At 48.2% G+C, this 72,089-nt stretch overlaps 1 protein-coding gene across 1 annotated transcript; it reads left to right on the forward strand.

The window, feature by feature from the left end:
* Positions 1-23,691: 23,691 nt before the first annotated feature.
* LOC138504916 (serine-rich adhesin for platelets-like) lies at positions 23,692-25,752 on the forward strand. Its single transcript, XM_069625317.1, has one exon. The coding sequence runs from the start codon at positions 23,692-23,694 to the stop codon at positions 25,750-25,752; it is 2,061 nt and encodes a 686-aa protein (XP_069481418.1).
* The last annotated feature ends 46,337 nt before the right edge of the window (positions 25,753-72,089 follow it).

Raw genomic sequence — 72,089 nt, forward strand, 5'->3', positions numbered from 1 at the left:
ATCTGGAGGATCTTTGTAATTGACCCTACGTCGTCAAGCATTTTATCTTGGCATGATCTCCAAGATCTATCAAGTTCTTTCTTCACGTCCTTAGTATATCTGTCCTTGAAGGTGAGCAGTCTCTTATCTATCTCTGGTGTTTTGGCAATTCCTTCAGGCAGATGTCGCATCGGACACTCCACTCTTAGTTTGTTTCTGGCTTCCTTGGCCAGTGATGTCCTCGGCATCTTCTTCAGATACGCCGATATTTCAGCCGGTGGTCCCATTCTGAGGACCGTGGATGAATGAGAGCATCTGGGTTAAAGTCGTCCCCATCATCCTCCCAATTCACTGTGGTCTTCCTTTCCTTGAAGCTTTCCTGCTTTTATGTTCGCTGGACGATGATAGTGTGTCTGTCTCTTCCTCACTGGAATGTACTTGCTTGCTTTCATCCTCCATCTCCTCCAAACTCCTCTGAGGAGTTTTCTTGCCACCTGCTTTTTTCACCATTGACCTCACTGCCTTTCTCTTGCCACCCTTCTTCTTCCGTGGCATGCCTGGGGGGGGGGGGGTGTGTGGGCACTGTGTACCATGCAGGCTTTCTTTCTTCCCCGTTTCTCTCTCCCCGGCTCACCTGGTCCTCTGATCTCCTCCATGCCTCAGGAGAACTGTAATCAATCCTCCATGGGGTATAGATGCTGAGACCCATGTCCCGGGCTAGCACCCAATACTTTCTGGATGACCTGCCAAATACTGGGCTGAAACCTTTTCTGGCTTGTGTGTGGTCTTCCCTGTTCACTAGAGCTGCTCATATTCCTAGACATCCAGTGATAGGCAGTAAGTAGATAGTGGCCAGGGTACAGCTGACTTATCAGACTTTCAGGTTTTACTTGGGACTGTGCCCATCAGATGGTTTATAATTTTAACCAGCGGGGGGTTGCTGCAGCTGGCCGTTCACTGATTCCTGTTTCCTCCTGTTGGTCCCCACACAGTGCTCGTGATTCGCTCCCTCCCTGCTAGAGTATTGCCAAAACAAGCCACGAGCTGCGTGTTATGAACGACATGCTCCGTTTGTTCTGTCACTTTTAAGCTGCACAGAAATGTGTCCCTCCAGCACTGGGACTGCTAGGTCCTGTTGCGCTGGGAGGCTGACTTTCTTGCTGATCTGCCCCCTACTGGGTGGTCTATACTTCGGGGCACCGGAGCAGCCACCTCGACATGCCCCAAACATGGAAAGGTTCAAGCGATCACTTTGCTGCGCCCACTCAGCCCTTACGTGAGTGCTGTGATCACCCACAACATAAGTCACATTCAGTATTATGAAAACAGAATATATGAAAGGTGTACTTACCTGCTTCTCGTGCAGCAAAGAAAGAGGATGAGGTCACAGGAGATACAGAGTTTATTGGATTTTGTTGTTCATTGGATTGGTTAACACGTGTTTTGTGGAACACCAATAATATATGGACTACCACAGACTTAAACTTTATTGCGACTTGTAGTTTATTGCTTTGTTGTATATATATTATTATTCAGTTAAATTGCTGCTCGAGAGGTAAAGTTTGGAGAAAGCATAATTCGAGCCTCCGGTCTTGACATTGAATTTAGAAGCCTACACTTGAGAGAATGGGCAGTGAGAAAACACTACACAGAACTGTTGATCAATTTTCAGCACTGTTTTGACAACCATGCTTGTCTAATAAAATGAACCGATATGCCTATTTGAGAAATTATTTGCAACAATATATGTAGGTTTCACAAAAAAGGTGGCTTTCTGTTTTTCCTCAAGAGCTTCACCTATGGTTTCTCTGGTGGTCTACGGGCGTGTCGATGAATTGTCCGGTTTGTTCATCCCCTGTGTTGTCTAATAACAGGGGTCGCCAACTCACAGGAGTGACAGGGGACTGTTGGGGTTCTAGCCTCACACAGAAACGACCCTCATCATCTCATCCAACCTGAGCAAAGCAATAGTCAACGGCTCATGAGATCATATGGCAAGCCTTGTGTCAATATGGGGGGGTCCTTGACCTCATACCATGTCCTGCAATTGTGATACAGGGAGCTGCCATGAGACTTTTCAGTGCTGTATTCTGGAATTGTGTAAGCAGAGAGCATACTTCTAAAGTCAAACTGGAAACAAAAAGGGAATGCACAACTATGATCTCACTGTTGCTATCAAACCTAGAGTGTAGTAGCAAAGTTAAGCTTAAAGAGTGCTTAATGGGAATATCAGGGTTACTGGTAACCTCAAACTGTGATCATCCTGTGGATGTCAAGCTTACTTAATGTCAAACTGGGAGCTTATTTGGAGTGGCAAGCTTAAAAAGGACTGTACACCTGATAGTTAAAGGGAGTGCAAAGAATAATGAACATGTCAAACTGGGTGATTACTGTGAATTTGAAACTCACTGTGAATGTCAAACTGTAAGCCTATTGGGAATGTAAAGCTTACTGGAAATGTTAAATTGAGAGTTTACTGTAATCATCATGATTGCTGGGAATGTCAAGCTGGATACTTACTGGGAATGTCAAAATGCAAGGAATGTCAACCTGGGTGTTTTGTGACAGTCAAACTTACATAGAATGTAAAACGCGTTGTAGGTTAATGGGAGTATAAAGAATACTGAGAATGGCAAACTGGGTGATTGCTGTGAATGTCAAACAGGAAGGTTATTGGGAATGTGAAGTTTACTGGAAATGTCAAACTCAGAGTTTACTGTACTCATCATGCTTACTGGGAATGTCCAACTGGATAAGTACTAGCATTCAAGGAATGTCAAACTGGGTGAATCCTGAGATTGTCAAACTGTAAACATACTGGAAACATAAAACGTATTGGTTATGTGAACTGAGATCTTGCAGTGAATGTGAAGATTAGCAAGGCGGACTAGTTATGACATATAAACAAATACAGTCACACTGCGCCACTCAATAAGTTCCATGCATGATTGCATGCGGTTTATTCAAATGAAGGTCAGCATGACACGTTTCTCGAGCCACCGCTCTTCTTCTCAGGCTTAAGTGCTCTTCCCTTCCAAGGTGTATCAATAGTGTCACTGTATCAAGAGCACTTCAGCCTCAGAAGAAGAGCGGTGGCTCGAAACACGTGTCAGGCTGACCTTCATTTGAATAAACCGCATGCAATCACTCATGGAACTGATTGAGATTGGCGCAGTGTGACTGTATTTGTTTAAGTGTATATTACTTTATCTGTCGAGTATTAGGTAAAATACCCACGCCATACACTCATCTGCCGCCATCTGATTATTACAAACCAGTGTGCGGGCGCTTGGGTCTCTATGTCTTTAATGCCACAGTGTTCTTAGTTACTATTTATGACAACAACATTGATAATGATCAATTCGGTTCTTATTGAAAAGTCACACCAGGAGCTTACTGGTAATCTCAAAGCAGTAATGGACAGAGAATGTCATGTAATGCATTATAATGTGAAATGGTCATATTTAGTGCAACATCTGGTAACATGGTGTAGGCTGGGTAAATAAAGTGGAGAGATAGTGAATGGTTCCTGGAAGTAGAGCAGAGGTATCCACAGTGTGCCTTGGTATTTTTCTAGGTGGTTTCGGGTGAGTGCACTTCGGGTGCGGGTATCATGAGGGAGCCACACGTTTAGTTATACTGCTGCACTCACTACCAACATGGTATTACCAGTGAACATGAGGATCAAGGAATTGCAGGAGTTTAGTTTGGTGGACTTGAAGAAGTTGCAATATGTTATGCAGAGTTCAGCTCTCCTTGATCAGCTGTCAGCGATTCGACGTTCCTGGGGAGTTGTATTACTCCTGGATTTTCTGTCTAATGTTCAGTCTCTGCTGGAAGCCACTCCACCACCTGTCTGTTCAGAACGAGTAGGTGAGTGCGCTCCGGGGAAGCCTCCTGAAGGGAAACTGCCTTACGGAAGAAAATGCTTCTCCACGTTGTCTGGGGGTCAGAAGGCGCCTGGAGAAAAGGAAGCAGGAGGATCAAGGAGTCAGGAGACCAGGATGGAAGCAGGTCCAAGGAACCAGAATGAACTTGAGAAGAATGAGTAAAGGAAAAGAGCAAAAGAACTCGGAGAGAACTGACAAGGGAAGTAACAACAACGGTAGAAGAGGATGAACTTATAGTGCCCGGGGAGAGATCGGAAGGAGTGTGAGATAACAAGAGCAATACATGAACATTGTGACGCACCAAGCAACTGGATCCCGGTCTCCATGTAGGCAGTCTCAGGTCCTGGCTCCCGGAAATGGAAACCTGATGGAGTTAGCGGCGGGTGCCATCTTGGGATGGGCAAGGAGTCTGATGTCGGCCGCCATGTTGGTTGTAGCAACACTTCCAGCAGTGCGATAGAGACCATTGTGGACTCGTGCGGGACATAGAGGTGAGATGGTGTGAGCAGAAGGGGGTTCTAGCATGCGTTCTGTGTGGTGGCCCATGTGTACTCTAAGGGAGGTGAAATAATTGGTGACCGGATTAGTGGGTTAACAATACCATCATTATGCCTGACCATGGATGTTTACCAGGCCAGGGATTATTTATGTTTACATGTTGAAAGCCAACATGTGCTTTCAAACAGAAATCATTGACAGAGAATATGTCACAGTAGGCAGTTTTTACTGGCATCACCAACAGACCAACACAATGGATAATATTTTAAGTAGGGTACATTAGGGTTATGTACAGGTTTGTAAAAGAAAATGTAAAAACAAATATAACTGAGGATACTGTTCCCCAACAGGAACAAGATGGCTTCTCATTCTTAACAGGTGGAGTTTTCTCTCCCTTTCCTCAACATCTGAGACATCCCCCAATCCCTTTGCACCTGCCCTCTGCTTCTGAGGAATCTGGTCATAAAATATTTGATATGTTTATTTTGGAGGAGTTCTGTAGGGTCCTCCAGTCCCACATCTACCTGCTCACTAGGCCTTCCACAGTATGGCACTCACGTTAGTGCCAGCTACAAAATTCTCCAAGCTGCCATCAGGAAATGCATATCCTAGTCTTTCCTTTCTTTTCTTGCCCTTCCACGTTCCTCTGTGAACTGCATTTGATCCCAGATACCTCAGACACTCTTAATCCTTGATGGTCTTCAACTATCTCACTCTAACAGGGCATGTGTGCCTCACCCTCCTCTTCCTTTTCAATTCTTCATTTGCTTTTCTTGTAGTTCTCTAGCTCCAAGTCTCAAGCCCCCCACCACAGTTTGTTCACTTCCCTCTGGAGCCCAGGGTCTTATTCAGTTCCTTGAATCCCTTCCCCTATCCTCCTCCTATATGATTCAAAATGGTATTTCAATAAGGGGTCTTCATTGACCGCACCTCTTTCCATCATGTCTGTCTCCTGCCCCTTCCACTGTACTCCCAGAGGCCTTTCATAAAATTTTCCTTGGGACTTCTACAGCTGTTCTACCACATCCTATACACTTCAGCTCTCCACCATCTTCCTGCCCTTTCCCGTCACCCTCTTCTTACTATTCTCTTACCTTTACTCCTCACCATCACCTACAATTATCTCCTTTTCCTCTTTATCAACCTCTTCTCTGATTTCGCCACCTCCACCTCCTCAAACTCTTCACAACCTCTTTGTCAGGGCTTTTACCCATCTCCTCCCCACCACATTGGTTGAGCTCATCCTTCTTGCACCATCTGTTAATCTTCTCACACGTACTACCCACTTTCTTCTTAGAATCTTGTAACGCCTCCTAGTCCTTACACCTTCTACCACCTTCTCAGCAACTTGGTTTCCATTCTCCTTTTCATGCCCTCTATCAAACTGCTAGTCAATCCTTCTACAAACCTCTCTTTCCCATTCACAGACAATCTCCTGTTTATTTTTTTTCTAACAGCATCCCTCCTGCTTCTCTGTGCTCCCTCTGGCCTCTGACGCCAGTCCACCTTTGCCTTCAGCATTCTTTCCAACATTAGCGAAAAAAGCACCCACCACCCAATTGAGCCAGCAATGACTTGCTGCTTGTGATTGCTTTACTTGCAGTACTGATTATGTACATGTGTGGCAGCATGGCCCTGCGGCCACAGTGCCCCCTGGGCTGACCCTAAATAAGGCTCTTCCGCAATGCTGAAATAGGCAAGCACAGTCTGAGTGCTGCCGAGCAGCTGCTTATTACCAAGTGTTCCAGCTTCAGGCAGCTTCCTACGTAGAAACTGTGTTGCATTATGTAGAAACTGGATAATTAGGAATTCATTTGAGTATCTCAATATCGAGAATGCAAAAATACAGTGTTTCGCATCTTGCCAAAAATACATACAACTCTTGCCAGACTTCCCGGCAGGCTGATAGTAAAAGGCTGTGGTTTAGTTTTAGAAACAATTTGTAAATATGCACATTTTTGCCTTAAGCTAATTAGCCAGAAAGCTGTAATATATCTACACGATAGTCCATCACAAATGCAGTCCCGGGAGGATAGCTCATCAGCAACGTGTTCTCCTTGGAAGCAAGACGACACGAAGCAACACAGGTTCGAGCCCCTGGCCTGCGCTTAAAAACCTCTTGGTATTTAAGCGTGTTATAAATACGCAACTAAGACAAAAAAAACAATTACGCAACTAAAAAAAAACTGTTCCTGTAACAGCGCCTCGATGCCCACAGGCTGTGTGAGCACTTTAAAATGCAAAATAAATAAATATCTATGAAAATATGAGATTCAATGAACATCAGGATTTTCTTGTCACTATGGATATTCAATCATTTTAAACAAATCCCCACAAATGGAAGCCATAGAGGTAATTAGAGATATCTTATCCATCAGCAATCGAGTAGACAATGGGCCTCATTACGACCCTGGCGGAAAGGGGTTTGCGGCAGCGTTAGCTGCGCCGACCCCTTTCCGCCAATTCCGAGTTCCCTTTCCGCCATGGCGGTTTTTACACCTGCAGCAGGTGTAAAAAACCATGGCGGTAAGGGAACTTGGTGTTAATTACGCCACCGTAATTTACGGTGGCGTAATTAACGCCTTCCCCACTCCCATTATGCCCTATGGGGCAAAAAAGGGAATGGGGAAGGGTAAATGGGGATTGGGGACTTACCGCCCCGCCAAAGTCTGAATGGGGCGGTAAGTCCGCCAACCACCATGGCGTAAACGTAGTTTACGCCATGGTGGTAATGCCACGGCCCTGGCGGTAACTTACCGCCAGGGTCGTAATGAGGCCCAATGTACTAAATTAATCCATTGTTGAATTAATGACTGGAGCGTAAGAAAGAAACTACTTTGAATCTACAAGTGAGCAACACTGTGATGGGAGCAGTATTCGCACCCAATCTTGCCACACTGTATATGGCAGACTTTGAAGATTGTTTTTTAAAAAGCCATTTTGTGAAAAAATCAAAGTCTGGAAAATGTACATTCATAACATTATTATGATTTGACTTGGAGAAGAAAGTGAATTACTACTGTGTGTAGACTGGATTAAACATTGACATATAAATGTACAGTTTCCAAAGGTGCACAGTAAAGAGAACATACATTTCTTAGATCTAGAAATTAAAGCCGAAGATTACCATCTAATATGCTCACTGTTTAGAAAACCATCTGATCATAATATGCTTCCTCATTAATGCGGGTTTCACCCATGCAACCTGTGAGGATTCTGAAGGCGTAGCTCGGGACATGTCATGCCATATGAGGCAATATTATATCACATATGTCATGACATATCAAGTAAACACTGCATATGTCACACCCAAATATCACAACACATGTAAGGACATATATTGTGACACAGGCCATAGCATATGGCATGATAATGTAAACATCATGACTAATGAATTGACATATACCATGGCATGTGTCATCTTGTTAGGCACAATGTATGACTTAAATTGACACGACATATGTATCACAACAAAAGTAGCAGCATTAGAAAAGATGGGACCCAACATGTTACAACGTTTGTCATGAAAATAGCATAGCATATGCCAAGAGATATGACATAAAAAATGTAATGACATGCAATACAACATATGTCACAATATATGGTGTGGCCCAGGCATATGCCATGACATGTAGAAATGCATATGACTGAAAATGCTATGACATTAATCAAGACATGTTACATGGCATACAACACAACATATGTCAAGAAATACAATACATCAAATGTCAGCATATATTACAAAATAAAATATTTGATATTTAACACCTCATATGACACATTTCTCTCATTTGTCATGACATATGACATGCCATATGAACATAACAATAACATATATCATGATATATATCCTGACATATGATACAGTTATGTTATGTTATGATCTTGGGATTTATACTGTATTATTTGCATGTCTTCAAGACCCTGTGGGCCTGTTTAAAGTTTGTCTAATTGGTATGTTAATCACTGCCACCAGCTGCAGGACCTAACAAAAGAGCAGGGTGGGTCCATGAGGCCTTTGTTAGTTAATCAGGCTGGCCATGGCAGGAGGAAGCTTGGTCCTCCCCCCTCCTTGAGATGAAATAGTGTATTCCTGTTTGTCACATTCCAACTAATTATGACAGGGCAGAAAGTGCTTGTAGGCTGTGTCCACCCAGAGTACACAGGTCTATGCGTTTTTCGTGGTGGTAGCATTGGAAAAGGTGTGTGGATTAGCCCCAAACATTTTCATGAGGTTGTTCTACCATCATTCCATTTAATAAAAAATGTCACAAAGTCCATGTGTACGCACGCCCACCACGCGGATGGTCAAATTCCTCACAACATAGGTGTGTGTTTCCAGAGGGGAGCCTTTTCTGCCCAAGGAACCAGAATGCATTGGCCATGTAGCGGATCTATGCAAACTGGTCCTGCGTGTGTATCATTGTGTTGTTGGAACTGTGATGGGAAGGATCTTTGTTGTGCCGGTAGTGTGTTAGAGTATAGACACATGAAAATGCTAACGGGAGAGTTAGTGAAGGGCTCCATAGCTGTTTCGAAGCATATGTCAGGTGCGCTGGTGGCGACTTGCGCAGGTGGTGCCAACTCTAGTGCCATGTGTTAAAAAGGCAGGTCTTAAAAGTTAAAGTTTTCCTCAATTGTGCAGGTTCTAGCTAGATCCAAATATTGATAGGACATCCTGAGAGAACAAAATGCATTCAGCAAAGTGTTTGGATCTTAGAGTGGAATTCTCACTTTCAGTCTTAGATTCCATAAGAGAGCCTTTACAAATACACAGAAGAGGCACAAAATAATACATTTTTTCGTGCTACAAATCTCTCCCATGGGAGATGTTGCCTCATGTATCTTTAATGAGTTGTCTTTAGGGCAGCCAAGTTGTGCCAAGGCACACTTATTTTGATAACTAAGATAAAATGCTTCAAACTCGAGCATCCACCAAGCCACATTTATTTTCGGAGAAAATGTCATTAAAATGAAAAACAGGAAAGGATCTGAAGGAACTTCTGTATACGGAATAGATTCATATCACAGTGTAATGGCGGCTATCGGACTTGTGTGAAAATGAAGTTTCTATATTTTGTATGCTGCTTTGATAAAAGAGTTCTTCCCGGCTACCGCTAGATACGTCATACGCCTGGCAAGTTAGTCACCGTAGAACTGGCGTATTACGCTTGCTGTCTTTCGAAACAAGCCTTGAAAAAGTGAACAGGTCTGGCTTTGTTATTATGTTCAGCAATAACGTATGCATTAATTGAATGTTTGCTGGTGACCAGACCATGCATCTCGGTTTGGGATGGAAAGTAGAGGACTGCAGAGTGCTAACTTCTGGAACCTACTGTGTGCGAGTGGGACAGAGCTGGGCTACCAGGCCCCGGAACCTCAAAATGTTACATTACATGCAATTCTTGTGAATGAGAAATACAGTGATTTGGAGTGGGTGAAAGACACAAGTACCATCGCCAGTGTTTTGGGGCAGTCAGTGTCCATCTCTTCAAGTGACTAGACAAGGCACGAGTCATCAGATGGCACCTTGGAGGAGGAATGTGAGGAGCCCGGGAACCCTGAGTACAGCATGGACTTGCCTGATTTTCCTGGAAGGGAGCAACAGAGGTTCACGGATGCGGATGACAAAAAAACAGTCATTGTCCATCTCTTGAAGTAAATTACAAGACACATGCAATTGCATGACGCTTGAGAGGACAAGAGGGAGATCATGTGATCTCTGAGAGCAGCTTGTTGAGAGGCAAACCAGCCTGATTGTGCCAGGAGCGGACAGTAGAGATTCACTGAGACTTCACTGGTGACATAAAAGAGTCTGTCTCCGTCTCCTGTCTCTCGACGTGAGTGACAGGATACGTGTCATTGCATAACACTTGAGGGGAAGAGATGGAGTAGCCTGTAATCCCAGAGGGCCGTTTGTGGGAGGGGCACGCAAGTCTGATTTTTCTGCAAGGGGGCAGCAACGATTTGAGGAGGCTGATGACAGATACCAGTCAGTGTCCTTCTCTTTAAGTTAGAAGACACAACTTGCAGCATTGGGTGAAACCTAGGAGGAGCAGTAGCAGGCTCAAGGCCTCCCTGAGAGCAGCATGTGGCAGAGAACACTTTGCAGATTTTGCAGAGAGATAATTGGAAGGGGAGTGTCACACAACAGACAGTGTCCATCTCTTCAAGGAAGTGGCTGAGACACATACTATCTGCTTACACTTGGGACGAGGAGCGGGAGGGGCTTGTAATCACTGAGGGCATCTTGTGGGAGAAACACGCTCTGCTGATTTTTGCTGTGAGAAAGTATCAGAGATTCAGGAGGCAGGGCTGTTAGGGGAGCTTTCCTAAAGTACACTTGGAAGTAAGACTCTATAAAACTAGCCCTTTGTATACAGGTCCCCAACTCTTAGTATAAGTCAGTACTACCCAAAGGATTTGGTAGAATGGCAGAACAGCCAGGCTTATCGTATGAGGAGGATGTGAGATGTAGGTAAGTGCAACGAACCCAGTCAAGACAATAGCTCAAAAAAACTCTTACACCCTGAAAGTTATATTAAAATATAGATGTATTATATATACACAAGGCATGAAATAAATACTCTTTCAGACCAACCAAAACACATAGGAATTAGTCACAATACTTTTCAAAGGTGACTGCTTCAATTGTAGTTTGCTTGTGGTTACAATTGTTACAGAGATGACTAATGACAGTTCTACCGTATTATTAGTACAACCGCGCACTCACATGGATTACAGATAAATGGTAATTGCATTCATGTAGTAAAGTCACATCAGACAAAGGGCCTCATTACACGTTAGGCGGTAAGGGTTTACCGGTACCGGTAAGGGCACCGGTACTGGTAAACCCTTACCACCTTACTACGAGTTCCCTTTGCGGGACCCGACCTTAACGGCTAGTTTTAACAGCCGTTAAAGTAGGGTGCCGCAAAGTGACCTTGCAGCTAATTACGGTACTGCAATTTGCAGTACCGTAATTAGCGCCTTCCCCATTCCCATTATGCCCTACAGGGCCAAAAATGGGAATGGGGAAGTGCCTTGGTGAATGGGGAATTACCGCCCCCGCTCACCTTGTAGTAGGGCGGTAATTCCGCCATCCACCAAGGCGGACACTGTAAAATACTGGCAGCAACCATGGCGCTAATAGCGCCATGGTTACCGCCTACCGTGTAATGAGGCCCAAAGTCTGAAGTAAGAAAAAGGATGGTCATTCTGTGGGATGTTTTTACCCATGCATCCGAGCCCTACCACAAAAACTGTGCAGTACTGGCATTGAAAACATCATGATGGCCAGAGCTTCCCAGAAAATGCCCAGGGAAATGCATGAAGAATAGGCTGCCACCCATTTTGCCGATGTTATGGGCACAGAAGGGCACTGCCTAAAACCACCATTGGACTACCCACACAGTAGCCTGAAACCATTGGGAATGGCAATGCTGATTGCCAAAAGCAACCTAGAATTGTGGGGAATTCATTTTCTTAAATCCCAAAAATGGGTGCATTAACAGTACTCACCACTATCAAAAAGCCGGCGTTTTAAAACAACACCAGACTTTTTTGTGTAAAACTGAATAAATGAACCCAAAGCAGGCCAAAGAAAGACTTACTGAGAGGTGGATACAATGTAAAGTTATATTCCGAAGTGACTTGAAGGTTTATAACAAGACTGGCTGAGCTGTGGATTTCAGCAGTTTAAGTAAATTTGGACTGAAAGACACTAAAAATCTAAATGTTTAAAATAAATGAGTGACCTACTTTGAGTGTCACATAGGTTGCAATTGTTTAAATGTCATAGTTTTAAACTTAGAATCAGCATTCTAGCTGCATATGTAAAAATTGTTAGTTTTATTTGAATGCAGAAAACTGGGTAACTAAAAGTGACATTAGCTGGGGCCTGGCTTAAGGAACTGGATTCTGCTTGACAACATCCCCCCAATTGGAGTGAAACTGGATCCACAGCAGTTCCCAGGCCTAGCTGCCTTTTGCTGTTCCCACCAAAAGGGATATGACACTTCTCTGATTGAATTACCTGGGCTCTGCAGGAAATTGAACAAAGCCCTGTCCTGACTCAGGCAAATGTTTTATTGGGGGGAGTCGTAAATGTGGCTTCCTCCTGGAAGGAAAGGGGAGGAGCACTGCCTGTGAGAGCAAACTGGCTTGGCAGAACTGGAAAAAACAGAAATTCAACCTTGTGCTGGGGGGAAACCACACCCCTTTGGGGCCAGAACATAAATCTAAAAAGATGGATCATTCATAGAGCGGACTTGTGAACATTTTATAAGTGATATCATTATTCTTGTGATTTTTCTGTGCACATTTGAAGACGTGTTAGGACCCGGTGGTATGTTCAGGGGGTTTTTTAGCGGAAAAGAGGATATTACTCTAAATGTATGTATGTTAAAAATCTGACACTCCACCACCTAATGCCCACATGCTTTGCGAACATTTGTGTAAATTCGGGGATAAATCCAATATTGGTAACCCGACCAAAAAGTGAAATATGTTGCCATTTTTGAATGCAAGCCCCCAGGAAGAGCAGAGTTGGAACAGGGGATACCTCATGTGATATGTGATGGGTGCGTGTAATTTTAAACAAATGTGTACCTGTGCAAATATGCATTTGGGTCAAAATATAGATTGTGTGTAATTTGACAGGGGTGGGTTCTCTGTATCATAAACAGACCTCATCATGATGACACTTCATTTCATTCCCCCAATCAAGGGGAAGAGGAGGAAGTGACCAATCTGCAGTTGAGAGAGGGGCTGGCTAGTGATGCTGCACACACACCCACTTTCAAAACACATAAAAGCAGACAGTCAGGACAGATAGAGACATTCTATTCCATCTGCTGCGGGATGCTCTGCCGGGAAAATCCATACTTTACCTCCATCAACCTCCAGAGAGCCAACATAGAGACTTCAATCTATCCACCTTCAGAGACCAAGACTTTACTTCAGAATTTGTAGCAGAGAGGTCAACTACAAGCTAAATCCCTCTTTAGCAGGCCTCAAATCATTGCCACTATTCACAGCCAGGCGAGTTGTTTGAATTCTTTGCAAGAACTCTTGCCATTTGCCAGAGAGCAGTGTTGTATCCAGAGAGAGACCAGCTGAACCGGAGACCGCTGTATCCGGACCCACAGACCTGATCAGAACCAGAGACCCAGACCAGCAGAGTAGAGCTGACCCAGATCACTGTGAAGTGCCGAGACCAAAACCGGAGTCCAGTCCAAAACCTGACCAGATCCGTGGCGTGGCCTATTTCTAAATATATTGTGAGTACCTAGCAGAACTGTGCAGAACCCAATCTCTTAGTTAAAATAATCTAATCCAAACTATTTTAATCTAAGTAGAACTGCCTCCTTACTGTCACCTGTCATTTGCAAAGCTGTCACCTGTCATTTTTAGCTGCAAGCTGTAACCTGTCGCTTTGAACTTTTAAAATTTCAAATCCAAAAAACAACTTTCACAAAATCGTTCATTACTCCGTAACCGTTTGGGCTAGGAACTTGGTTTCACTTTCCTCTGAAAGCTTAGAATCGTACCTTTCCAACAAGCCTAGAACCGACTTCCTACTCCTTATACTAATCATGATTCTCGCACCCGTGAATTTTGCCGCGATTTGCGCTTTGGCCCGATTTCTTTACTTGTAAAAAGATAGCTGTTTTTCCTGAACTGCTAAATTTCGTTTGCCTCTTAAGAACCATCCCTGAATCATTGCTAGAGTGAGCCTGGACTAATATTAACTAGATACCACTCACCCTGAACCTCTAGAGGGAATTAAAAGCATTTTAGTATATTTTTCACTTCATTGCCAGCACATATAAAAGCATTTTGGGCCTGTGTTTCAAACTTCTGTAGTCTAAGCTTGCTGGGGTGAACTGAATTACATTTGATTGCATTTCTGAGAACTGTGTGCTTCCCTTCCATTTCCTCACATTGCATAAAGGGGGGGGAGTGGATTGCCAGAGAAAAGTGATTACATTGTTTTGTTGAAATCATATTGAGTATTTTCTGTATTGCATTTTCATTCAACATTGCATCCATCTGAACTTATATAAAGCATTCTCTACCACCTTATTCGTCTGTTCCTATTCACAAGTGTGATAGTGCCAGACTACCATTATTGATTACTGCTCAGATTAAGTGTGATATCCAATTATTAATTATTATAAAGTGTGATATCTAGATCTATTGTTTAAATTATCAAGTAAACCTTTTAAACTTGCAAAACAGAACTACTTCTTGGCTCAGGGGGGTCAGGGGGATTCCAAGAGAGGTGTGTTATATAGGGGTAGTCATCCAGAACGCATGAACTGGACATAAAGATATATCAATAAGGGTTTTCATTCAGTATTCTAGACTAGGCGTTGACTTAGCTGTAGTGTTGAATTGAATCCTCTTACAATTCACACATGAACAATATTATATGTTCTAGTAACACTTTTCAAGGCTTTTATTGCCTTGTAAGTCCAATCCTTAAATAGCCAACAGTTAGGAGTAGAACAGAAATGCTTAAGTAGCAGCAGAAAAGGCAACGTTTCTCAGGATACTTAAGTCACTAGAAAACTAGAATACAATATCCTGGCAATATAGCACAAGCTATAGGTACCTTACAAAGAAATCCCTAATGGGACACTAAACCTGTCAAGCCTGGGCCAGAGGTATGGGTGGACACACAAACACCTTGTAACACACTCCAATCACACCGGAGCAACTCTTTGGCTTAAGCTAAGTTCTACCTTTAGCCCTAGAGTACTTCAGGTAAGAAGAAGTAAATGCAGCTTGATTCATTTCTGTGAAGCAGTGACGGACCCGGTTTCCCGATTCCTCTGTCTGGTGACAAAAGGAAGGACTCTGAATGGGATGTCATGGTAGCAGTCACAGGAAAGGACCCTCAGCTTGGACTTCTTCAGGCTCTCATGCCGGTGTGCGGTTTTGGTGCCTTTTTTTATCAGCTCTAAGAAAGGAAGGTAATTGCCTGGTTGATCTCCTTTGGTTCTTTGGTCCTGCACTTTGGTGCAGGTACTCAGATGAGTGGGATCCTACCTCTTTAGGTCCAACTGGAGCTCACCAAAGTTCTGGGACGATTCGTCCATGCCAAGATTCTGCACTGCAAATGGTTCAGAGGTCTCCTGACATTTGCGGTTTGCAGCCCTTGAAGGTAACAGCACCTCAGGAAATGGCTTGATTTGTGGTTCTTCTTGGGGCTGGTTGGTCACACCAGCCAAAGGGAACAAGCCATCCTCTTTGGAGCTCCTCTGTCAATAAGAATAGGTGGTCAGGACAGCAGTGGTAGCTTCACGTTTACTGCAAGGGTCTGCAGGGTTCTCTGGTCATCTTCAACTTCGGATCTTCAATTCCAGTGGTAGACTTGCCTTCAACATAAGGAACCTCACCTTATATATAGATTCCCCATTGACCCCTCAGTAAACTCTCTCAGCAGTTTACAGAAAGGGGTGGGTGGCTGTACAATCAAGACAGCCAACTCCCCAGTGGGAACTGGTTCCATTCAGGCACTCAGGCAGACAAAGGGCAGGGGAGTGTAACACTCCTCCCTGTCTTCCTGCCTTTGCAAACACACTGGAGCCTAGGCAGTGACATCCAAGGGTTCCTGTCAAAGGAAAAACACACACACAGACCTCTCCCTCCCAGAATCGTAGAAGAAGGGCTAACAAATGACAACCCCCAGAGAAATGGTGAATAAAGAAAAGCGCCACCATGTTAGAACATAGGTGACCGTATTATGCATAACCAAGATTGTGAATACAGTCGGCAGTAAAAAATAGCACAATCCACTGCCACCAGCCATAACTGTAGGGTTGCACTGTGACTAGAAATTCACAGGAGCAGAGAGAAGGGGCTAATAGGTAACCCTTAGCACTCCACATAAATTGGTGCATGCCAACCTTTCTTAGGAAAGAGTTTTAGTAAGAATACAAAGTATCCTTCTTTCCTTAAGAACAGTAGTTCTTAAGGAACAATAAACAATCTCCAAGTGGAATCCAAGGGGTCCCCAGCAGTGTCCTGAAAAAGTTAAACACGGATGCCTTAAAGAGATATGGAGGAAAGCAGACTCCATAGAATAAAGAAGAACAGAAAGTACAGAGTTCCCAAAAGTCAGAGCAAGTAAGAATGAATGAAGGGGAAAAGGGTTACCCTCATTCAGTATAGAAAGAACAAGGGCCAGAAGTCCAGCTAAAAGTGCTGGGGGTCTCACTAGCAGATGGGATTAAGCATACACCGAATACATCCTCCTAAAAAGGATACATCGGAACAGCATGTTAGCACACAAAAAAGACAGACAGACTCAGGGAGAGATGTGTTGCTCATAGTGTTTTCAATCTAGAAGCAGCACTTGCTGTGTGTAATCCAGAATTGCATGTGATCAATTAAAGGTATCAGACAACTCATGCTGCACACCCTGCCACTATGGTGCATATGTGCCAGTGCAGGAAAATGCACAAGTATTGCACCACAATGGTGAACATCCACCAAGACTAACAGAGGACTAGGCTTCTTCAATTCTGTCCACTATCTACAGGGTGGAATTGGTGGGTGTACAGAACCTCTCTGCAGAAGATCAGGGAAGATAAATAGATGAAGGGCTTGAAGAGAGGGATGAGATGGACCACCCCAGGTATCTATCTCCACTGCCCCCACCCGCTGGGTTTGACAATGCTTGAACGAAATAGGGGACTGTACCCGATAGATGAACACTGCCCACCTCTGTAAGTCTCTTTGAGAAGCAGCCTCCCTGACACAGATTGGAAAGCCCATCACTTCATTAACTGGCATCCCCCACTGCCAGTACCATCACACCCATATGAATCCCAGCCTGCGTGCTAGCACGCTCTGAAAGTCAAACGTGTGGCAACACTTCACAGAGAAAACACCAAAAAAGGATCTGGCCACTTGGTGATCCGAGGGAAGCCAGAGACCAACTTATGTGTTGCACCTATGCAGTCCCACCTTCTTCAGCACCATGCACAGACATGCGAAGAAGTACACACAACGAGGCTGCATATCCACCCACACCATCAGGCAAGCAGCGTATCTGCAGCAGTCCACACATGTGCCCCTGAACGTTCTGCAACTTTGCCACTGTTTTGCAGTGAGCCACCAAATTCTAAGGGTGCATTACAGTGATCGACCATTTCTTCAGGACATACACATGTAGGCATGTGACAGTGGCTAGAAATGTTTCATAGTTTCATGACAGACAGAGACCAGGCTTTATTCTTTCAAATAGATCTCTGGCTTATTCTTGTGTGGACAACTCTGAATTCCAGTGCCTTTTGGGAAAATTCAATCACCACAGGGAAGTACCCATCCAACATTATTTTCTTATGCTTTCTCAGGTTACAGCTGCAGTGGAGTGAGTATGACACTAGTCCATGGGAAACAATTCCTGACCTCTAGGTGAACGGGGAGTGGCTGCAGGCACAGTGGGGTATCAGGTAATAAAATTGCAAAAATGTCTCCAATAAAAAGAATTGCAGCAAAAATGCTGTGGTTTGACCCAGTAAAAGTGTACCCTACAATTCAAGGGGAGCGAGGGTTGCGGGGGTGTCCCCTGCATCCTTTTCATGATGGTGGCGGCAAAACCACGGCATTTTTGCCGCAATATTTTGTATACACAGCCATTTTTGCCGTGATTTTATGACATGGAACCCACAGTGGCTGAGTGAGGCCTCTTAGTTTCATTTGGGTTTTGTTGCAGCAGACAATGCACAACGTGTCCTTACTGCCTTAGGAAGTACCAGGACCATGCAAATCCCCTGCTTTGTGCTTGCCGTTCACCTACTGGTCGCAAGCTTCATCGGCAATTGGGAGCCTGCAAATGAAATTGACGCTGTGTCCAGGAAGATTGGCTCCCACTTCAGCTGGGCTTACCAAGTCAAGCATGATCTGCATCAATGGGATGTGTGCCACTAGTTGCAACTCCACACCATGAAGACCTAAGTGGACATGTATTGGAACTCTACTTAGAAAATGTTGGACAGGCTTCGTGATCAGTGAAATCACAACAGGGGTCTCTGAAACATTCTAAATGAGTCATCTGTCACTATGTCAGTAGCGGCTGCTGTCTAATATCTGTTTGTCTACTTTGGAGAAGGCCATCAATGAGGTTAGCATTCACAAGGAGGTCCTGAGTGAGGGTCTTCCTTCGGTGTTTCTGCTTGCACGCAACTGACCAACATAGCAAAGTTCGGTGCCGTGACAGGAGATGCTGATTCAGAGGAACCTTGTGTGGTGATCCAGGAGTAGTTGCACTGAAAGATAGAAGTGAGGACCAGCTGGCTTCCTTTGTGGACTCATGTTTCCATGTACAAATGGCCACACTTCATCAGCATGTCTTCGGTGAGGAGGCCTCACAGTAACCATTACAAGGACAACACATTATGCAAGTATGCAGAAATGTTTTGCTGCAGCACTAGTGACATCATTTGGAGAAGGACCTTAGGCATCAGGAAGTACACCAACTAACCCAAATACTTTCAAATAGACCAGGCATGTCAAGCTCCACAATGATTGCATCAATGGGCTGTACATCCCTGATGCATGTGGAAGCTTTGTGAGGATTGCGGGACTCGACTTTGGGGATGAAGATCTACGGGACACCCTCCTCACTGACTCAGGCAACCTGCATACAGACAGGCCATCAGGAAGAACAAACAGTGACACAACAGAGGCCCAGATGATTCTACTGGACACTTTACCTATTGGACGGGATGGTGACAAACTACAGTATTGGTAGAGGAACCAGTCCTTCGGGCCAGTAGCACTAGTGAAACTTTCTATAGAATTGCTAAGCTGCTCCCTGCCACTCTGAAGTCCTAGAGAGTGCGTGTGCGGCCGGGGGACGTGTCTCTGACCTCAGGAGAAGCCTTGCAGGTCCGCATGTTGACTTTGACATGTTGACTGCGTATGGTTGTGATAAAGATAGCAGTAGTAGTGACTGTCACAGAGAGGCTCTAACTAGTTACTGTCTTACACATGTTCTTGATTATGGTGCGAGTAATGATTTTGAATCCTTGTATCATATTGTTTCATGATCACAACTCTTGTTAAACATTCTCCTTTTCCCCCACAGGGTGCAGCTATCCATTAACACTTTGTAATGTGTAGGTTACCCCACTGGGGGCAGTCACCAACTAAGGGTCACAGGGTCATTCACCCACTAAGCCTCTCTGACTCTTTCAGAGGGCACAGTCACCTACTAAAGTTATTGGGCCCTTTCATCGGGCATAGCCACACACTAAGGTTCTTGGGCCCTTCACATGGCACAGTTTACACTCTAAGGTATTCATGCTCCTTCCTTCACAGGGCATTTTCTAAAGATCTCAGAGCTCTCACGAAGACCACTGGCACTTTTGCTGGTGGGGAATGCTATAAGGCCAGTTCCCCCCCATAACTTACATTCCTCACAGTATGGAAGGGTGGTGAAGCTACATATGCCTTCTCAGTTTGACTACAGTCACTACATGGTCGAGTTCCACTTGGTTAATAGACGTCCTGCCCAAGGCCCCTCCACACTTCACTATTAAGTTCAGGGCGTCCTGCCAAAACGAGCATTGCCAGTGGTGCAACTCTTCCAACCACTTGTTTGATGGGAACCAGAAACAGGGGTCTTCTGCCCCTGACCACAGATGACCATGACTGGCATCGGTTGCGCAGGCAAGAGGGGGGCAAACGTTTGGGTTCTGTGTGCCGAGAGTTGCTACCATGCTTAAACCTGGTCCTGGGATATGCTGGGGCCTTCACACTCTTCCTCATTGCCACGGGAGCGGGGGATAGTAGCAAACAGTTGCTAGATGAGGACGTGCCTTGTACACTTTCTTGTGCCACCAGTGCACATTTACTTTTTTTTTAAAGCTCTCACACAGGCTGCGGGAATCGAGGCGCTGTTACAGGAATTGTTTGTTTTTTATTTGTGTAATTTTATTTTTTTTGTCTCAGCTAACGCGCTTAAACACCCAGAGGTTTCTAAGCTCGGGCCGGGGATCGAACCTGTGTTGCTTCGTGTTCTCTTGCTTTCAAGGCGTGCACGTTGCCGCTGAGCTATCCTCCTGGTTATCCTCCAATGATTCCTAATGACTATCATCACTCAGGTGCAACCCATGTCCCTTCCTTTCTCCACTGTTCAGAATGCCTCAGGTTCCTACCCTGATACATGTCCCTTCCTTTCTCCACTGTTCCGAATGCCTCAGGTTCCTCCCCTGATACATCTCCCTTCCTTTCTCCACTGTTCCGAATGCCTCAGGTTCCTCCCCTGATGGTCTTCTCTGGTGGCATGGCAACATTGGCCCACACCCAGGAACATGTGGGCTGTGTAAGGAAGGCTCGGGTTATTGCTCCCTGGCCTTCTCATGTGCATGGCTTGCTCCCTCCATCAAGAAGCAGGAAGATGTTCTTTCTCCACCACCTCCACACCTCCCTCCTGCTCCCCTCGCCCTCAGGAAGTACCACCACCTGACGTGGCACCTCACTGGCTGGTCCTCCCCTCTGAGTAGCCTCATGATGGACCCCCTCTTTATCCTCAGCAGCCTAAACCTTCTGGGTAGAGAACACTTCCTCCTCTATACCCCTCATCCACCATCCTAAACTCTCCCGCCAGTGTAACTGATTCAGCTCTCCTCCCCTCACATGAGGAACATGCCCTCACGCTCCAACACCGCTTCAGTGTAGTCTGTGTGGCCATCTACATGAGGTCCAACCTTCCTGTCTCTCGGGGGGTGGGGGTGGGGTGATCCATGCAAGGTCTTGTAGCCCGTGACTATCAAAACCTTTTGACAGCACTGTGGACCAAGGTATTGGTTACCTTTGGTGCGGGTCCGCGCACCATTACTCTAGTCAATGGGCCTCATTCCGAGATTGGAGGTAGTCATGACTGCCTCCAATAACGGTACTGACCCCGCCCTGGTTCAATGGGGACTTACTGGTCTATTCCGACCTTTGCGGGACCGGTAAGCCCCATTGAAAATGGCTATCCTCATTCCCATTTGAGCCCCCGTAGGGTTCAATGGGAATGGGGAGGGCGCAAATAACGGCCCGGCACATGCCAAGGCCGTTATTTGCACCCTGGTCCCCTAACAGGAACCGTAAGGTACGTTTGGTCTGACCAAACATACGTTACGGGTCCCGTTGGGGGACCTCAGAATAGGGCGCAAAGGGATTACCGGCACCAGTGTCGTTACCGGTGCCCGGTATCCCTTTGCACCAAGGTCGGAATGAGGCCCAATGACTAGATGTAACATTGGTTACAAGGTCTTGGAACCTTTTGTATTTAATCTTCTTTGTGGTTTTAAGATCAATTCCAAATAATGTTCCAAACAATGTGTATTTTTTGCAAAATGCCAAATGCATTGTACAGCCTTTGCCAATAGCAGCTACACATGCCAAATCGTTTCAGACCCTCTGTCCATCCTCAGGGCCAGTAGCTCTGTATGTTTATACTCGTTCTATTGCACCTTTAATTGGCTAAATATTTACAGGAAACCAAAATCACTGGATCAGGTTACAACACATAATCCGATCAACACCAAAGATAATCAATTGGTAATGAAAATATACCACGCCGTGACATTAGTGGAAAGCCACACAATTATAAATTGCCGACGCAAAACATGATTTTCCTTACAGTTGCATCACCCGTGGTACACATTATCATATCCAAGACCATTTCCATAAAATTCAAAAGAAAATCATATATTTTGCCATAGATTCATTGAAAAGGAAACCATCAAAATGGAGATGCCGTTCAACATGGCCAGGAATAATTAAGGGATAAAATAAATAAAGCATGATAAGACATTCAATCAGTGTGTCCAATTAACCCCAACATAATGATGACAATATAAAAAATAAGGAGGTAGAAAAAAACAAAAAAAAACAAAGAGAGAGAAGAGAGAAAATAAACTAAAGTAAAAGATGAGTAATGATTCCCATGTAAATGACCACCCTATACCACTGGCCATACCACTCACATGTCCAAAACTAGGCTTCACGGTATCAAGTTGGTTCCTTTTCGCTCACTGCCACTCGCACCAGTGTAACTGTCCCCATGATGTGGGTCCTTATGGTACAGTAGTGAGGGGCTTGGGGCGACACACGTGCCATTAAAGCAAACGTAATGAAGGCACATGTACTATACATTCCCATGTTCGTAAATCACGCAGTGCAGTGGGGCACACTTCCTGCACTGAAACGCAGGCACTGCTCACCACGCCGAGGTGGTCATTTTAAACAACCGAGTTTATACAATGCACGTGCACATGTTTTACACATGTTTTTTTTTTTTTACAAGCTCAATGTTTTGAATGCGCAGAGGGAGGGTCATGGATTGGAATTAAGATGCCGCCACCCTCTCTGCTGCGTCATGCAAAACCTGCATGCATTTGCGACGGCTCCTGATTTTCATGCCGGAGGACATGCATCGGATCCACCAGAAATCCCTGCACATGCACATGCCTCCCACCGTGCATGCGTGCATGCGGCAGGAAGCCTTCAGTAGGGTCCGGAAACCCAGGTCTGCCCCCCGGATAGCCAGACATTGTCTGCAGTTTGTACTGCAATGACAGTACCACAGGGGGCACACCCCCCACACATGCTAACAATGGCATTACCACAGGGCGTACCCCTCCATGCTAACAATGGCATTACCATGGGGCGTACCCCTCCATGCTAACAATGACATTACCACAGGGGTACCCCCTCCATGCTAACTATAGCATTACCACAGGGGGTACCCCTCCATACTAATAATGGCATTACCACAGGGGTACCCCCTCCATGCTAACTATAGCATCACCACATGGGGGTACCCCTGCATGCTAACATTACCACAGGTGCTGCTTCATTCTAAAAAGATCTTTCGTTTTGACAAGAAGCTGCTATTACTCACCCGGCATTGCGAGCTGCCTCTAGGCTCTTGCCGACATCGTTGCATCACCGCGCTGCCAGGAGGCGGGGCAACATCGGACACGTGACTTGATCACGTGATTGTGGGCTCCTACAAAGGACAGAGGCTACCACCCTTGCGGCGTTAAGCCTGACAGGGGTAAAGGCCAGGAGGCTGTTGAGCGGCTGTTTGGCGCTGGTGGCGCGATAATCAGGGAGACTGCGGAGGAACTACCTCTTTGATCCCGTCTGAGCGCCCACTCCCTCTGTGCGGTGCGCACAGGCTACATATTGAGTACCTTAGGTGGTTCCAGCTGGTCTGCCTACGGCTAGCATTATTGTACTCTCTGCAATGACTGCCCAATCAGGCCAGGGAGGCCCCCAAACAAGGAGGAAAACGATTCAACAACGACGGATGCAGAATCCGTGGACAGCCTTGAAGGCAGACGCGGCTTCAGACACTTCAAAGGTAAGCACTGCTTCACGGAAACATGCGTCTAAAGCGCTACCTGAAACGGTTGATTTAACAGGAACAAAGCAATCACTGTTAACTGCTGTGTCCCCTTCCGACCCCTCTATGACTTCTCCCTCGCACGATAAATCCTTTGATGCCCCAACAACGAACACAACGTGCGCAGCAGGCAGCAAAGAGGTGTCAGAACGAGTAACAAATGACTGTTGTTTGTCACCAGGAAATTCCGAAAATCCTCTTACCCTGACAAGTCTTGCTCAAGCTAATCCTACTGCTCCTGTGCCACCTCCTGCGCTGCTTATATATCCACTACAAACCATTGGTAATCAGATAGCTGACGGAGGTGCACACACTACGTCTGACGCCATCCTAAAGGGGGCAGTGGGAGCTGCGGGGTCTGAGGGATCTGTGCCGGCACTCACGCCTGGGGACGCCGAAACAAATGATTCATTAGAGAAGGCTGTTCCACACATAAATGTACCTCAACAAAGGCCACTACTAACTCTTGACAACTTACTTCCGATTGGCCTAAATTTGCCAAGAACATTTTCATTTAACAATACATCTCAAGCCACGCCTAACCAGATCACCTCAGAAACAGCTGATGAATTTTTTTCCCCTTTTGAACTTACGGATGCAGAACTAATGGAAGCCTTACAAGATGAGGAGGGAAACGGGCGCCTACTTGAATCTGATGAAATAATATTAACTACACAGACCTTAGACACAGACCACGCAACTGTAAGAACCATTCCGGCAACTGTCGACACACCGCAGAGAGCTCCTCGGTTTCTACAATCCAAGGAACATACGACGTCTAATACCATTCAGTCTCTCCATGGCTACACAACTTCAAAAGGCAGTCAGCAACATACATTCCAACGATACAGTCGCAATCACATCGACCATGCTGATCTCCTTCATAGATTGTGTGACAACATGGGACACATGCAGATGGGGAATTTCAATAAAATTTGTTCGCCAATACGTGACAAACGAAATGGCGGTGGTACAGGAGAAAGTACCTCGAGCACACCTCACGTCAAGCCAAGAGGTCCAACATTTAACATGGACCCCTCCAGTAAATCGGGAAATGAGAACTTAAAGTCTACAACATTACAATCTTCTCAGGAATTACCTATTACCACGGCCGCTACCTCGACGCTGGCAAAAGATCCCAATTTGGAGAATTCAAACAGTTCACATTTAAGTCTGTCAGACAAAACCAGCACTGAGTCAAAACCAAGTTTGTCCTCAGCAGCTGCAATGCAGATTTACAATAATGTTCTAGCAGCCTCGTCTGCGGTACTCCTTCCGTTTTTGAAAATGTATGAGTCACTCCACGTGGCCTACAAAGACCAGACGTCACTCATAATAACTCTAAAAGAAAAAATGGATAAATTCGACTATGTGACACACTTCCTGCAACTACGGTCGACACAAGAAGCAGAACAAACATTAAGATGGCAAGAGCGCCTAAGTGACCTCGCAGCGCTTCACCACTGCCAGAATGACTCTTTATCCGACGGTTTGCTTGAAGCCGTAAAATGGATGAGACATTCAGCCATGATGAACCCAAGCATCGAAACTACAAAGCTTCAAGTGCCCTCACGATCGAGCAAAGATCCTCACAACCTGCAAGTTCAAACACAGAATACAAATGCAAATGTTTTAATTTCGAACAACACTGATGCAGCTTGTGAATCTTCAACTACGACCGGCCAGCAAGAAGCTAGAGTCCAGGTCGTGCAACCCCCCCGAGTGTGGTTCTGTGTCTTTTCCGAACGAACAAGCAATCTGTTTCAATCCAAAACTGACTTCCAAAATATCTACAGCCTCATTTGGAATCTTCAAAGGTCTGGCAAAATCACTAAAGGTTTCCACAAGGCAAGTTCAAACAACCCAGAAACCGAAAGGCAGGCAGTCAGAGCCTGGGAAAAAAATTGCCAGACCCTAAAAAACATGTACAGCATTCAAAGTCACAGAAATTCATCAGAAACATAACTCACGACTGTAGAGCTGGCTTATTCGAAAGAGCTAAACAGCCAAAAATTGATGACCAAAAAATTGTTCAGGAAGTCACAAACCACAGTAGAGGAGGCCGTCATGTCTCTCCGGCAAGCAAGAGACAAAGAGTTGACGCAGACCGTGAAAGTCCCATGAGCAAGTCATCGGGATCAGTAATCGATATATCCAACTTTTCTACTTACTCTGATGAAGGCACAGCTGATCGCTCAATCGTCCCTTCCAATATGGCCACCGATGACATCCAACATGAATCCTCGCATAGGCTAAATCCAAGAGCGGGACAGGAGGCAACCTATGATAATAGGTGGACAAAGCCTGAGGACTGTCTAAATCTGCCTATATGCCTTAACCCAAAAAATCCCCGACAGCATGAAAAAAAGCAGGTCCGATACTCATCAAAAGCATCCACATCTTTGAGATCTGGAGCTAACTCGCTAATCTGCAAATTGAAACTACAAAATCTACATCGAGAAGACCATGATTTGAACCTGAACCGCAAAAACGTACTGAAACTATTCTCTTGCATTCCATCCCTCAGAACGATTTTGTCGGAGGACATTCAAATAGTTGAGTATGCTTCTGAAAAGTGTTGTGACCAGGTACTGCTACACATTTCCTCAGGATCAGTTTGAAATACAATTCTGAATGCACTAGAGGAATTGTTAACATTTGGGTTCGACATATCGGTGGAACCGACGAGCTTCAGGTCCGACATCGAAATGTCCAATACAAAAGAACCTTTCAAGGGACCCAAGAACAACGACGTGCTGAGCTTGGTAGAGAAATGGCAATCTCAGAAACCTCATGCACAAATCTTAATCATCCAGTGAAAAATGGCAGCCACACTAACATCTCTGGTCACCGTTAGCCATCAATCAGCAGTAAAAAGTGTATTTGTGAATTTATTTCATGGAACACTAGAGGATTCACTCATCTATTCAACAAATTTGAGGCTGACCTGGAAAGGGTCTTTGTCATTTGTCTTCAGGAGACATGGTTGTGCGAGCCACCATCGAGGGACGGATTCCAGACTCTATTAAATCCTGCAATTAAAAATGCAAAGGGGCGACCCTCTTCTGGTTTGGTCATTATGATCAAAATAAACACCAGGTGGCGCCTTGTTGATTCCTCCAGTCCTAATCCGTTCGTACAAAGTGCACTGCTCCAAACTACAGACGAAGACCAAGAAACAAGGAAACATCTGCTTATTATAAATAGTTACTGGAATCCGGCAAAAATAAGCACCAAAAAATTCATAGACTCAATAACAACCTGCATTGATCAGACATTGCTAAACTACAAGAATCTATCAATAATCTGTGCAGGCGACTTAAACTGCTCCTGGTTCAAATTCGATCATGCAACCAAGCAGTTCAAATTATCATCACACGATGAAGTAAAAAGTCGGGAGTCCAAATGGAGGCAGGCGCTATGCAATAGAAATTGCAATATGGTAAATGGACAAGTTCCGGGCGACAAACCACCCCAAAAAACCTGGTCATCCCGATACGCCCAATCAATAATTGATTACTTTTGGGTATCAAAAAGTTTCTTTTAAAGTGACATAAGACTATCAATAAGCTCAATGTCAAGTAGTGATCACAATCTGCTTCGGTTGGCCTGTATGGTAGAATGGACGATTGAGCAAAGAAAATACGATCTCGTAATTTCCGTAAACAGTGGCGGAAACCGGCTGAAGATGGATAGACCAACGATAGAGAAAATAAGCCAGAAATTACACCGGACCTCTGAACAGTCTGTAAACTACGCACCGTTACTATTTGATTTCATCACAGTTAAATCCGCTGATCGTACAATGGGCTCTAAACATAAACACCTCTCATCTTCAATCCTGACACAAGCAAAACAAGTGATGAGACGAGACATAAGAACCCTAAAGAAGTCCCACAAATCGGACAGCGACACAAATGCAATCAACAACGCCATACGCATACGTCGCCAAAAATACCGCAACTGGTTAAAATCGCAAAAATCGATAATTGAGCAAGATCAAGCTGAGTACCTGATGAGGCATTTAGTCCAAAAGAATTCCCGAGAAATCTGGGCAATTTTGAACACAGGAAACTCGAAGCACCAGTCACTACCATCGAACGAGATTGATGCCGACTCATGGGAACAGCATTATGGCAACATCTTTTGTAAAACAGCTAATGAGGACGCTAGAAAACCTGCACAAGAGACAATATCTTGGGAACCTCGAATAACAGGACCAGACATAAGACTCGCCATACGATCCCTGAAAAATTCCCACGCAGCAGGCCCAGATTTAATATCAAACATGATGTTGAAAAAGAACGAGGAGCAATGGGCAATCTTCATCGAACTATTGTTCGCCTGTGTGCTTACATCAGCAACGATACCTGACTCCTGGCGGGACGCAATCATAGTGCCAATCTACAAAAAGGGCAATCGGGCGGATCCAATCAACTATCGCCCGATTGCCCTGTTGGACACTATAGGTAAAATCTTTGCATCTTTTTTACGTCAAAGGCTGGCTGCGTGGTCTATGTCAGAACAAATCCCTGATATCCGGCAAACATTATACCAAAGGCGTGGGGGTGGAGGTGAACCTGGTGCTCCTAAACATTCTCAAATTAGAAAGCCAAAAGGCAAAGACGAGACTATTTCTCGCCTTCATAGATCTGAGGGGTGCTTTCGACAGTGTAAACCGAAACAAACTGTGGCAAAAACTGGCAAATTGGAACTGTCCAAGAAACCTCATCGAGCCAATTAGAGCACTATATACGCAAACCACCGTCAGCATAAGACTAAACAACGAAGGCACCCTATCCAAGCGGATACCAACCAGCATAGGTGTGAAACAGGGATGCCCATTAGCTACTGAACTCTTTAAATTGTTTATTTCTGACATCCCTGCTCATCGCAAAGATGTGCAATGTTTTCCACCAAAACTGAATAACATCGAAGTAGGATGCATAATATATGCTGATGATGTGGTTTTACTGGACAGAACCGAGATAGGCTTGCAACGCCACTTAACAAACCTTCATAACTACCTGCACAAAAATGACCTGGAGCTAAATATTGAAAAAACTAAGATCATTATTATTAGCCAAAATCGTCCGAAAAGACAAAAAACCTTCAAGTGGAAAATCGATGACATCTGTCTTGAAACAGTCAATTCAATCAGATATTTGGGAATCATCTTTAACAACTCAGTCCATGAACATCACTGGAAGGTTGACATGGTCAATCGTATGACTCAATTTGGCATTCAGGGACAGTTGCTGAACAAAATGTTTGGCAAGTTCACTTTAACACCGCTCTTGATTTTCTATACCCAAAAGGTAGTTCCAGCAATCACCTTTGGATCAGAATCCGGTTGGAACATAGATGTCTCGTTTTGGCATAAATTGGAAGGAATCTTCTGGCGGCGTGTTCTGAAGCTTCCAACCTATATATCAATGACCCAAATCAGATACAAACTTTCACTGAATTCTCTACATTCGCATGTAATGTGGAAGTCCCTAACAGTAATGCGAAAGATGAATTTGTCTCCGACAGCCCCTGCATTCCAAATTTTCTCTGCGACATGTAACACAGGGAATTCGAGAATTCTCGATGAGTGGAAGCAAATCATGCTGAGAATCTTAGCCATTGCTGATCTCAACCTGAATGATCTACTAGAGAGACCACAACTAGCAAAAAAAAAGTTCGAACAATGGTGCTGGATTTCGAACAATGACTCACGTCTCTTGAAACCGACCACCTTAGACGCTGGAGTTGGGGCACTTAAGCTAAATGTTACAAGCAACTACCTAAAACACTGCCCGTCTCGACATCATCGTGAGCAGTTCTTAAGGTTTCGTTTAAATGCCATAAAAACGAAAGAAATGATGTGGAGTCGTCACTTTAAAGAAGTGAGTAACAATATATGTCGTTTCTGTCACTGTGAAACCGAAACTTCTGAACATCTCCTCACTAGATGCAAAGAAACCACCGCCAAACGGATGACACATCTGGGAAATGTTATTCCTGTGGACTGTATTAGTCAAGATTGGTGGTCATATGCGGCAGCCGGACACTGTATAAAAAATTAAGCTGTGCCGTAGTTGACTACTTGGACTCTCTACGTCTCGACATAAACTTTATTTGAAACAACGTTTCATCCAGGATTTTCAGAAGTGGCTCGAGCGGACGGTAATAGTCTGATGGACCTTTGCTTGTTTTGGAGAAGTCCTTTTTTTTCGTCTTCTTCCTTCTTTTTGGATACATAGGACCACATTGTAATAAAAGTCTGATGTCACAATGCTCGCATTGAGACATGTCAGACTGGTGTTTCAATAAAAAAATAAATAAATAAAAAATAAAAAAAATGGCATTACCACAAGGGTACCCCCTGCATGCTAACTATAGCATCACCACATGGGGTACCCCTCCATGCTAATATTACCACAGGGGTACCCCTCAATGTTAACAATGGCATTACCTTAGGGGTACTCCTCCATGCTCACAATGGCATTACCACAGGGGTACCCCTCAATGTTAACAATGGCTTTACCACGGGGGGTACCCCTCCATGCTAACAATGACATTACCACAGGGGTACCCCCTCCATGCTAACTATAGCATTACCACAGGGGGTACCTCTCAATGATAACAATGACACTACCACAGGGGTACCCCTCCAAGCTAATCATGCATTATCACAGGGGGTACCACTTAATGCTAACAATGACATTACCACAGGGGGTACCCCCTCCATGCTAACAATGGCATTACCACAGGGCGTACCCCTCCATGCTAACAATGGCATTACCATGGGGCGTACCCCTCCATGCTAACAATGACATTACCACAGGGGTACCCCCTTCATGCTAACTATAGCATTACCACAGGGGGTACCCCTCCATACTAATAATGGCATTACCACAGGGGTACCCCCTCCATGCTAACTATAGCATCACCACATGGGGTACCCCTGCATGCTAACATTACCACAGGGGTACCCCTCAATGTTAACAATGGCATTACCTTAGGGGTACTCCTCCATGCTCACAATGGCATTACCACAGGGGTACCCCTCAATGTTAACAATGGCTTTACCACGGGGGTACCCCTCCATGCTAACAATGACATTACCACAGGGGTACCCCTCCATGCTAATCATGCATTATCACAGGGGGTACCACGTAATGCTAACAATGGCATTACCACAGGGGGTACCCCCTTCATGCTAACTATGGCATTACCACATGGGGTACCCCTCCATGCTAACATTACCACAGGGGTACCCCTCAATGTTAACAATGGCATTACCTTAGGGGTACTCCTCCATGCTAACAATGGCATTACCACAGGGAGTACCTGTACCCCTCCATGCTAACAATGGCATTACCACAGGGGTACCCCTCAATGTTAACAATGGCTTTACCACGGGGGGTACCCCTCCATGCTAACACTGACATTACCACTGGGGGTACCCCCTCCATGCCTCCATGCTAACACTGCCATTACCACCGGGGTACCCCTCCATGCTAACAATGGCATTAGGACAGGGGGTACACCTTCATGCTAACTATAGAATTACCACAGGGGGTATCCCTCCATGCTAACAATGGCATTACCACAGGGGGTACACCTTCATGCTAACTATAGAATTACCACAGGGGTACCCCCTCCATGCTTACTATAGCATTACCACAGGGTGTACCCCTCCATGCTAACTATCGCATTACCACAGGGGGTACCCCTCCATGCTAACAATGACATTACCACAGGGGTAACCCCTCCATGCTAACAATGACATTACCACAGGGGTTACGACTACCCCTCCATGCTAACAATGGCATTACCACAGGGGTTACCACTACCCCTCCATGCTAATAATGGCAATACCACAGGGGGTACCCCCTCCATAATGACTATAGGTATTTAGAAAATGTGGTACTGAGTCATCACCTCCATGACAAACAGCACTCATCGTCCCATTGATCCAAATGAGTAATGTGGTCACTGGGCTGCCTCTGTGTGGGCTGCCACCCCGTGGAACCGTCTTCTTCTTTTCCTTGCACCATCTTTCTTTTATTCACACTACATAGGGCACTCAATTGTCACTGTCTTGGACAATAGAAACACAGTGGCTCAGCTGAGGATGGAGTAGCAGAAGAAGAGGCAAGCAGTCAGCTAAAAGTAGCAGTGTGATGGAGAAGCAGTGTGATGCAGTAGTATTGTGATGAAGAAGCAGTGTGATGGGGAAGCAGTGGAATGAATAAGCAGTGTAATGAGGATTCAGTGTGGTGGGAAGCAGTGTGATGAAGAAGTAGTGTGATGGGGAAGCAGTGTGATGGAGAAGCAGTGTGATGGGGATGCTTTGTGATGGGGAAGCCGTGTGATGGAGAAGCCGTGTGATGGGGAAGCAGTGTGATGGATTAGCAGCATGATGGGAAAGCAGTGTAATGAAGAAGCCGTATGATGGAGTAGCAGTGTGATGGGGAAGCAGTGTGATGAAGGAGCAGTGTGAGGGATAAGCAGTGTGATGAAGAAGCAGTGCGACAGGGAAGCAGTGTGATGGCGAAGCAGTGTGATGAGGAAGCTTTGTGATGAGAAGCAGTGTGATGGGGAAGCAGTGTGCTGGAGAAGCAGTGTGCTGGAGTAGCAGTGTGTTGAGGAAGCAGTGGGATGGATAAGCAGTGTGACGGGGAAGAGGGTGATGGAGAAGCAGGGTGATGGAGAAGCATAGTTCTGGAGAAGCACTGTGATGCAGTAGCAGTGTGATGGGGAAGCACTGCGATGAATAAGCAGTGTGATGAATAAGCAGTGTGATAGGGAAGCAGTGTGATGGGAAGCAGTGTGATGAGAAAGTAGTGTGGTGGGGAAGCAGTGCAATGGAGAAGCAGTGTGATGGGGAAGCATTGTGAAGGGTAAGCCGTGTGATGGAGAAGCTGTGTGATGGGGAAGCAGTGTGATGGGGAAGCAGCGTGATGGGAAAGCAGTTTGATGGAGAAACCGTGTGATGGAGTAGCAGTGTGATGGAGAAGCATTGTGGTGAAGAAGCAGTGTGAGGGATAAGCAGTGTGATTAAAAAGCAGTGTGATGGCGAAGCCATGTGATGGGGAAGCAGGGTAATGGAGAAGCAGTGTGATGGGGAAACATTGTGATGGGGAAGCTGTGTGATGGAGAAGCCGCCTGATGGGTAAGTAGTGTGTTGGATTAGCAGTGTGATGGGATAGCAGTGTAATAGAGAAACTGTGTGATGGGGAAGCAGTGTGATGGGGAAGCAGTGTGATGAAGAAGCAGAGTGAGGGATAAGCAGTGTGGTGAAGAAGTAGTGTGATGAATAATCAGTGTGATGGGGAACCAGTGCGATGGGGATGCAGTGTGCTTGAGAAGCAGTGTGATGGAGTAGCAGTGTGTTGAGGAAGCAGTGTGATGGATAAGCAGTGTGATGGGGAAGCAGGGTGATGGAGAATCAGGGTGATGGAGAAGCAGAGTGCCGGAGAAGCAGTGTGATGCAGTAACAGTGTGATGGGGAAGCAGTGTGATGAAGAAGCAGTGTGATGAATAATCAGTGTGATGGGGAATCAGTGTGATGGGGAATCAGTGTGGTGGGGAAGCAGTGTGATGAGAAAGTAGTGTGATGGGGAAACTGTGTGATAGAGATACAGTGCGAAGGGGAAGCATTGTGAAGGGAAAGCCATGTGATGGAGAAGCTGTGTGATGGAGAAGCCGTGTGATGGAGTACCAGTGTGATGGGGAAGCAGTGTGATGAGAATGCAGTGTAATGTCGAAGCCATGTGATTGGGGAATCAGGGTGATGGAGAAGCAGAGTGATGGGGAATCAGTGAGATGGAGAAGCAGTGTGATGGAGCAGGAGTGTGATGGCGTAGCAGTGTGATAGGAAAGCAGTGTGATGAGGAAACAGGGTAGTGGAGAAGCAGTGTGATTAGGAAGCAGTGTGATGGAGAAGCCATGTGATGGAGAAGCAGTGTGATGGAGAAGATGTGTGATGGAGAGGCTGTGTGATGGGGAAGCAGGGTGATAGAGAAGCAGGGTGATAGAGAAGCAGGGTGATGGGGAAGCAGTGTGATGGAACATCCGTGTGATGGATAAGCAGTGTGATGGAGTAGCAGTGTGATGGGGAAGAAGCGTGATGGAGAAGCAGTGTGATGAGGAAACAGGGTGATGGAGAAGCCATGTGATGGGGAAGTAGGGTGATGGAGAAGCAGTGTGATGGAGTAGCAGTGTGATGGGGAAGCGGCGTGATGGGGAAGCAGTGTGATGAGGAAACAGGTTGAATGGGAAGCAATGTGATGAGGAAGCAGTGTGATGTGAAGCCATGTGATGGGGAAGTAGGGTGATGGAGAAGCAGTGTGATGGAGTAGCAGTGTGATGGGGAAGCAGCGTGATGGGCAAGCAGTGTGATGAGGAAATAGAGTGATGGAGAAGCAATGTGATGAGGAAGCAGTGTGATGGTAAAGGCGTGTGATGGGGAAGCAGGGAGATGAAAAAGCAGCGTGATGGTGAAGCCATGTGATGGGGAAGCATGATGATGGAGAAGCAGGGTGATGAAGAAGCAGAGTGATGCAGAACAGTTTGATGGGGAAGCAGTGTGATGGAGAAGCCGTGTGATGGAGAAGCAGTGTGATGGAGAAGCAATGTGATGAGAAAGCAGTGTGATGGAGAAGCCGTGTGATGGGGAAGCAGTGTGATGGAGATTGAAAAGCAGTGTGATAGGGGTGAAATCTGGCGAAAGACAGCAAATGATTCAACAGGAAGTGTAAAGGGCCAGCCCAACTGGCAAACATTCTGTAAGACTGTGCCCAACGCTTGACAGTGTCCAAAGAGCAATAATTACCCCATCCCCATTTTAGTTTTTTGAGGGGGTGCACATTACCTTGTTCAAGGAGAGCACCCATGTGCTGAACTGTACGAGCACCCAATCCAACTCAAGGCTCCTTGGAAATCATTATTCCCTCTCACCAGTAAAATATTTCATTGGGGGCGTGGCCTGCACCCTTTGGCTCCCCTGAGGTTGTGGACTGCAACTCTCAGCATCCCTACTCATCGTAGTCATGGTTGAGGGATTTTGGGAGCTGTAGTGTACAGACCCTGCGTTTACACAGACCCCTGGAGTTCTGTCCCCCGGCTGCATCGGCGAGGCTACCTCAAACTTGCATCCTTTCGAGAATGACTCAAGTCAGCATTGAGTGCATGGAGAAATACAAGCCTAAGGCCATTTGGGTTGTGTTCTGTGCAAATGGTCAGCGATATGTAATTGTGGTGTCATGGGGCGGGGTGCTGTACTGTAAAGGGGTGTTGTACTGTAAAGGGGTGCAGGGTCGTATGCGCTGCGAAAACACATTTCCGACTAAAGCCCAGCATTGCATATCACTCCGAGCAAAATTGAATATTGTTATGTTTTCCGCGGCCACAGGCCTGCTCTTTAAATAGTTTCTGAAAATGTCAAATCAAGAGCCCAATCAATTAGCCAGCAGGAGCTCTGGTCCCTAATTTGTAAGATTAACTGCACTTATTGACGGCTGCAGGGGGGGCGTGCTTCCAGAGGAAGGGGTTGATTGGCCGGCCATGAGACCGAGTGGACTTCCGATTGCTCAGCGCAGAACGTCTCAATATCGCGCTATATACGCACGTTTGTCTTTCGTTAAACTAGTACTCAAGAGTCAACCCGTCTTTTACATGGTCTCAGCACAATTCTTAAATCTCTCTCCCCGCCAAGGCGTCTGTTTTATAAGTACAATAAGACTATTGGTGGTCAAAGACCAAAGAAGAGTTTTAAAATCAGTGTGCCTAAAATGGTGTCCTTTGCTCCTGACGCTCTGACCTCCTAAACCCCTTCCCCCAAGATGTATAAATCTGGGCCTCTTTTATAGTGGCCTGAAAGTACAGCACCTCTGCGGCCCCAGTCCTAAGGCTGCTAGGATTATCATTCGGAACATTTGTAGAAGTCTGTGCCTATCTCACATTTTACTCAACCAAAAAAGACTCATCACCAGCCTGGTCCACAGAAGACTGCCAAGAAAACGCCCCTCAATTCCTTTGCCCCTCTCAACAATGTTTTGAACTTGGCTACCCATACCCTCTCCAACCTCCCAGGATTCTCGTTCACCTCTGCTCAACACCGAAACCCTGTGTGGCTGGTGATTCAATATCACTTACCTTCACAAGATCCCTGCTCACCTCCGCTTATGGCTTTCATTCTATGTGGCACCTATGCAGTGTCGCTTATCCTCCCAAGATCCTTGCTCACCTGTGCTCAGCACCTTCAACCTTTGTGACTAGCAATTCAATATCACTTACCTTCCCAAGATCCTAGCTCACCTGCGCTCTTCACCTCACACTCTGGGTGGCTAGCTGTGCAATGTCGCTTACCCTCCAAAGTTCCTCGCTCTCCTCTTCTTAACACCTTCACCCATTGTGGGAAGCTATTCAATATCACTTACGATCCCAGCAGGAGCCTTGTTCACCTCCGCTTATAGTTTTCATCATACAACGCTAGCTGTGCAGTGTCACTTATCCTCTCAAGATCCTCGCTCACCTCTGTTCAACACCTTCACCCTGTGTGGCAAGCTATTCAATATCACATACCTTTTCAAGATCCTCGCACACCTCCGCTCTCCACCTTCACTCTTGGCTACAAGCTGTGCAATGCCATTTATCCTCACAAGTTCCTTGCTCACCTCTGCTCAACTCCTTCACCCTGTGTGGCAATCTATTCAATATAACTTACCTTTTCAAGATTCTCGCTCACCTCCACTCTCCACCTTCACTCTGGGCATCTACCTGTGCAATATCCCTTATCCTCCAAAGATCCTCACTCACCTCTGCTCAACACCTTCACCCTGCGTGCCTAGCTATTCAATATCACTTACTTTCCCGAGATCCTTCCTCACCTCCGCTTATGGTTTTCATCCTATGTGGCTAGCTTTGGGATTTTGCTTATCCTCACAATATCTTCATTTGCCTCTCTTCAACACCTTCACCTTGTGTGGCAAGCTATTCAATATCACTTATCTTCACAAGATCCCTGCTCACCTCCGCTTATGGCTTTTATCCTACGTGGCAAGCAACGCAATGGAGCTTATTCGCCTGAGATTCTCGCTCACTTCTGCTCAGCACCTTCACCAATTGTGGAAAGCTATTCAATATCACTTACCCTTCCAAAGATCCCTGCTCACCTCCATGTATGGGTTTCATGCTATGTGAATAGCTGTGCAATATCGCGTAACATCCTAAAATCCTCATTCACCTCCGTTCACAGCCTTCGCACTGGGTGACTTGCTATGCAATTATGCTTAAGCTCCCAAGACTCTCGCTCACCTCCGCTCAGCATCTTCACACTATCTGGCTAGCTATGTGAGAAGGAGCAGCTGCATGCCTCTGCGGGAAATCCCACCCCCTACCTCCTATATGTTGGAAGCCTGAGATTGTGCCATGCTTGACACCATCTTTTGTGACCATACCACGGCGAGTATTCGAAAGAAGGTATCCATTAAGAAAACCCTATCAAATGTATTCCTCGAAGAGACGATAATCTGAGGGAGGAACTCCCTGAAGGAATTTGAAAAAGAGTGAAAGAGAAGCCAGTGACGTCACAAGAGACGAGCATGACGCAGTGAGATTACTGGCTGAACAGAATGTATGGGTCTTACAGAAACTGATGATGAAGTTAAGAAACGAGTAAACTTTCACATGTGAAAAGAAGATTGCAGAAAATGCAGGCTGTTCACTAACTGTACAGATGCTGTAACGCAAGTAGACTAAGTGATCACAGAAGCTGGCTATATGTAGTAAACAGACTGCAGGTGAATGCACCATTGTGTAGAAGCTGGACATCAGTGTCATGAATTTAGTAAGCCAGGCCCATGGAGAGGAAATTCAGAGAACTGTGCCACAGCAAGAATTAGCTGAGATCTTACAAGAACATAGCAAAGCTGTTTGATCTGGTGTCAAAGCTGAAGCAGCCAAGGTCATCCCTTGTTAAGGTGGAAAGAAAGAACAGCAAGCGTGTCAAGTTTTATTCATTTAAGGCATTCTAATGCTGCAAAATGGACCAAATTATGGTCTCCTATGACGTGAGTCAAGGATGGAAATAGAGTTGAGCATGGAGTCCTAGAACAATGATAGTGCATGATCGCACTTCCATATATTCCCAGAGACAAGAATATTTTGCAAGACCAAGTTCAAAGACAATCTTCATGGCAGAAAGCATGGGTGATGAGAGATGATGGGGTAATTGGGTGGGGAGGTAAAGTTAAATCCACCTCCTGGCACCTGGGTCTTAGCTTACGAGCTGCTAAGTGAACCAAGCACGAGCATGCTAACCAATTATAGAGGGCATATAACAAAGGGCCTTATAGTGTGAAGACCAATGAAAACCCAGGTACTTAATAGTGTTAAAGATTACATGTTTTTTAGAGGTAGTCATAAGTAGTCCACCTCACAGTGGGCAGCCAGTCACAATCCGAGTCCCTATGCAATGTACACTTAGATGTCTCCCTTAACCAATCCCATCCCTTGACTGGTTTTCTATTTTTTGCCATGTAGTATGACGTCCTGCTGACATATTTCTTTCACATAAGGAAAATCGTCCAGAGCTCGAGCAAACGTCTGTTGATGTCTGTTGTAATTCCCTGTTTTAGATAATTGTAAATAAAACAGCACCTTTGCCATCTTCCTGAGTTGGTTCGTTCATTTGGTGTCAAAGTTATTCTGCATCCCCATCCATTGCATACACGGAGGCCATATGCTCACATTCAATATCTCTTAATCTCACAAGATCCTCATTCAGCTCTGCTCAACACATAATCCCTGTGTGACTGGCTATGCAACATCACTAAACTTCCAAACTTGCTATGCAAAATCCACTAATCTTCCAAATCCTAGCCTTCTTCTGCTCAACACCTAATCCCTGTGTGACTGGCTATGCAACATCACTTAACCTCCCAAGATCCTCTCTCACCTTCACGCAAAGCTTTCACACTGGGTGGCTTTCTATGCAATATCCCTTAACCTTCCAAACTTGCTATGCAATATCCATTAACCTTACAATTCCTAGCCCTCCTCTGCTCAGCACCTTCACCCTGGCTAGCTAGCTATGCAAAATCGATTAACCTGTCAAGATCGCTGCTCACCTCTGCTCACCGCCTTCACTCTGTCTGGCTAGCTATGTTATGTCATGGTAAAGGATCTTATACCGGGCACTGTTGCCACCTGCGTTGTCTCTTGGTGTTCCTGCCGATCTGTAATGCAAGGAGGATGGGGGATGGTTAGTAGTATTGAGCGGGAAAAAGAACAAGAGAGCTGTTATGCGCTGTAGGCAGCTTCAGTTCTGATACACCGTTCACTGTGCATATGTGTGATTTTCGGTTGCTGGCTGCCATGTGATGTTGGGCGAGATTATGAGTGGTTTGTTTCATTGCTGTGGAGTTGTGAAGTACGTGCGGTTTGTGGTGCTGTAGAGGTATGGTTGTGTTTAGTTCAGAGTTTGAGAGGTATGTGGAGAGGGGTGAGCTTTACATTTCCTACCCCCCTGCACCCCTGTTCTGTCTAAATAAATGTTATGTACCGCCCAAAGGACAGAGCTACCTACACATTGTCACCACACAAGACACAGTTACTCATCTCTTACAAGCTGCACTGAGACACCACAGTCTGGTATACACCCCAGACCAAACAAGAGACAGCACCTACCTCTAGCTGTCCCTAGTCACACCATCCCCTGAACATTGCAATCAATAGTGTTGTCTGTCTCTCAAGAGACAGAACAAGAAAAAGTGGACCTACTAGATGTCTACTAGAGTTCCACAGAACATCGGCAGTGCCTTGGTACATAAAGGCAAGCTAAACAGTTTGCTGATTATTTTGTGGATATACTTGCCAATCTTATCACCATCAACACACAAGCTTATCAAAAAGGTGTCAATGTCTCACGAAACCTGCATTTATTTCTCCTGAATCACAAAACACTCCATTAAAAGGTGTTCAAATGTCAATTAGAATTCAAAGCACTGGTACTACGAAGACACGTAGTAAGATCTACAGGCTCCCGCTCTATAAAATTAGGCAGTCTGGTGTTCGCTGTATTGCAGTGTTTTTTTAAGTCAAACAGTTTCAACGGCCTTCACCAATTATGACCATCTCTCCTGACCGCCTGCAGGGATCAACTAGCTTATATAATTAATCCAATAGTTCAAAGGAACCCTAGTGTTGGCCAACTGTCTAAATGTGATCCATCACCCTTCCCCTGTCGATCATTATGCAGTGTAGCAATTACTGTCCCCACGGGTTACTTCAGGGGCAGTGTGTTCCCCGTAGTCAACCCGTTGACTGCCTAGTTTCAAGATTCAGCCCTATTCCTTTATTTGTGACGAGTTTCACAGCCTTGGTGTTCCCATTTAGTGGGACACATATCCCTCCACCGTTGTCCCTCTATCAGGAAGGATACACTTGAGGAAGGATACACTTGAGGTCTCAAAACTGCCCTTCCCAGTCAGACACCTCTCTTCTCCCCTGGCCTCCACTCCGGTCCAGCCTACACCCCACTCCATTCTGTACTGTGTTTGTTTCATGGTGTGTGAATGTTGTTCAGTCGTTTTCATCCCGTTTAAAGCTGAAGTGGGATCAACCTAGTTTTGAAACACTGCTTTAATGGTGGAACACCTAGATTTGGAGCACAACTATAAAGGGACAGAATGTCTAGATTTGAAAAACAGCAGCAATTGGGAATCCCTTAGATTTGAAACACAGCAGGCAGTGGGAGAAAACACAGAGAAATGCCAGTAGGGAAAAAGTCCATCCAATAAAAGGAACACAACACTAGAGGGGAAACACCTAGATTTGGAACACAACAGTAATGGAAAAAAACACCAATATTTGAAACACAACAGTAGTGGTGAAATGCCTAGAATTCATACACAGCGCTAGAGGAGAAACACCTAGAATTGGAACACAACAGTAATGGGAAAAATCACCTATATTTGAAACACAGTGGTGGTGGTGAAACACCTAGAATTTGAACACAGTGCTAGAGGCGAAACACCTAGAATTGGAATACAGCGGTAATGGGGGTAAACACCTAGATTTGAAACACAGCAGTGACAGGGAAAAAACACATAGATTTGAAACACAGCAGTAGTGGGGAAACACCTAGAATTGGAATGCAGCACGAATGGGAAAACACCACCTACATTTGAAACACAGCAGAAGTGGGGAAAAACACCTAGATTTGAAACACAGCAGACAGTGGGAGAAAATACCTAGAGATGTAACCCACCAGTAGGGAAAAGGTCCTAGAAAAGTAAGACAACACTATAGGGGAAACACCTAGAGTTGGTACACAACAGTAATGGAAAGAAACACAAAACACCAATATTTGAAACACAACAGTAGTGGTGAAATGCCTAGAATTCAAACACAGTGCTAGAGGGGAAACACCAAGAATTGGAACACAGCAGTAATGGGAAAACAACACCTGTATTTAAAATACAGTGGTAGTAGTGAAACACCCAGAATTTGAACACAGTGCTAGAGAGGAAACACCTAGAATTGGAACACAACAGTAATGGCGAAATGCATAGAATTCAAACATAGTGCTAGAGGGGAAACACCAAGAATTGGAACACAGCAGTAATGAGAAAAAACACCTATATTTGAAATAGAGCGATAGTGGTGAAACATCTCTATTTTGAACACAGTACTAGAGGGGAAGACCTATCATTGGAACACAACAGTAATGGCGAAAAACACCTATATTTGAAACATAGAGGTAGTGTGAAACACCTAGAATTTGAACACAGTGCTAGAGGGGAAACACCTACAATTGGAATACAGAAGTAATTTGGATAAGAAAAAAAAACAAAACAAAAAAAACATAGAATTGAAACACAGAAGTAGTGGGGTAGGATCTAGAATTGGAACACAACAGTAATGGGGGAAACACCTAGATTTGAAACACAGCAGTAACAGGGAAAATCACATAGATTTGAAACACAGCAGTAATGGGGAAATACCTAGAATTGGAATGCAGCACGAATGGGAAAACAACGCCTAGATTTGAAACACAGCAGAAGTGGGGAAAGCACCTAGATTTAAAACACATCAGTAGTGGGCAAACACCTAGAATTGGAAGAACACAGCCATGGAGAAAAAAACATAGATCTGAAACACGGCAGTAGTGGGGAAAATCCTAGAATTCAAAAACAATATTAATGGAGGAGAACAGAAACTTTCTAAAAATAAGTGGGAGTTGCCAGCTTGACAGAGGTGAGACATGTTATAATAGGCAATAAAAGTGGTGGGACATGAAAGGAGTACAGCTATGCAGTATTGCTGACCCTTCCAAGATCCTCGCTCACCTCTGCCCGCCACCTTCATCGTGGCTGGTTAGCTTTTCAATACTGCTTAGACTCCTAATCTCCCCACTCACCTTCCATCACTGCCCACCCTGGGTGGCCAGCTGTGCATTATCATTTCCTATTCGCATTCATTCTTGTGTTTAAATGCACCCTAGGGTGCCCCGTCCAACATGAATGCCCGTGTCTCCCAATACTCACTCTCTCACATTCTACGCTACCAGGATCTCCTCAACCTATCTGTCCCCAGGCCACCCCAGCTGGCTTATACATGTTCCCGTTCACCCACCAGGCTCCCAATGTATTATTGCTTTCATGTGTTAACATGTGTATATATGTAAGGTGCTTTGCTTCAAGGCGCTTGCGGGGGCTGGACATATATAGTGATATTAAAAACAAAGAAGTGTTACATAGAAACGGGAGTACAAGAAGACCATTATGGTCATTAGGGGAGCCTGGAAGGGTGTTTTAGGTGCTAGGCATGCTGTCTGTCTCTAAGGTTTATGGTGGGTGACGCTACTCATCCTGGGTACAGGTTTCTTTGAGCATGTCCATATTTAGGAATCTTTTGATCTGCTTGAGGTTTTGCTCTTGCCATTAGTCGTGGTGATGTTGTTCCTCACTATATGTATCAGTGCTATTAACGTAACGGTCCCTTGATTTCAAGGTGAGTTTTTGGGCTTTCTATGCTGGCCAGGACGTTATTATTCTGGCTGAGATGTAGTGTTTCAAAAGTCTGGAAACATATTATCAAGCTTTTTTCCAGATGTTTTTGCGGACCTCAATGAGTATTTTCAATTTATTTATTTATTTGTGTGTATTTATTTAATATTCATATAGTCACGATGGCTGTGCAGTGCATGTACATTACAAACGATGTATGCATGCATACAATATACACACGTCTCCAATGTGAAAACATCCACCGCCCAGGGTCAAAGATTGAATATACTACCTGTGGTTAAACATGAATTCTAGAATGAGATTTGCAGTTTAATTCTCTTTCAAATAATTGGACTTTTTGATTGGTTAGCGTCTGGATGGGGAGCCAGTTCAGTGCTTGTAAGACTGGTGAGATATGGTCATAGTTGATGAAGATGTAAAAAAGTTGTGCTTTTCTCTGTGTCAGTTCCATGTGGATGAGTCAAACCCAGCTAGAGCTTAGTACAGTTTTCGAACTTACCCAAACAGAATGCTTATGCTATTTCCCCATATCAACCCCCTTCCCTCCCAGGAGGGGTGCCAGAGAGGTAGAGCGATTTCACACTCTCCCTACTTTGACTCAACCGCCATCACCACTGGATTGCACATCTGTACATATCTATTTAATTACTGCTCTGTAGAAACGGCTGTATCATGATCAACTGTATTCATCGTTCTTGAAGTCGGGCTGTAGTCCCACCGCATTGCTGAGAAAGGCTCTTGTCACTTGACTTCTGAGAAAAAAAGACTCTGGACTCGGCGAATGTGTTCAACCTTTGGCCAACTGCTGGACTTTCATGGACAGTGAACAGCTAGCTACTGTGCAATTGCATAATCATGCAGTGACCTCTAAGAGAGTGGGTATTCTGCAATCTGCACTTTAGCCTAACACGGGGAATGGATCACTGTCTGACTTATGAGCGTGTCTGGCGTGGCACAGTGATGGCTTCGGATCGGTGGCAAGCTGCCAAGTTGGGGCCTTTTCTGCCAAAGTCTATGCCTGCGAATGTTGGGGTTCTGGAGGGATTGCCTCAGTCTTATCGTTTATGTATTGCTGTCATCTTACCTTTGCTGGCGCTTTTTGGTAAATCGTGTTTATAACACTATTCACAATACAGCGATACCCAGTTGTATTTTAAGGCGACCTTGGTGATGACTTTTGGAGTTTGTCACCTACTTGCAGAAAGTTGAAAACGGGATACTACTCAATGTTTGTCAAGAGTTATAACCCTCATTCTTCACTCTGCTAATCCCACAGTTGCTGTATCAGTGTCCTGGCACTTATGCATCCTCGGGGCCTTGACCTCCCACAGCAATTCTTCCCAGCTCCTGTCTATCCATAGCACTTTGCATCTGCACACTCTCCGCTCTGTAGGCTCTCACTTACACCTCTCACGGCCCAAGCCATGTAGCATTCCGATCACTTCGTCTATGGCTCACCTACGAGCTCGGACTCCACAGCACTTACTCCCTCTTGCCTCTCCTTTCTGCCCTTGTATGTTCTGAATACTCACAAGGCATAGTAGGTTCGTCCCTCTGACTCTCCCCCCTCTGCTCTTAAATATTGTGTTGTAATGTATTTCCCACCGTTGCTCCCTCCTGCCCTGTGGGCGTTTTGAAGGAGTATTTTCTTATTGTATAAGCACCTATCAAGCAAACAATAAATAAAAAATTAAATAAATGAAATAAACGTATCTAAAATGGAGGTGATCCTCCGGCCCCCCCGCGTTGACTTAAGGACACATTAATCTAATCCCCCCTTCATCATTGGTTCTCCCTACTGCCAATCAAGAGAAGACTAAGGGCCTCTTCAACGATTTGGGCGGAGATTGGGCGGAAGCTTTGAGCTGGAGGTAGATATCGCGACTTTCCGCCTGTTTTCGGCACTATGACTGCAGTGCTAATATTACTGTGGTAATAGCACCCAGAATGCCCCATTGGGTCCAATGGACCCAAAGGGAATGGGGACTTACTGCTCCCCGCCTGCAACTCGGTATCCGGCACTAAAAGCACTGGACCGATTAGCAGCAACGCAATTTGCGTTGGGCGGTATCCTTGCAGATTTACCGCTGGCATACCGCCCAACTTGTGATGAGGCCCTTATGCCCTGATTAACAGAGCGTTTTATAATGGGGTTTTGCCATTATAAATCCCTTCTGTGAATTAGACCCTGAGTAATATTTCCTTGGTGCAGTGTCCTCACAAGTGGTTTTATGTAACACATAATTCGATGGTAGCATGAAATGTATGACAGCGAAAAAGTACATCATTTGTTATTTGCTGTTTTAACATGAAATTCTCTTCGTAAAGCGTGATATAGGAGCAGACACGGTGTGGCCAATGCATTTCAGTTTTCTAGTCTACCATCAGGGCAAAGTCTGTGGAAAAAATATAGAAACAGCCAGTTTTGACCCCTAGATGTAATATGATTACAAATAGAAATTGATAAAAAAATGTAAACTATGGTGACCATCACAAAATCACTCCTTAACATAGCTGTCTTTCTCAGAAGAGAGAGAGCAAAACATAACATAACCAAATAGGTGTTTTGTAGAGCGCATCTCCACCCCCAGGGGTATCCTGGGGGTAGAGCGCATCTTCACCCCAGGGGTATCCTGGTGATAGAGGGCATCTCCACCCCTGGGGGTATCCTGTTGGTAGAGCACATCTTCACGCCCAGGGGTATCCTGGGGGTAGAGCACATCTTCACCCCCAGAGGTATCCTGGGGGGTTTATAGTCATAACGGCGAAACAAAAATGTTGACTTACAAAAATGTCTAAAAAAAAATGGCGAAAACAATAATGTCGAAAACCTATACATATAATGAAAAGAGTCCATTTTTAGAAAAAAAAATGTTGAAAAAAAATGTCAATTAGCACTATCAATAAATACATAAACAAGAAGAGTATCATTTACTAGGGGGGTCCCCCCCAACCCCCCCAACCCAACACCCCCCGGCCACCCCCGCCCACCCTCCACCACCCTCTCACCCCTCATACTCAACACATTTTAATTATATATATATATATCTTTTTTTTTTTTTGAAAAATTCCAAAAAATGTAGAACAAATTCGACATTATTGGTTTTCAACATTATTGTTTTCTAAAAACTTTTTTCGACATTTTGACTTTCGACATTATTTCATTCTACATTATGACTGACCACCATCCTGGGGATAGAGCGCATCTGCACCCCCAGGGGTATCCTGGGGCTAGAGCGCATCTCCACCCCCGGGGGTATCCTGGGAGTAGAGCGCATCTTCACCCCCAGGGGTACCCTGGGGGTAGAGTGCATCTCCACCCCTGGGGGTATCCTTGGGGTAGAGCACATCTTCACCCCCAGGGTGACCCTGGGGGTAGACCGCATCTTCACCCCCAGGGGTATCCTGGGGGTAGAGTGCATCTCCACCCCTGGGGGTATCCTGGGGGTAGAGCGCATCTTCACCCCAGGGGTATCTTGGGGATAGAGTGCATCTCCACCCCTGGGGGTATCCTGGGGGTAGAGCACATCTTCACCCCCCAGGGGTATCCTGGGGGTAGAGCACATCTTCACCCCCAGAGGTATCCTAGGGATAGAGCGCATCTGCACCCCCAGGGGTACCTTGGGGATAGAGTGCATCTCCACCCCTGGGGGTATCCTGGGGATAGAGTGCATCTCCACCCCTGGGGGTATCCTGGGGGTAGAGCGTATCTCCACCCCTGGGGGTATCCTGGGGGTAGAGCCCATCTCCACCCCTGGGGGTATCCTTGGGGTAGAGCACATCTTCACCCCCAGGGTGACCCTGGGGGTTGACCGCATCTTCACCCCCAGGGGTATCCTGGGGGTAGAGCGTATCTCCACCCCTGGGGTTATCCTAGGGGTAGAGCGCATCATCACCCCAGGGGTATCCTGGGGATAGAGTGCATCTCCACCCCTGGGGGTATCCTGGGGGTAGAGCACGTCTCCACCCCCAGGGGTATCCTGGAGCTAGGGCGCATCTCCACACCTATCTGGGGGCTATTGAAAGATGGCAGGTGTTTATTATCACCCAACTCAAGTGTGCTCAAATGTAAGGTAAAACACTTCTCTGATAATTATAGATACGTCTGATGGTAGTGGATGAGACTCACAGAGGAATATGTATGTGGACGGTTAGCTGCTATATACACACTGGGACCTGCATCACTTGTTGCAAACCTCCTGGGACTCTGATGAGCCACGTAACATGCACAGAAAATGTGCATGCTGTAACATGACCACTCTCTCTCAGCACCACCCGAGAATCTGCCTATGGAGTGGAGAGACCTGTGAAAGGTGTCCCACTGTCAGGGAACTCTGGAGATCGAGTGGAGATGAATGAAGGTTCACTGGGTCATTGGGCGTTGCAGACATGCGTGTGTGAGCATGACACAGGTGTCAGTGCATTGGTGTGAGCAGACACTCTCTGACAAAGAAGGAGAGCAAGGTTGTGGAAACCCCCAGCTGCTATTTTGGGCGTGCTTCGTTCCAAGATGGCGGCTGGTACAGTTGAGCCCTGCATCATCCATCACGATATTCCAGATCCCTGGGAATTAGGTAGTGCATAGCGCATGAGCTGTGCCTGAAAAAGGGTATGGGGACATGAAGCATTAGCAAGCAGCATCATGGTCACCACCTCCCTGACTTTGTTCAGGAGTTTGAATCCAATAAAAGAGGTTACTTAACAAAACACTAAGTGGATGGTTTGGATGGTGTATGGAGGTAACCATGCCCTTAATAAGGGCATGGCTGCCTCCATAATGGGTTCCAGTACCGGGTTCCTCCAATGAGGACTTACCGGGCTATTCCAACCATGGAGGACTCAGTACGTACTCATTGGAAAAACCCATCCCCATTCCCATTTGAGCCCCCATAGGGTTCATTGGGAATGGGGAGGGAGCTAATAACGGGCCCGTTAACAACATGCCCGTTATTATCTCCCTGGTCCCCTCGCGGGAACGCTAAGGACGCCTGGTTTTAGCAGGCATCCTTATCGGGTCCCGCAAGGGAACCTCGTAATAGGGCATCCCGTAATGAAGGGTGCCGGTCCCGTACCGGCACCCTTCATTACGGGAGCGCCATGGCTGTAATGAGGCCCAGTGTATTCACATAGAGAGTGCCAAGAGAAGTGAAAAGGAGTAGGCAAAGCCAGCTAACCAAGTTCTTGAAAAATATATGGCTTCAAGGGGAGACTGGTGCAAGAGGCACAGACCCCGGCAAGAGCTAGCATCAAATGAGTAGACATTTTCTTGGCTATAGGGGGCCTCATAGCCAGACCCAGGGGGCTAAGCGCAAATTGTGAAGCAGAAACCCAGAGCCTGGCAGAGGGTTACATATACAGAGGCAACCAAGGGCCAGTGGTAGGCTCCCAGGGACTTGCCACAGAAGGAATGCACAGCACCAAGGACATAAGAAAGCAGGAGGGCAATGGTTGCCCTATACCACTCGGTTAAGGTCAATTAAAGGACAATTCCATGGTGTGGCAACCCTGAGATTTTAAATAAGTCAATACATAGAAATTGGACTGTGATATTATGTAGTCTTATCTTGCATTACCCACTTTAACCTACCATCACCATGCTTGTTGGCTTTCCATGCCTGACCACTCCCTTTATCCTAGTCTACACAGCTATCAATGATCTTGCTCCCCAGAACCTGGATATCCTCATCTCTGTCTACTCAACATAGTGTTCTCTTGGTTCCTCCTCTTCACTCAGCCTCATTGTCCCATGGCACCCTGTGCTTCCACTATTTCTGACTTCTCACCCCACTGCACTGGAACCTGCTGCCCATCACAAGCCAAGCCGCCCAACTGTGGATCTCTTCAATGCTCAACCTTGAACTCCTTGCCCCATCTTCCCTACCCAACCCTTGCCTTCCCCACCACTCCCTCCAGTGCCAAATAATATATATATATATATATATATATATATATATATATATATATATATATATATATATATATATATATATATATATATGTATTTGTGAAAGTGTGTTTATATGTTCAGGGTTGGCCCCAGCCCCAAAACAGTTGGTGGGCTGAGGTTTTGGCACAAGGTTGGCATACTAATCTGGGGTGCAATGGCCAAAGGGACATTTGACCAACCCCACCTATTCGCCCTGCACATGGCGGGGTCCAGCCCTTTGCTATCAGTCTAGGTGGTTTCAGGAGACTGACAATTTTGCAAATGTTGGCTCCAGCCCCACAACAGTTGGTGGGCTGAAATGTTGGCCCGATATAGGCATATCTGTCTGGGGTGAACTGGTGATACTGAAATATGACCAACCCCACCCATTTGCCCTGCACATGGCAGGGTCCGGCCAAGTGCTATCAATCTGGGTGAGTTCAGAGGATTGCTGATTGTGCGACTTTTCCAACAATAGGAAGTTAGAACACAAGGTCAGCATACCAGTCTGGGGTGTACTGGCGATAGTGAAATCTGACCAAGCCCACCCATGCTTCCTGCACAGGGCGGGGTCGGGCAATGTGCTATCAGTATAGGCAATTTCGGGAGATTGACGATTTTGTGGCTTTTCCAATGATAGGAAATTAGAACACAAGGTTGGCATACCAGCCTGGTTGTACTGGCGATAGTGAAATCTGACCAAGACCACCCATTCCTCCTGCACAGGACAGGGTCCGGCCAAGTGCTATCAATATAGGCGATTTTGGGAGATTGACGATTTTACGACTTTACCAATAATAGGACGTTAGAATGCAAGGTTGGCATACCAGTCTGGGGTGTACTGGCGATAGTGACATTTGACCAATCCCACTGCTTCACCCTGAACAGGGATGGAGTGGGGCCGGGCCCTGTGCTGGTGATTTCGGGAGATTGCTAATTTTGCTAATTTTCAAAAATAGGAAGTTGTGACACAATAAAACATATACACAGGTATAGCAGGCCATCACGTGCATGTCAGCTACAGACCCGAGCAATGCCAGGTGGTACCTCTAGCTTTCTATAATTGAATAGCCCTCTTTAGTTTGCTGCACTTGCCCCCTACAGTAAAGTTACCTTTGTAAATCAGATTTTTTTTTTTTTATTTGGCTTCTGGTCTTTGTCCGACTTTGGTCACCACATGTTCTCATCTTTGTGCTTATGTACATGCACCGTTCGGGGGAATGCCTCCACCATCCATAAGGGTGTTATTGCGAGTCATTACGTGACAGAGACAGAGCATGAGAGTGAGAGAGAGATACAGAGATAGAGAGAGAAAACAAAAATGAGAGAGAGAGAGACAGAGAGAGAGAGACAGAGAGAGAGCGAGATAGCACATGAGAGAGTGAGAGGGAGAGAGAGAGAGAGCTACATGGAGACAGAGAGAGAGAGAGAATAAAAGAGAGAGTGAGAAAGATACAGAGAGAGACAGAATGAGAGAGACAGAGAGAGACAGCATGAGACAACGAGAGAGCGAGAGAGATAGAGGGAGAGAAAGAGAGAGAGGGAGTGAGAGCGATACAGAGAGACATACAGAGATAGAGAGACAGATAGAGATAGAGCCTGAGAGAGTGAGAGAGAGAGACATACAGAGAGAGAGAGAGAGGGGGAGAGAGAGAAAGAGAGTGAATGAGAGAGAGAGAGAGAGAGAGATACAGAGCGATACAGAACTAGAGAGAGGGAGAGAGAGCATGAGAGTGAGAGAGAGATAAAAAGAGAAAGAGAGAGAGAGAGACAGAATGAGAAAGGGATACAGAGAGACAGAGCATGAGAGTGACAGAGAGACGGAGATACACAGTGTGAGAGAAAGAGAGAGAATCAGAGAGCGAGTGTGTGTGAGAGAGAGAGACAGAACGATAATGTGAGATAAAGAGACAGAATGAGAGAGAGTGAGAGACAGAGAGACAGAGCATGAGAGAGTGAGAGAGATACAGAGAGAGATAAAGAGACAGAATGAGAGAGTGTGAGAGAGAGATACAGAGAGAGAGAGAGAGAGAGAGAGAGAGAATGGGAGAGAGAGAGACAGAGAGTGAGAGGGAGACAGATACATAGAGAGAGAGATAAAGAGACAGCATGAGAGAGAGATACTGAGACAGAGAAACAGAGAGAGAGTGGGAGAGCGAGATACAGAGAGAAAGAGAGAGAGAATGACAGAATGAGAAAGAAGGATTAAGAGATAAAGAGCATGGGAGTGAGAGAGAGAGAGATACAGGGAGAGAGAAAGAGAAAGAAAGAGAATGAGAGAGAGAGTGTGAGAGAGACAGAGATACAGAATGAGAACGAGAGATAAAGAGAAGGAGAACAAGAGATAGAAAGAGAGTGTGAGAGAGAGATACAGAGAGGTAGAGGAATAGATAGGGAATTACAGAGAGACAGAGCATGAGAGTGAGAGGGAGAGAGAGTTACAGCTTTTACTGCCCCTTTCATCCCCCCTCCCACCCCTGCCATTGACTCTCCCGCTGACAGTCCTCGCTAACCTTCATAGTTGCTATTATTTCATGTGTTTATATTTAGTTTACATAATGAACTTTTTACAAAACAATTACACACATTAAATACATCAATTCATCATAGATCCATAACATTTAAAAAAAACATTTTTAAAAGAATAATTTTTAAAAATAGTCTTAAAAAGTATTCTTATGAGCATACAAACGTGTTTGAGACCCTCATAATTGCACTTATATACAGTTTCCATTATCTGTTCTGACTACCCTTAGTAGCAATGTATTACCTTCCAAGGCTCTGTCACTATTCATCGCTACAACTGACATTATTATTAATATCCTGCGGTTTGATGCATACTTGTTTGGTCCCTTCATGTACCCCATTTACACTTTATTTTGCACCAAAGCTGATATAATGCAATCTGTACCGCCTCTGTCTCTGTATTCAAGCAATCGCACCAGAATGCCTCTGTTTTTATGGAGTCTTATCGGCTAACAAAACGTCCCAAGCAGGTCTATCTGCTTCCTTAACCATACAACAATGTTGCTGGTCCGTGGACATGCTCATATACACCCCCTGGATAGTGAGTCCCAGCAGCTGATGTATCCCGAGTCGCAGCCTAAGATCACGAACCAGCGGGCTCGGGTTTCTAAGAAGATAAGCCTGAGTCTGTAGGTATTTATGTGAGACCCCCAGCACTGGTCCATAGCTTTACAGTTTTTCCAGTGCAGTAAAATTGCAAACCCAATTGTGCTTCGTCATTCTATCACGAAAAAATGATTGAGGGTTTTGCACTGTGTACCCCTTTGATTTGAAATTCCGGGCACAAGCCTATTAGAAAAAGAAGAAAAAAACAGTCCTTGTTTAACCTACGAAAGTTTTTATTTCTAGGAACCTTCTGTGAAGCTTCATCAATTTTCCCAGCAGATCCAACAAAGGGCATGTTGGCTTGCTCTTATTGGCAATGCAGCAGCATCCCCATGGAGGCTCATGCGGAAAGAGGGTCTTTGGAGGGGCTCCTCCTGTGGCAGGCTCGCCACAGTCCCCTGTGCGCAGTCAGTAATTGTAAGCTGCCAAGGAGCTGGCCGCAGCGTGCAGACAGCATTTGGTGAGCACTGAGTGATCGCACTCCGACGGTGGATGTGTCACCGACATCCCCGCTGACAGATGTGTATCGGACCCAAACGGAAGAGGTAGGGGGTGAACACCACATCAATGTATATTGCTCACCAACTCGGGCGGAATGGAGCAGAACGTGAAGCAGAAATGTACACCAAAACCATGCAGCTTCAGGGGTCAATTCATGGACCAAACGTGCGCCGAAAATCCCAGCGCAAGCATGCGCAAGGTAGCACAAGCACGAGAAACGCAGCGCACGCGCACGTGTGTGATTCAAGGAAGACGCTGCGCGTGTTTCCCGCTGTCCGTGCGCCCAATCCAGCCATGGCGCACGCAGGCTTACACGGCGTGCGCTACGCGCACAGCAAAAGCGCACATAGCGCGGCGCACACAACCAAAGTGGGCGGAACAGTGGGCGTAACACGTGGAATGGGGAATAACGTGTGAAAAAGAAGGCGTAACTGGGGAAGTACTGCAGGGAGATACACGGAACGCCCACACGCACGCGAACAACCCGTATTCATGGATTCGAATACGGGAAACCCGCGCACGGCAAAAGACGCACACAGGCGTCAACGCGTCCGCCACACGAAGGCAGACGGAAGCGTCCCCGCGCACCGTATAAAAGTGCACGCAAACAACAAACACGTATATACAGCTACGATGAATGCCCCATTTGTCGCAGCACTGATCGTGGGACACCGCAGGAGGAGGAGAATAGCCAGGGCACGCATTTTCACACCACGGACAAGCCTTTTTGGGATGCCTGACGACCAGGTCTACGGCAGGTATAGGTTTCCACCCCACATCATCCTAGACCTGGTCAGGGAGTGGGAAGATGACCTTACATCCCCCACCCTTTGCTCCCAAGCATTGAGCCCCTTGGAGAAGGTGCTCAATGTCCTGCATTTTTTGGCCACTGGGTCATTTCAGCGGACTACTGCCATAGTGGGGGGGGGGTCTCACAGGCCACGCAGTCACGCTGCCTACTCCAGGTACTGGCAATCATGACAGCGCGCCCCTCAGTCCGCAGGCACATATACATGCCCAGAACACCCGCAGAAAGGCAGGCCATTGTCCTGGATTTTTTCAGGGTGGCACACTTCCCCAAAGTGCTCGGTGCCATAGATTGCACCCATGTGGCCCTACGTCCACCTAGGGCCACTGAGCACATCTACCGAAACCGCAAGCACTGGAATTCCATCAATGTACAGGTGGTATGCGATGCAAAGGGAATCATCACCTCTGTCTATGCAAACTACCCTGGCTCCACCCATGACAGTTTCATATACAGAATGTCCGCCCTGAGCCGGGCCCTGGAAGCTGGGCAGCATGGCACACATGGCTCCTAGGTGAGTACGAATGCCCTTGCACATGCATGCATGTCACACACACACACACAAATAAACAAACCACAATAATCACAACCATTTACACCTCCCCAGGGGACAGTGCCTACCCTCTGAGCAACCACATGATGACGCCAATCCGGAACCCCACCACACCACACCACCCCAGGTAAGATACAACGCCGTCCATATTGCAACCAGGGCCATAGTGGAGCGCACATTCGGAGTGCTCAAGTCACGTTTCCGCTCCCTTGACCGCTCTGGCGGGCAGCTACTCTATGCACCACCAGTAGTGTGCAGGATCATTGTGGCAGCATGTGTCCTGCACAATGTTGCAACACGGCAGGGCGTCCCGGTGGACATGGTGGTGCCCCCACATCCCCAACCACAGGCACAGGCGCTGCCCATGGGAGGGGACAGGGCACGTGGCGAGGAAGCCCGGACCCAGCTTGTGGCCACATTTTTCACCTAAACTCCCACCCCTGCGGAGTGCACACAGGCCTGGCACATACCAGGTGACAATCGATGATGACAAAGAGACAGTCAACTTTCACAACCCTACCACCCTGAGATAGTTGCCATGGAAGTGCCACATTGTCTGCACCCCTAGCTACTTAAACACAAGCTATCCTGTGTGACCAAAAGGCACACATTTGACATGACATGATATGGCCTATACACAAGTATTTCAAGGTGTGATGAGGCAGGGAGGGGGGAACAAGGGAAGACAGACAACAGTACTACTAGGCGAGGTGTCATTTAGATTGTGCAAGTGCAGGGGTAGGGGGAAGGGAAAAGTGCAAGGGGAAGGGGAGGGGGGGTGCAGTACAGGGTAAGTAGACCAAAAAACAAATACATAGGCCAGCTGGTGGCAACTGCAAAGGTAAGTGCAGACAAGTGCTGGGAAGGGGCGGCTGTAGGGATAGAGAGACAGTACCGCAGTGCAGGGGTTGCCAGGGAGGCAGTGCAAGTGGAGAGTGGCTGGGCCAGGGACCGAGGTCGGTGAGAGTGGCCCAGTTGCAGCTCCAGTGCAGTTCCAGTGAAGAATTTAGCAAGGGAGAGGCAGAGAGAAAGCAGAAGCAAAGAGGAAGGTCTTGAGGTGCTCCCCGAACCGGAGATGGTTCTCCTCAAGTTCCAGTGAGGCAGGAAGGCTGTTCCAGAGGGAGGGCCCTGCCGCGGAGAGAGATCTACCCCCAGCTAGTTGCTTTGAGAAGCAGATGACCCTGACATGCAAGGTGTGAATCACACACACCTGCAAAACAGGCCATGGCCATCACTGTTATGTCACTCAAACCCTCCCAAACCACAACATGACATGGCAAGCAATACCCATACAGCAACACAGTAACAATAAGGTACACATTGCTATGTCCAAAATTTACAGTGGCATCAGACAATGATGCCTGACCTGGAATCAGATGAAATGATTGACCAACAACCTCCCACCCAAAATAAGTCATTTCCAAATGCATTACAAGAGTCAAAGACGTAACATAACAATGCATGCCTGTCATTGTGCATTGCAAAATCAACACTGCAGCTTCTGTGTGCTGTGTCCTACTCCTGCAACACACTGCTCAGCACACAGCACAGTGAACAGCCATTGTGTGTGATGCACACCCTTAGCATCACATCTAAGCGACAGACCACATCAAAAAGCAAATTAGGCATGCACAGGATCCATAATTGGTCACAGAACATGTGCTGCAGGGACACAGTGGGCACCAGAAGGCAAACAGTGTACACGTGGATATGCAAGGGTGGTAGTACATGTAGTGCATCACAGTGCAAGTGTGTGGGTCAGCAAGGACATGCACTAAACATATGCATGTGCAATCAAGTGACCATCAGTGTTCTCTACACATCACATGTGAACATTCACCATGTGTACACCCCAGCATGTCAAACCACAACTATCCGCTCGCACCTGAAAGGTAAACACAACACATGAACAGGCATTGATCAGCAGAACACAACATGTACATAGGATACCACCATCACAATGTCAGGGTTCCCATCACACTGCAGGGCAAGGCAACTATCAACAAACCCCCCCCCCTTACAAATGACCATGACTCACTGAACAACTGCACCTGGGTCATGGAGCCTTCAACCCTCAATTCCACCTGGCCACAGGATCACCTTTCCCCTTCGTCACCATCTCCCACCTTGTGTGTAAAAAGGGGCCTGCACCCTCAGAATCCACACTCATTTCCAAAATCACAAAATCCAAGGCATAAAAACAAACCAGAACACCCTCCAGTAGATGACTTGATGTAGCAGTACCTCACAAAGGCCAAGTACTACCACAATGATGCAACGACCAAGGTAGCACAGTAAAACAATGTCACAACAGGATGTCAACCATGTGTGGTACATAACATTGAATGATGCACCATGAACGGATGCGTACTGTCACAGGTCCCGTGTACAGGCACGGGAGTGTCACGAAACAACCACCCCCACTGTGTCCCGGGTGCCTGCAAGGTCAAACTCACACAGGCCCCTGAGACCCTGGTGGGGAAGGAGGGTCAGGGATATGCAGTCGGGACATGTGTTGGCACACTGGATAACTGGAATGAGTGGCAGGAGAGGGGAGGAGGAATGACACATGAAAGTAGGGAATGCACGAAAATGTACTACCTGCATGAACACATACACAATCCAAACAAACTTGGACATCATTGTCATGGCCTTCTGTAGTCCAGGCTTAGGAGTGGCACGAACCAACCACCCCCTCTAGGGTTTTGGCGCCTGCAAGTTCGGGGCTTACACAGGCATCCGCAACCCGAGCGGGGAAAGAGGGTTAGGGAATGTTGCTTGGATAGGTACGGGAAGCAGGAACACCGGGTAGAGGGTACAGGGTTCAAAATTGCATAGGATTCTGGGTGATTAGGGGGAATAAAACATACCAAATTGAATTACACATTCATCCATGCATCAGTGCACCCCCCAGCAAGCCTATGCAGAGCAGTTTGAAAGAAAAACAACAAGACACTTAGCTCTGGTTTTGAGTGCTGGCCTCCTGCCTGTGCACTCTCAGGTCCGGTTACAGGAGCACTGCAATGCTGCAAAGAGAGCCACAGTCAACAACCTGTACGTGCCAATTACACAAAAACACACCACCAAACATGCCCCATAGCAACAAACTACTCTACAAACAGACAATCTGGTGTAGATGCTTCGTACCCATATATAACATTACCCCTGTGACGGGTTATACACAGTCAATGCAGTAAGTCAGCCGCTGGTGGGTGCGTGGCAAATGGAACACCAATGTGTCACAATTGACACAACATGCAATGTTCCCTGGGTAAGCAGACATACCCATATAGCAAGCCATGACTTCAGAGCAAGTTGTGTACCACCATGACCGAAACAAAGTTGGCAGTGCATTTATCATAATGTACATGGAAATGAAATGCACTGCACCCGTATGTCCCTTGCTGTATGTCCCTGTGAGCTGCCCCTTTCCATATCTCGGAAGGCTACATGGTTGATAAAAGTGCCTCGATGAACCTTGGTGTACTGGAGGGTATGTGCCACTGCCCCTGCAGGTGTCCCAGACAACCTTACAATCAACAGCCATCAGTCCACCAACACATCTGAGCTGCATTGTGTGCTTCAACACCAATATTCGTCGAAATTCACCCTCAGTGCTGTGACTAAGCCTGCATGTTCAACTCGCCTGGTGCAAGCTTTGCTGTGTTGTGGCCCCCCTGTGCTGCTCACCTTGCCTGGAGTTCCTTGGAACACATCAGCAGTTCCAGGATGTAGGTCTGCAATCCCTGTGCCTCTGCTTGTGCACACATGTGCATGTGGGCACCAACAAACGTGTCCAGAATTCCGTCATCCAATAGGCCATGTCTGCTGGCAAAGGTGCTCTGGAGGCTCATCCCCCTGCAGAAAGGGCATGAAACACATGATTAATGCTTCAAAGTCATCTGTGTGTGTCTCTTCAGGCATCTCATTACTTGACCATGTCAGAGAGTCACATCATAAATCACACCATCAGTCCGTCTTTCACATCCAAAGTGTGGAACACTATCTACAGCATGAATTGCAACAATCACGTGTACAGTAAAGATAAGAAACATACTACACAATGCATAGCAATGAATGTACACATTAATCATGAAACACCCCATCTAGCAAAAGCTGAACAGTGGACAATAACACCAAAATCATCCCCACTAGGGGTGTAAACACAAGTCACACAGCACCAGACATGCCACTGATATGACAGTCCAAAGCCCTTGTGTAAACGGTTGTGACACTGAACCATCCTTGCGAGCCCTTGGATAAGGGAGGCAGGAGAGGCATATGTGAGTCAAGGACCCCAAGCAGCAAACACATACACAAGACAAGCCTGAAGGGCCCAGCTGGAACAGACAGTGGATGCCTTCAAAAGCCACAAAGCACCGCACCGTCACATGAAAGCACAATAGACAAGCAATTTTAAACTATATTAACTAATTACACTAACTATGGAAAACCTACATTACCTAATTAAACTAACTATCAAACAGAAACTTAACTAACTAAACTAAAAGAAAAATCAAAAATGGCCACATATGACCCGGAGGGGAGGGGAGGCACCCAGGAGGGGGGAGGTACAGGGTGCTGCTCAACATCCACATGTGATGCTGCTGAGCCAAAAAAAAAAAACTCCATGGGCTCAACGCCTGCACAGCCCGACCTATGTGGGAGATAGATCGTCGTCCGAGTCTGGCTCATCCTGGAAAGGAGTACGTGGCACAGTAGCCTGGCCACGCCTAGCCGCAGCTTGCCCCTCGTCGGCAGCAAGTCTGCCGGACGGGTGAGCCTGGTTCTGTGTGGCAATGTGACGTAGGTCTGCATGCAGAACCTCACTTGATACACGTGCTTCCTCTTGCAAGGTAGCACGTGTAACACGGAGTTCCTCCTGCAAGGCCTGGCTGGACAACCTCTGCACCTCCCGGCAAGCCTGTAGCTCAGCCGAGATGGTACGCTCAAGCTGTGCAAACCTCTCCTCTGCCCGCTGCCTCTGGGACATCATAAGGACACCCAGAGTGGATTTGAGGGAAGCATACTCCTCCCTCAGGGCATCCATGTGCGCCTCTGCGTGAGCAGCAATTGCTTGACGCAGAGACGACATTTCAGCCTGGCGTGCCCTGTCTGAGGCCGCCATGCCCAGCCTGAGCGAGCGGGCCGTTGACCGTGCCGCCTGCTGCTGGAGAAGCACCTGCATAGCAGGGGGGAGCACAGATCGGGCCACACGCTCCATGCTCTCAGCGATGTTCTCCATTGCTGCCCCCTGCCGTTCAGAATTGGCAGTCATGTCTTGCTCCCACTCAGTATACTGCGGTTGTGCGCGGCGACTGCGTTGCCGGGCTTGACCCCTGCGGGACCCAAGGACCGGTGGTCCTCGCTGTGTTGGCACTGCCCGCGGCTGCACAACTACATGCCCCCGTCGACGTGATGTCCCAGGCACATCAGTGACTGGTGTGGAGGGTGACCCTGTGTCCCGATCCACCACGGGCGGAGGAACCAAGACTGTCTGATCCCTCAGTGCAGGTGTCGCAGACAGAGGAGTGTCCACATCAGAATCACTCACCCCTGACACATAGACTTGATGCTCATCCAACTCAACATGGACGTCAGAGTTGTCATCAAGGCTGGACTCATAGGCAGCCAGAGACAAGATGGACTGTAGCACTTGGGGGTTTTCGTGGCCTACCACCCCACGACCCCCACTAGTGCTGGGTTGATGTAGTGGTAACAACCCTGTGTCTGGCATGACAACACCATCCTCCGCCTCCATTGCGTCATCAACTGAAAAATAGAGAGAAAAAAGGTCACTACACATGTCAGAAGCACACAATACGCACACACCGACAGCAAACGCATCAGACAGACATGTGACACACAACATATAACCTGGCATGCATGCTGGGTCAACTTTGAATTTCTTCTATGATCAGACCTGTTGAAAGGTGGCAGTTTCCATGGAAGTGGGTCTATGCAGTGCAGAAAATGTGTACGCCACTCACTACCTACATGTACAAGGACTCCATGGTGTGTGCCAGGAAATGTGAAGGCAGTGCAATGTCAAATTCAGACATCACGTGCATTGTGCATTCAATGTGTACCATATCTAGAAGCCAAGCACCCCTCCACCCCAGTACCAAAGCAGGGATGCCTAGCATGGTATCAAAAGGCTGACCATACACCTGTGTATTGACAGGCAGTGTTGACTGGCATCAACAGCTTAATGTGATTCAAGTGACAACTCTGCAAATGATGCTGGGACAGTAAGCAGGACACATGATGAAAACTCTGGATGCCGCCCATGTGTCATTGGCCATTGAACAGGCTGAGGCCTGTGAGCCACACAGATTGTCAGACCCTAAACATGTGTGCAATGCAGGACTGAGCCACAGTTGACATGGGAAGGCTGATGAGATGGCAGGCAATATATGTAACCAAGGACTTGTATTACAGTGATCATCCAGTCAAGGACACATAGGGGCATGCGTGCAATGCACATGGAGCATGAATGGGCACTCATGTCCCTGCGGGACATCTGACCTATGCACAGTACAAGTGAGATACCCTGCATCAAGTACTAAGGCTGTACCACACGGCATATGTCTGGCAGATTCTACGCTGGAAGTTAGCATCTACACAGGACGCATTAACAAGAAAGTACACATTGGCATGATTGAAGAACACCAGGGCAAATGTGGAACTGGGGTGCAGAGTGGCAGAGGAGGGGCAAGGGAGCATGCCTACATGGAGTCCCCGCATGCAGGCAGAGGAGACATGCATGACGGAAGCATTGCATTACTAACACATCAGAACCATGTACACGTCACATGTAGTGGAAATCATGCACAACACATCCCACAAGTGAAACACACTTATCCTCAACAAACACGCATCAACACTCACTGGACTGGGCATCAAAGTCCAGCATCTCTCCCACTCCTTGGACCAATTCAGGTGGTATGAACACCGCAACGAGTGCCTCATGCGGAGTGATCACTTCCTCCTCTGGTGCAGGCCCACCGCCAGTCACCAGAGTCAAGTTGTAATTAGAGGCACGCTTAGCCTTAGTGCTGCATGCTTCCAGTGGGTGTCACATTGGGCAGCCGTAGTCTGACTATTGGCACCCACTAGCATGTCACGGTTGTGGCCCCGCACGTAGTCCACAAGGAAGTCCAGTTCTTGCTTGTAGAAAGGCTTCTTCCTCGACGTGCAGGAGGTTGTGGCTGTGTGTGGGGTCCCAGCCTGTGCTGCAGGTGCAACCTTCCTCCTCTTGGACTGTGGCGCAGACCCTGGCTGGCTAATGCCACCCTGACCAGTATGGCCAGTGGGTTCGGTGGATTGAGCCAAGGGAGTGGCAGGTGGAGGGACGACCAAAGGCCTGACTTGTGTCAGTGGCAGCTGGGTGCCCTCTAATGGACCCTGCGCAGCAACATCAGCTGTGGCAGGGTCATTGACCGCAACGGTCCTGGTTGGCAGACTCACAACCAGGGTGTTGTTGGGTGCATCTGCCCCTGCACTTGCCAACACCCGGCTGTTCCGGGCAGCAGATGACATGACCACCCCAGGGACACGTGTCTTGGTCTGAGCAGCCCGGCCTGCCCCTATGGTTTCCCTCCTGGCCTGTTGGAGATCTACCAAGGGCTCCTCAAGTGCCAACGCAGCCTGCGCTGGCAGACCCTGAGCCTGGGTGGCGGTGTCCACAGCTGCACCTGCAGCTACCACTACCATTGGGCCCGTGGCAGTCGATGGAACAGACTGCCGGGTCACACGGGTGCCAGTGCCAGATGCAGAAGCTGCATCCCCCGGAACCACAGGGGGTGGTGGCATGACTGCACCGACACATGGCACAACATCGTGCTCAAGTGGCGCACCCTGCCTCTTCCCCCTCCGTGGCCGCCCTGGACACCCTGGAGTCCCCCTACTCCCTGGTCACCACGGCCATGTCCCCGACCACGCCCGCCATGAGGAGTACGCCCAGCTGAGGCGCCCCTCACCTTTGGTGGCCTCCCAACCATGGCACAGATGTAGTAGTGCCGGCACAGATGGAGTGATGCCAATGGGAGGTGTACACCACAATTGACCTGGGCAATTGGGATGAAGGGGGTGGGAAGCAAGATGTTAACAGCCTCCCTGCACCTGCAAGGCTGTATGTGACCCCGGTGATGTAGTGACGGGTCACGCAACGCTCAGGCACCCCAAAACTGCAGTAAAACCGTGCACGCAACCCTGAAGCCTACGTGCGTGGATTCAACCTCCCGCAGTACGCGGTGGCACCCAATAACACGAATAACGCGTACGCGTGGGACACGCAGGCTACTATGACATCGAAAATGGGTGCGATACACAGGGGCACCCACAGTGGGAAAAAGAGCGTGTGCGACTCACCGTCTGACTAGCGCGATGCAGAAAAACACGCGTAGCCAATACCCCTGCCAAAAGAAGAGATACGTCCTCGATAGCTGTGAAGTTGTGATGGCGCGCGAAACAACAGGAAGCAGCAACACACGTCGGTCTCCACGAAAGGCACGTACAGCGAACTGCTGGGCCCACTCACCTTTAACCGTGCTGAGGGAAACGCCTGCGCGCGTCACGTCACTTACGCGCATGGGCCCTTTCCTCGGATTACACGCGGACGTGCAGTTTTTCACGTGCGCTGAAATGCCCATGCACACCTGCGCGCGTCACGTCACAGGGGCGCTTGCGCTTGACGGGCCTTCTGTCCAATGAAATTGCGTATGCGTGCAGACGCGCTTACGTGCTAAGGGCCTTTCCTCGAATTACACGCTGACGTGCAGAATTTTCACGTGCCAAATCACTCCGTATCAAGCTGGCTACGCGTAAGCACACGGAAGACCACGCTCCTGCCCAGAAGGCAGAATTACTGCCCCTCAGAGCCCCGAGCACGCTCCCACCTGCCATCTGCTGCTGCCTGACTGCCTGCTGCCCACGTGCCCTGCCATTTGCTGCCTGCACATCAGCCAGGGGTGCTGTTGCTGTGACCACCCCTGCTGGAACCGAAGACTCCTGACTGTGATTCCATCGCTCCACAGCCCAGCCCCAGGACCCAGTTGCCCACCCACTCCTGCCTCTGGTGTTGTCATGTCGGGCACTGCAACATCTGGCACCACTGACAACCCCCGGCCAGAGAGGCAGAGGGGCACCAGCTTCAGTGCCAGGGAAGTTGGTGTCCTGGTGGAGCAAGTCCTGGGGCAGTAAGATGCCCTCTTCGGAAGTTCCCGCGCCGACAAGGAAGGACGGACTCGGATCTGGACGGACATCGTGACTGCCATCAACGCGGAGGGGGTGGCAGTCCGCGACTTCCAACATGTCAAGAAGCGCTGGGAGGACTTCAGGTCCAGGACCCTGAACAAGGCCCGGCGCCTCTTGAAGGCAGCGGATGCTACGGGGTGCCGGGCCACTTGACGGAAGATCAGATGAGGGTCCTGAAACGCATATCCCCAGCGCTCCACGTCCAGGTCCTTGAGAGGCAGACCCGTCTGGAGTCGAGCGGTAAGTGTACATGCATCCTGATTGTGAGCTGTGCGTGTGGTGATGTTTCAGTAGTGTGCATGTTGCACATCTGATTGTATGGGGTCGAGTATGGGTGGGGGTGTACAGGGCCGTGAGGCTAACACATGCGAGGGCTGTAATGTGTGAGACATGGATAGTGCTTGTGTGTGTAGGCTTGCATGCCAAATGCAGTTGTGTGGGCACACATGTTTGGATGAATGTGTATGTAAGTGGACATGTTTGTGATGTCCCGCATGTATGTTGTTTTCAGCTGCATGTATCAGCACTGTGTACATGTGCATTTGTGTGTATTTGACAAGGGTGCAACAGTGATGCAACATGGATGCATGTGACAGCAGGATGTGGAAGCCGATTGGCAGATGTGACATGGATGCCCATCTGAACGCTGCGAAACTTGACAGAGGTGTAGACATGCATGCAAGTGTGGTGGTGTGTGTACATGTGTAGTGCGCTTCCTGTGTTGCATGTGACGTCTGGCTCAGCTTTGCCTGCTCATGCTGTTGTATGTGTATGGATGGTGCTGGCAGTTGCGATATGGCTGTGGTATGGCTCATGTGTGCGAGTTGAAATGACATGTGTGTTGGGGATTGTGATGGCATGTCTGAGGTTTGCCAATGCCACTCATGTACAACTGTCATGTTTGTATGTGTCCATTGTACAGAGCCCTGATGCCTGTGTTTTATTTCTCCCTGTCTGCAGCGTCAACTGATGAAGAGGGCGAAGAAGGTGCTCTGGAGCACAGCGGCGGGGATCCCACTGCCAGCCGGAGACGCAAGGCCCGGCTCCCCTCCCAGGTTGTGATCTCGTCGGGGAGTGAGGAGTCCGGTGCCGCGTCCCAGGCTGCATCTGCCGGGGGGAGGTCCAAGAGGCGGAGGTTGGAGTTGGACTCCTCGGCAGCAGAAGGGGCAGCTGGGACCCCACAGGGCCCAACGGGGGAAGATGGCACGGAGTCATCCAGGTTGGTGGGGGGTTTGGTGGAGGAGGAGGCCATGCAAGCAACAGAGACGGGGTCTGGAGGTGGGGATTCCACTGGTGCTAGTGGTGCAGTGCAGGACCAGGGACAGGAGGCAGCACAGGCCGCCGCGGAGGTGCCTGTGTGCAATCCTGTCCCTGATCCTGTCCCTGCATCATCTTGCACCAGCAGGGATGCCTATGTCCAGACCCGTTTTCAGGCAGGGGATGAGCTCACGACAACTGGCCTTCCTCTGCCTGCGGACGTGGCTATCCGGGTGCGGGTTGAGCCTGTCCTGACTGGTGTGGCGTTGCGTCAACGGGCCATGCGAGGTGACCTGCAGTCTTTTCATGAGGAGACTGCACGTCATCTCGAATGGCTCCTTGACCGCGTCGGCCTACTGGGACAGGTCACCCGGGCCGGATTCCTCCGTTTGATGGGGCTTGCTGCGACCCCCTCCTCAACTGAACCCCCTATGCGCCAGTCGTCCTCCGTGCCATCTTCCCACCCATCAGTCACCTGGGTGCCCTGTGGAGCTGCCTCTGACGGTGCGGCCAGGCTGGTGGAGGAGGCATCCCTGCCACAGTCGGGAGTCGGACGACCAGCAGGGGTGGCCACATCAACGACTGCACCCCAGCCAGCGGAGGATGTGCAGGCAGCAGGAGGCAGTCCACGGGCAGAGGCACAGCAGCAGCAGCAACGTGGTGGGAGCCATGAAGGCTCGAGGCCTTCAACATCGGAGGGCCAGGCATCGGCCGGAGGGCAGGAGGACCCAGGACAGAAAGTGTCTTCCGTGTGGCAGCGGTTGGGCCACGCCATAGATGCGGAGCGGCAGCGGGCAGAAGAGGCACGGCTCACAATGGTCAGGGCGGAGAACTCCATGCGGAGGATCCTGAGGCGGGCCGAGTGCCTCGAGGCAATCCACAGGGGGTTGGAGGTGGATACGTCGACGGCCCTGCGGACCCTCGGGGCCATGGAGGAGGACCGCCTCCGGGACATTGAGCAGGAGTTTGATGATGCCCTGGCCCGGAACATCCAAAAGTGAGCCGTCGGACTAGCCCGCTGCCCTTGTACATAGTTATGTAGTTAGTGTTAGGTTTCCTTTGTTTTTGCCTTTTTTTTGGACCTTTTGGACAATGGGCCACATTTTTGTATATAGTTTTTTTTATTAGGTAGTGTTTTTAGATAGGTTTCATTTCTTTTGTTGGGATCATGGACCCTGGCTTGTTCATCTGTACATAGTTCACTGTTGGATTTTCTTTTATTTTACAATTTACCCATGGAGCAATGGCTTTCGATTATAATTTTCCTTTGGATTTTCTTTTGTGGACTGTGACATTGGACACCATTCCTTTGGATTATGATTTTTGGTTTTGCATTTTTTCACGGACATGCTTCTTTTCATTTTTTCACAATCCCATTTCTGTTTTTTTATTTTTTATTCAATTTATGTTTCCTTTAATACATATTTTTTGATCAAACTTCAATGTGTAGTATCATCTCATTGTTTTCATGCATATCATGATATGGGTTTTGAGATTCACTGACACCCATTGGGTGTATGTGAGGGACATGTGTTTGTTTCCAAACTTGGTGGATGCAATACTCGGGTGGGTGTTTTGCATTTGGAGGCTGACCATAGGGACCAGGGATCTAGATTCTGATGACATGTTGGCTGGGGAACATGAGTTGGGGCCTGGTGGAGGGTGCACCACAGTGCTGGGGGGTGGGGGTGATGGGAGACATGAGTTGGGGCCTGGTGGAGGGTGCACCACAGTGCTGGGGGTTGGGGGTGCAGGGGATCATGAGTGGGTGCCTGGTGGAGGGTGCCCCACAGTGCTGGGGGGTGGGGGTGCAGGGGAACATGAGTTGGACATGAGTGGGGGCCTGGTGGAGGGTGCACCACAGTGCTGGGGGGTGGGGGTGATGGGAGACATGAGTTGGGGCCTGGTGGAGGGTGCACCACAGTGCTGGGGGGTGGGGGTGCAGGGGAACATGAGTTGGACATGAGTGGGGGCCTGATGGCAGGTGCCCCACAGTGCTGGGGGGTGGGGGTGCAGGGGAACATGAGTTGGGCATGAGTGGGGGCCTGGTGCTGGTGGAGGGTGCACCACAGTGCTGGGGGGTGGGGGTGATGGGAGACATGAGTTGGGGCCTGGTGGTGGGTGCACCACAGTGCTGGGGTGTGGGGGTGCAGGGGAACATGAGTTGGACATGAGTGGGGGCCTGCTGGCAGGTGCCCCACAGTGCTGGGGGGTGGGGGTGCAGGGGAACATGAGTTGGACATGAGTGGGAGCCTGGTGGAGGGTGCACCACAGTGCTGGGGGGTGGGGGTGCAGGGGAACATGAGTTGGGGCCTGGTGGAGGGTGCACCACAGTGCTGGGGGTTAGGGGTGCAGGGGAACATGAGTTGGACATGAATGGGGGCCTGCTGGCAGGTGCCCCACAGTGATGGGGGTTGGGGGTGATGGAAGACATGAGTGGGAGCCTGGTGGAGGGTGCACCACAGTGCTAGGGGGGTAGGGGTGCAGGGGAACATGAGTTGGACATGAGTGGGGGCCTGCTGGCAGGTGCCCCACAGTGCTGGGGGTGGGGGTGATGGGAGACATGAGTGGGGGCCTGGTGGAGGGAGCACCACAGTGCTGGGGGGTGGGGGTGCAGGGGAACATGAGTTGGACATGAGTGGGGGCCTGCTGGCAGGTGCCCCACAGTGCTGGGGGTGGGGGTGCAGGGGAACATGAGTGGGAGCCTGGTGGAGGGTGCACCACAGTGCTGGGGCTGGGGGTGCAGGGGAACATGAGTGGGTGCCTGGTGGAGGGTGCACCACAGTGCTGGGGGGTGGGGGTGATGGGAGACATGAGTTGGGGCATGGTGGAGGGTGCACCACAGTGCTGGGGGGTGGGGGTGATGGGAGACATGAGTTGGGGCCTGGTGGAGGGTGCACCACAGTGCTGGGGGGTGGGAGTGATGGGGAACATGAGTTGGGGCCTGGTGGAGGGTGCCCCACAGAGCTGGGGGGTGGGGGTGCAGGGGAACATGAGTTGGACATGAGTGGGGGACTGCTGGCAGGTGCCCCACAGTGCTGGGGGGTGGGGGTGATGGGAGACATGAGTGGGAGCCTGGTGGAGGGTGCACCACAGTGCTGGGGGGTGGGGGTGCAGGGGAACATGAGTTGGACATGAGTGGGGGCCTGCTGGCAGGTGCCCCACAGTGCTGGGGGGTGGGGGTGCAGGGGAACATGAGTTGGGCATGAGTGGGGGCCTGGTGCTGGTGGAGGGTGCACCACAGTGCTGGGGGGTGGGGGTGATGGGAGACATGAGTTGGGGCCTGGTGGTGGGTGCACCACAGTGCTAGGGTGTGGGGGTGCAGGGGAACATGAGTTGGACATGAGTGGGGGCCTGCTGGCAGGTGCCCCACAGTGCTGGGGGGTGGGGGTGCAGGGGAACATGAGTTGGACATGAGTGGGGGCCTGCTGGCAGGTGCCCCACAGTGCTGGGGGGTGGGGGTGCAGGGGAACATGAGTGGGAGCCTGGTGGAGGGTGCACCACAGTGCTGGGGCGTGGGGGTGCAGGGGAACATGAGTGGGTGCCTGGTGGAGGGTGCACCACAGTGCTGGGGGTTGGGGGTGATGGGAGACATGAGTTGGGGCCTGGTGGAGGGTGCACCACAGTGCTGGGGGGTGGGGGTGCAGGGGAACATGAGTTGGGGCCTGGTGGAGGGTGCACCACAGTGCTGGGGGTTAGGGGTGCAGGGGAACATGAGTTGGACATGAATGGGGGCCTGCTGGCAGGTGCCCCACAGTGATGGGGGTTGGGGGTGATGGAAGACATGAGTGGGAGCCTGGTGGAGGGTGCACCACAGTGCTAGGGGGGTAGGGGTGCAGGGGAACATGAGTTGGACATGAGTGGGGGCCTGCTGGCAGGTGCCCCACAGTGCTGGGGGTGGGGGTGATGGGAGACATGAGTGGGGGCCTGGTGGAGGGAGCACCACAGTGCTGGGGGGTGGGGGTGCAGGGGAACATGAGTTGGACATGAGTGGGGGCCTGCTGGCAGGTGCCCCACAGTGCTGGGGGGTGGGGGTGCAGGGGAACATGAGTGGGAGCCTGGTGGAGGGTGCACCACAGTGCTGGGGCTGGGGGTGCAGGGGAACATGAGTGGGTGCCTGGTGGAGGGTGCACCACAGTGCTGGGGGGTGGGGGTGATGGGAGACATGAGTTGGGGCATGGTGGAGGGTGCACCACAGTGCTGGGGGGTGGGGGTGATGGGAGACATGAGTTGGGGCCTGGTGGAGGGTGCACCACAGTGCTGGGGGGTGGGGGTGATGGGGAACATGAGTTGGGGCCTGGTGGAGGGTGCCCCACAGAGCTGGGGGGTGGGGGTGCAGGGGAACATGAGTTGGACATGAGTGGGGGACTGCTGGCAGGTGCCCCACAGTGCTGGGGGGTGGGGGTGATGGGAGACATGAGTGGGAGCCTGGTGGAGGGTGCACCACAGTGCTGGGGGGTGGGGGTGCAGGGGAACATGAGTTGGACATGAGTGGGGGCCTGCTGGCAGGTGCCCCACAGTGCTGGGGGGTGGGGGTGCAGGGGAACATGAGTTGGACATGAGTGGGGGCCTGCTGGCAGGTGCCCCACAGTGCTGGGGGGTGGGGGTGCAGGGGAACATGAGTGGGAGCCTGGTGGAGGGTGCACCACAGTGCTGGGGGGTGGGGGTGCAGGGGAACATGAGTGCGTGCCTGGTGGAGGGTGCACCACAGTGCTGGGGGGTGGGGGTGATGGTAGACATGAGTTGGGGCCTGGTGGAGGGTGCATCACAGTGCTGGGGGTGGGGGTGATGGGAGACATGAGTTGGGGCCTGGTGGAGGGTGCACCACAGTGCTGGGGGGTGGGGGTGCAGGGGAACATGAGTTGGGGCCTGGTGGCAGGTGCCCCACAGTGCTGGGGGTGGGGGTGCAGGGGAACATGAGTTGGACATGAGTGGGGGCCTGCTGGCAGGTGCACCACAATGCTGGGGGGTGGGGGTGCAGCGGAACATGAGTTGGGGCCTGGTGGAGGGTGCACCACAGTGCTGGGGGGTGGGGGTGCAGGGGAACATGAGTTGGGGCCTGGTGGAGGGTGCACCACAGTGCTGGGGGGTGGGGGTGCAGGCTAGTCCCCCGTGGTGTGGGCTGCCTGCAGGGGCCATGGAGGTTGTGGAGCGAACACCTGGGGGGACCCACACAGCCAATTCACGTGTAGTACTCCACAGAACCACTGAATTACACGTACCCTGCTGATGTCGCGTGTGAAACTTCCCGCTCACCCCAAGATACACGTAGCCAGGACATTCGCGTGTGGAACTTCCAGCGCACCCCTGAAATACACGTACCCTGCTGATATCGCGTGTGAAACTTCCCGCGCACTCCAAGATACACGTAGCCAGGACATTCGCGTGTGGAACTTCCAGCGCACCCCTGAAATACACGTACCCTGCTGATATCGCATGTGAAACTTCCCGCGCACCCCAAGATACACGTAGCCAGGACATTCGCATGTGGAACTTCCAGCGCACCCCTGGAATACACGTACCCTGCTGATATCGCGTGTGAAACTTCCCACGCACCCCGAAATACACGTAGCCAGGACATTTGCATGTGGAACTTCCCGTGCACCCCTGATATACACGTACCCTGCTGATATCGCATGTGAAACTTCCCGCGCACCCCAAGATACACATAGCCAGGACATTCGCGTGTGGAACTTCCAGCGCACCCCTGGAATACACGTACCCTGCTGATATCGCGTGTGAAACTTCCCACGCACCCCGAAATACACGTAGCCAGGACATTTGCATGTGGAACTTCCCGTGCACCCCTGATATACACGTACCCTGCTGATATCGCATGTGAAACTTCCCGCGCACCCCAAGATACACATAGCCAGGACATTCGCGTGTGGAACTTCCCGCGCACCCCGAAATACACGTACCCAGGACATTCGCGTGTGAAACTTCCAACGCACCCCTGATGTACACGTACCCTGATGGAATCGTGTGTGGAACTTCCAGCGCACCCCTGAAATACACGTACCCAGCTGAAATGACGTGAGGTACTTCCCGCCCACCCCAGTGATACACGTAGCCCGCTTGCCATGCTGGTACAGGGTTAGCGCAGCCCTTTGCGCTGGATTGGGGATTTTGATGGCTTTTCCCTGTGCGAGAGGCGTTCTTGGGGGCGTAACTGGTGCTGCTGCAGGGTCGCTGCACCACTGTGCGCCACGGCTGGTTTTGGTAGCTGGAATCCATGAATACGCTGTGCACGGAAATGGATTTTAGCGCACGCGGCTGGCGCAGGTATTCGCACGCGCACACTGTGTGCCAGCCGCGTGCGCCACTTGTGCGCTGAATTCTATGAATTAGTCTCTTAATGTCTGAGGTGCTGGGATCCTCAGAGCTGGTCTGAGGGCAGCATAAATGCAGACCAAAGGGAAGGTATTGTTCAATTACTGGCAACCAATAGCTAATTGTATGGGCCAAGACCCTGCTCTCAACCCAGCATGTCCTGTCTTCCCGGTGCCCTGATTCATGGCCTGGCCAGCATAAAAGGCAGACAGTGGAATGGCTACTGGCAGAGTAAAAAAAAAAAGGAAAAAGATGCAACTGAGTTGTGAAGAGTACCAGCCTGCAACTCCTTCTCGGAACCCATGAATGGCTGTATTGTGATGCATTGAGAGATCAATAGCACAGATGGAAAACAAGTTTGACAAACTTAACGAAAAAGTGCCACAACTAGAAACGAGAACCTTTATGCTTCAGCAGAGAACCAGAGAACTGGAGCAGCAAACATCCTAGTTGTCTCCACTGGTACAGCAAATGGAGAGTGTAGTGAAGGCACTAATTCAGGGTAATGCACTGATGGTATCTCAGATAGAATATTTTCAAAATGCAGCAAGAGCCAACCAGATAAGGGTGACAGGTCTCCCAGTTGGCGTTGAGGGACACAACCTGATAACCTCTGCCACAAATTGGCTCCCTGACTTGCTGAGCATCGATGTGGAGGAAGATCCCATCAATGAGACAAGGGCAAAAGAAAATAAGACTCTTGTTGCGAAGAAGAATGTGCATTCGACAATTGGAATGACACTTATTTTCAAAGTGTGAGATGCATGAGATAGAGAGATACTTTTATAAGCAAAGCCACAAAGACCCAACTGATGTATCAAGACCACAAGCTTCTCCTCTTCCCAAACCAGGATCCTGCAAACAATAAGAAACAGACAGAGTGCAATATACTCAAGAAGTCCTTTATGCTGTTGGGGGCCAAAGTGGGTCATCTCAGGCCAGCAAAGCTCAGGGTCACATGGAAAGACAAGGGGAATACCTATTGAAAAGCAAAGAAGGCTTATGAGCTTTTGAAACTGGTCTCTAGTGCTAATGCTACATCCATAGAGAAAGGATGAAGGTCTGTGAAGAACAGAGGATAATATGCTGATCATTTTGGGAACTTTGGGAGTTGGCTCTCTGGGGTCTATTTACTCGTATTAGGTCACTCAGAGGGGAGTCATTATAAAATCATCCGTTGTTGGCTGGACAAGTTTTGAGGTCGCGGAATTGTTCCCCCTATCTTAAAGAGGTCTTTCAGCAGGGCCACATAATGTGTATGGGTTGGCGAACACATTTCCTTTTTTATTGTCTAAATGACGTGAAGGCCTCTCACTAGGAGGTCATCACTCTTGACTTGCTATGCACCTTAAACATGAAATCAAAAGATATTTGATAAAGGAAAACAGCTCGAGTGACACATTGTTAATCAAATACTCTCCTGTATAATCCTCCGGCCCTTTCTTTCCCTGTTTTGCCCCAAAAATATTGTTAATATTATTTTTATCCTCAAACAAACCAATGCTC

This window comes from Ambystoma mexicanum, chromosome 11, assembly GCF_040938575.1.
Source record: "Ambystoma mexicanum isolate Mex_15411 chromosome 11, UKY_AmexF1_1, whole genome shotgun sequence".
Taxonomy (NCBI): Eukaryota; Metazoa; Chordata; class Amphibia; order Caudata; family Ambystomatidae; genus Ambystoma; species Ambystoma mexicanum.

Bases quoted from the DNA above. Each gene is read 5' to 3' on its own strand.
- LOC138504916 (XM_069625317.1), top strand. From the start codon at position 23,692: ATGCAGAATCCGTGGACAGCCTTGAAGGCAGACGCGGCTTCAGACACT.